The sequence below is a fragment of the Falco biarmicus genome, chromosome 3 (genome assembly GCF_023638135.1).
Source record: "Falco biarmicus isolate bFalBia1 chromosome 3, bFalBia1.pri, whole genome shotgun sequence".
NCBI lineage: Eukaryota > Metazoa > Chordata > Aves > Falconiformes > Falconidae > Falco > Falco biarmicus.
The window spans coordinates 70,703,438-70,775,526 of record NC_079290.1 but is presented as its reverse complement, the minus strand read 5'-3'; the positions used below and the strand labels follow the sequence as shown (position 1 = coordinate 70,775,526).

Genomic DNA, 72,089 nt, shown 5'->3' with positions numbered 1-72,089 from the left:
AGACACAGCCTCTTCACCTGAATTCCAAGTAGATAGATATATTCTGATTTAAGAAAATATTTAATAGAAGATCTTATTAACTCAGCTGGATACAGTAATAGCCTTTGTATCTTCATCTAGAACCCGATATAACGTCACTTCAAGTTGCCAACCATGAAATCATTTTCATGTGCGAATAACATTGTAAGAGCTTTGTGCTTGCTGAAGAGTGGTTCAGAAGAGAGGAAGGAACACACTAAACCCAAGCTGTGTTACGCTGTGAGCAGCCACACCTCAAGTCTAGAGTCACACTGTGGTAAGTAGTGGTTATATTGGCATCAATACCTTGTGTCTGTTCTCTCTCGGTCTCTCCTCTCCCCCCTCCCCCCTGCAATATACTTACTGTTTGCTTTTATCAGGTTTCATTTCTTCCATCTCTTTATCTCTATTATGATAAAAAAGGCACCTTCTTATTACAAAATACTCAGGAAGCTGTTCTCCTCATCTTAAACAGTTTCATTCTAGAATGGCCTGCATGGTCACCCTGTGCAAAAAGAAAGGAGCAGAAGTTGCTGCCTATTGTGATTAATGCTTTGTGTAATTGTCTGTAGCACTGAGATGCTATTCTCTTACAAGCATGTGAAAGCCATATAGAAGAGTGAAAGAAAGATTAAATCTACAACACACTGGGATCTGTGAGACTTCTTCAAATTACCATGGTATGAATGTCAAAAAAAAGACCCCTGGTGCTCAGGTTCTAGTACACAGTGACTGCAGTACTGCAGCTGCTTCGATAGAAACTCATTTTGATAATAAGTAGATGATAAACACGCAGGAAGATCATCTCCTTTTACAACATGATTCAAATCTCCTCTCTCTCATCTGCAGGATTCGTCTAGTTTTTACCTTCCTTGTTTAGAATCCTTTTATATCAGATTCCTTCACCAGTCAAAAAGCAAGGTCATTTACAATGGCAATAGAAATTTGATTAAAGCACGTAACAAAGGCTGTAGTTTCAGTGAGTTAAAAAAACTCTGAGATCATTAAACAACTGGAACTCAGGCAGAAACTGAGTTTGATAAGACTCCACAGTAGGTTTCAAGACAAGTGCTTCCTTTTCATGGGACTCTACACGTTTCCTCTACCATCAGTGATTCTAGGCTTAAAGTTCACCCTAGAACTGTGTTGTTAAGAATTAGTACACAAAAGGTCAAGCAACCGATTCCTAAGGTGCTTGCAAAATGACAGGCCACGCCATGCTCACTCCAGGCCTTTGCAAGCTGAACAAAGTAACTAAGTTCAGATTTGAAACTCTCATCTCCTCCAAATATTCAAATTGTCCATTATACTATGCTTGCTGTTGGTCTTGGTGGACAGCTTGGTGGACAGGGACAGGAAGCATGAAAATAGTTTTTCCCCTTTGCAATGTTGTTTGCATTCCCCCAGTAACAGGCTCCCTTTGCTAACTGCAAAGAATATTCCAGCCCCTACAGAGGGAAAGAGCAGGAGAAATGGGTGGAGGTGGGCCTACAGCCAGAAAGTTATCCATAGACTTTCAGACAACATTTCATTTAAGCTGATGAAACTCACTTTCACATGAGTTGTGACATAACCATGGCAGGAACTGACAAGCGTCAAAATCTTGCCGAACAAGTAAGAATTCAAGTCCTATCCCTCTGTACTGAAGAAAAGCCAGCAAATATTACACATTTATCTTGCTTTTTCCCATGGCACTAACTCCTCTCAGCAGCTTCATTGGCACTCTATAAGCATGTCCAATTCACGCTTTCACTTAGAATAGTTGCTGATATTTGAAGTGAACTTTTCATGCTTTTCCCTCATTGGAACACCTTTCTAAATAGCACTCTACTGTGGGGAATAAAGAGTTACTCAATGTTCTGCCATCAGGACTGGGGTTTCTGTGCAGGTTTTTGAGCCCAAGAGGCAACCCCTTGTGTTGACCAGGAGGCCAAGGAATTATATTATTCACAGGCCAGAACATCTCTCATTCCATTTTTCCAAGGCTTTCAGCACACACCAGTGTCTTAATGGCACAGACCAGCAAGGGAGGACCTGTGCAGAAAGACAGATACTGGTAAGAAAGACAGATTTAGATATCACTAGATCATGGTTTTCCAGGTGTAAACAGGGATACTTCCAGCAGCTTCTCCCCCCTTGCAGTCACATAATAAGAGTACCCTGAGGGATATTGTGACCTCTTACAACTAACAAGGTCCTACAGCCTATATTTTTCAGGAATGGTGTCTCTACCTGATGCTGCTGCACAGAAACAAACCACACCACAGTGTGGCTTCTCTGTAGTCTCGCTCTGTGCCTGCAAGATGGCCATGGGTAGTGTCTCCTGACAGCTCTCATCCCCTTGACAGGCACTGAGTTTGCAAACTTAGTGTGGCTGAGGGAGCTGGGGAGGCAGTCTCAGAAAGGAGAACCACCATGACCTGGGAGGACTGCAGTTGTTATTTCTCAGGAAGTAACAGTGTCAATGCAAGTGTCCAAGTTGTGGCTTTTCCTCTGTCCATGCCCTGCTCCTCAAGTGAAGGTTAAAGTTGCCTTCTACTCGGCCAACCTTTCTCAAGAAAGGTTTCTCCATGTGTCTAATCATGCGCTGACAGCTACCCCAAACCAGGCATAGCCTTCCTCAGGAGTCTCCAGCCTTACCAAGGAGTGGAGTATCTCAGGACAATAGAATGAGATGGGGTGAGCCTGTCCATTTGCTCTGTCAGAGCAGGCTCAGGAGATGTGCACAAATGCCAAACTGGACAGTAAGTTCAGGAACTCTTTTGCTAATGAACCACCCTTTGCTCCTGCATGGATTTCCTCCTGGAACAATCTCACTTGCTTCCTTCCAGATGTATGACCCCTTGGGACTGTTACATACGGGTGAGCCATACCCACAGCAGCCTCTGCTGCTAGTTCCAGGCTTGGGGGTAGGGGGAATAACCCACACTCACCATGGTAGAGTAACATACTATTGCTCTTCTGAATCTGTACTACATCGACTGCCCAACAGAGTGGACAGTTCACTGCTAGTCTCAAAATTCACAGTGCACCTTTAGAGTGGATGCTAAGATCACGGGGCCGTTAAGTACTAGGTCCCTTACAAAGCAAAACAAAGATGATTGTCCCCTTCTGCTTCCATTGTTTGTGCTGCAGTCCTTTTTCCTGGTAATTCCTCTTCACTCTCCAGCTGCTCCAGCAAGCATTCCCTTTTGGAGTCAAGCCAAGGCCCGCAGTGCAGAAAGGTGTGCATATGCAGTGAGCAGGGACAGTGCAAAGGGAGCCTCCCTGCAACACACAGTATGTATCTTCCCGAGGGGAAAAATCTGCTTGTAGGATTGACAAAGTGTTCTACAGAGCAGGCCTGACTGGGGAAAAAAAAAAAAAAAAAAAAAAGAGTTCTCCAGCCTATGACTTCCTCACACGTGTCTGGGGACTTCTGGAGGGGAGGAGAGATGGTGGAAGAAAGAAGGAATATCATAAGGCTGAAGTAAATGAGTTCTGAATCAATAAGGCATAGTGGCAAAGGAGGGAAAGCATTTGAGAGATCTGATAAAGGAATTCACAGCTTTATAAACCCAGCTTAACACTTTTTCACACACTGGTGGAATCTGTACATGTGCAGCACCCTGAAAAATTATAGTCATGTTATCTTTGTATCTGGTGACTCTCCCCAAGGCTTAGCAGAAACTACAGAGAGCACAACAGATTGCATATGTAAGGATGTGGTAAGGCTTGTTGGCATTTAGCTTGTCCTCGCAGTCAAGAAACTGAAGATAAATCTAGGTTCTGCCAGACAGGAGTTCAGGGCCTCACTGAGACCCCTGAACACCCCTGACTGTGGCTACACATCTCAGGGAGTCAGGCAGCCTCAGTGCCGTGATGCAGAATCGGTAGCCAAATATTGTGTCAGTGTGCCCCACGGGACAGAAGAGCAGTTAGTTCCTGCACGATGACCATGGGCACTGTGAATGGATCACATCACTGTCTCTAGAGTGATCTCATATCCCCTCTCCGTTTGCCCTGCAGGAGCATGGATCAGGATCCCTTTCTACTAGACATCCTGCAAAGAGCACATCCATCTGCAGAGCGTGTTGCTACCACCACAGCTTGCATGTGATGCAGGCGAGTGGGGAAGGCTAGTACGCCGGACGGGTCTATATTGCATAAGTAGAATTGAGGAGAGAGGATTTGCTTTTGAAGCTTTGGTAGTTCACAGCTACTGTACAGTACAGATAGCGCCTGGAACCATAAGGGCCCTGAGATATGGGCAGCAGAGGCTCACACCAGCCTGCTCACTCATCCAAGTAACGAAACATATAGATAATCCATCTAGGACAGAATGATCCATCTAAGACTGCTCAACCTACCTGCAGTAAATAGTTTATCTAGCTGCTTATCTGCAGCCACCAAAGGCAATAGAAATCTCTCCATTATTTATTGTTAGTACCTCATGATTTGACATTTAATTTAAGTCTTCCACTGTGTCTTGCCCAGCAGCTTTTGCATTATAAAAGGGGAAACTCTTTCCCATTTAAGAACTAGGCACAAAGATTCAGATCTGCTTGATGAACCTTTTCATAAGGCTTGCATTATGTTGTCATAAAGGGGTGATGGTCAGAAGCTTACAGGGTCTTCTGTTATAAGGAAAGTTACCTAATTGCTGAAGGTGCTATTGCTTCAAGGCATCTATCCATGTCCAGCCTTCATGGTCAGACACATTTCTCTCAATACTGTAGAGATGAGGAAGTCGTTTCTTTTGTTTACAGCTGCAAACTTCTTCACAAACAGCTTTTTTTGAGAAATTTTATTTCCTTTCTGTTATGAAATTTTATTTTCTTTCTGTTACAAAAGCTTGAACAGCACTTGGGATAGCAGGCATTTTGACACAGATGGCAGTCAGGCTGGCCACAGACAATATGCCCTTGGCACATCTGTGTTGAGTATTGCTGATGGCTTTCTCACGCTTCACGTGCTTAGGTATGGATGCCAAGAGGACATGCTCCATCATCTTTCCAGGGAGGGCTTTCACTGTATGCTTTTCTCACTGTACTTCATCCTTACTCATGCTGCTATAATTGTCTACCCTTTACAATATCTCAGATGCTGTATTACATTTATTTGTAACAACAGTAAGCAGACTCACCAGCTTCAATCTGATGGCACTCAGTCTCCAGCATAACAGTGTAAGTCATATAAACACGTAGCCTGCATTCTCAAAACAGAAAAGTCTAATGCCAAATCCAAACATCCTTCAGATGCAAAAACTTAACAAGAAAGATAAAATAAGAGGTTTTTCCTCATTGAAACAGGCTGTTAGGGCCTAGAAGCGTCTAAAAGAACCAGCCACTCTTAGTGCTCTTCCAAGGAAACCTCTTGGTCCTTTGTAAGCATGGCCTGAAACCTATCCACATATCTTGCAGCTGGAGCTGAGAAGTAAATCAGGCCATCTGGTCTTCAGACCCCTTGTTCATGTAACAGATTGGCCATTTTGTCATTAATTGCGTTACAAAGCACCTGTAAAAACACTTCCAGCACTTACGCTTTCATAAGTACTCACTTGTATTAGCATTTGAAACCTCTTTATCTACATTAGATGTTTACATTATGCTTATTACCATAGTGCCTGAGTGGTATAATGTATGTGGCCTCAGAAATCTGGCAAGAGGAAAATAATACTATCTTCAATCTACAGGCAAGGAGTGGTCCATATGTTTTAAGCTCTCTTTCATCTTCTGGTAAGACTTGCCCTTTCATTTCTGAAAACAGGACTTTGTTTCAGTTCCTTGGACCCTGCAGTGCTGACAACAGACACACACGATTAGAGTGCACCCCTTGCATGCAGAAGCTGCAGTAAGGGTCTCCCTTCTTCTTGCTTTTCGTGAGGAAGACAGCTGACAACCCACATAGCAGAGGCCGCTACTGAATTCATGTCCTCTGTCTCGTGCTATAGATGGTAGGCATCACAGCCTGCTTTTCTGCCAGCTGCTTCTCTGTGGAACCAGATCCAGCAGCCCTGCCACAGGAGCATCTGCTGGATCAGGTTTCCTGGCTGAGGGAGCAGCAGCCCTGAGGAACCTGAGCCATTCTGAACTGCTCAGCACTTACCTTGGAGCACATACTGTGCCATGGGCTTATCCATGGGGCACCCATGAACTAAAAAAGGTTCCTATGCTTATATATACTTACTTAATGTTTGTAGATGGTGTATTTTGAAAAGGCTTTATTAAGCCAGCAATTGTGATTACATTTGAATAGCAGTGGGAGCTCAGTGTTGTTAAAAATAGCACTGTGACCATTAATTCCATTTCTTCATATTTTATTTTTGTTTCCACCTCATTTCTTCCAGGGGAAAAAAAAAAGCATCTTACATTCTCTTAAGGGAGAGGTACAACCAATTAGTGGCTTATATACTTGGTCTGTTGCCTTCATGAATCTGCTTCCTAGGTTCCAGAAAGACTAACAATTTTCCTTTATGTCTATACCTCTTGAAGACTGCATGAACTGATTAATACTCTTTTCCTTACTACAGTCTAGAGTAGTCTATATTCCCATAGTCTGAGGTTTTGTCAATATAACCATACATGGGAACACTGCAACCTTAAGATCAAATGGAACTTTTATTCAGCAGATGAGACAGTTCTACCACTTAACTATGTGTTTCTTTTACAGAATAATATATAAGGGAACAATTAGTCTTTATCTTTACCTCCATGTTCAGGCTCGAAGAATAAAAGACCACACTGCTGACATTTATTTGTCAGCTGAAGTAACTTTCCATGCTTTGGAAAATAAGACTTCTAGCCCTAAGGAAAGGATCCTTCAGTGCAGGAATAATGGCTTTTGTTAAATGTCTTTGGGATAAAACATCACTTCACTAAGAACATTAAGCACCAGCTATTCCATGACATATTTCAAGTATCACTCTCCTTGCAGCAGAAACTAACAACCTTGAGAATGATGCCCAGGCTTCCATTTTGGTGTCTCAAAAGCATGTGATAGAAATGAAAGGATCAGTGGAAAGCCCAATGAAATAACGAAGACTTCTTCGGAGACAGAGGACAAATGGGAACATGACTCCATGGCTGAGTGATGCTTCTACTCCTAGTTCCTATGGCGCTACTCTCAAAGGGCTGAATCCTGATCTGGGTTAATCCTCTGAGCTAGAGCATTTTTTTGAATTGAGCAGAAGACTGTTCCTTCTTTTGCAGTCTGTTTTGAGCAGTGCCTCATCTGATCTGTTTGCATTATGGAGCAAAGTCCTGGCATATACCACAACATCAAGACTGACTACACTCACCAATGTAATAAGGTCAAAAGCAGAGGTGCCAGTGTGGGTTAGAATCCAGCCAAGGGGAGTTATGAGGAGCAGAGGTTGGAATTCAGATGTATGAAGTGGATATATGGTAAGATCGTGACATCTAATTCCATTCAAGGTCTAAACTTAGTCTTCTCAGGATACTTATTTAAAGGTTATGCTTCTAGATTTCTAGCTGGAAAATCCATGGAATTTCAGCTGATAGCAGAAATATACAGTGGGTACAGATGTTGCATATGCCTATAGTTCTCTCTTTAATTGCACACAAAATTAAAACATCCAAGACTGCAATTCTCTTCCCCCCAAAAGCCACCAGTGCAACTTTATGACTTGTTTCATTTCTAATGCAGGGATAATAATGTCTTGCTTTTGACACATGAAAATTATAATAAAAATCCAAATGATGCCCACTTAGCCTAACCCTGAACAAGGCTCACATATGGAAAAATCAGATTTACCTGTAAACCCCTTTCTCACCTTGGTTGTAAAACCTGTGGCTCAATCACTTCCTACTCTTCCTAGCTATAGTAAATGTCAGGAGTAGGAAGACCAGCAAGTTAAAGGAAGTGACTCTGCTCTCTACCACACAACTCATGAGTACTCATCTTTACCTTAGAAAGACAGTTAACAACGCTGTATTCATCCAAATGAGCTCTAGAAGTTCTTGAGAAGCTTTATTATCTATTTCTGAGGGCAAGTGTGTTTTGCTATGTGATTAGCAATACCCTAGGCGTGTAAATAAAGTTAGAAGGTAAATTTTTTTAGGTATCAGGAATGTCCCCATGAACCCCTGATTTCCTAAGCTATCAGTAGCTCTTCAGCTACTTAAGTCCTAAAGATAGGGTTTTAACTGTGCTTTTTAGATCTGAAATAATGAGGGATCTAAAGAAGATGGAGAATCTCCTCAGGGGTGCACAGAGAAAGGACAACAGGCAACAGACATAAGCTGTAGAATTCTGACTAAATACACAGGGGAAAAGAATCACTATAAGGATGGTCAAATACTGGAGGAAGTTGCCCAGAGATGGATATCCACGGAGATGGATAGAACTCAACCAAGTGCGTCTCTAAGCAAGTAACAGGCTAAGTGCCTGGCTGGACTGGATGACCTCCAGAGCTTCCTTCCAATCTAAATTTTTGTATGATTCTATGATTATGACTAGATAAAGACCTCATTCACATTCACATTCCCATGAATGAGGTGATGTCATTGTGTGAGCTCATATCAGTCCCTTGATGTCACAGTATCAGTCTTGTGAGGTTCATTTCTATTCCTGCTTTATACTATGTCAATCCTGACAGAGACTGAAAATCTTTAAATCAGAACATTTGTGTTTGCTGACCTACTCTAAGCATGACCATGGTCACAAGTTAAATGCTTGTTATGTTAATTAGTATTTTTGGAGAGTTTACCTAATACAACTTGATAACAAGACTCCTAATTTTTCACAGCAAATTCTGGTTTATAGTTCTATAACTAATAAAACTTGTTCTACCTGTATTATGGAGAGTTTCAATGTTTTTGACTTGTGTAGATGGCCTCTCATTCAAGTGGAGCCACTTTGGAAGTACCTTGGAATATGTATATCAGTTATATGCTGCTTGTATGTATTTCTTCTTGGGTGAAATGAAAAATTTAATTATATGAAAAAAATGCAAATTGCTGCCAACTGTGTTAACTGTGAGAGAGTTGCATTATCTTCTAACGTAAATTGTCAGTGAATTGAAGAAAAGACATTTTGGAAGCTGATCTGATTACTGTCAGGGAAAGTGCTCAAACTCAATTGTTGGCAAATGTCCAGTACCCATCACTGAACGATCATCACCTCATCATTCAGCCTTCTCAACTGACATGCAAAACAACATCCAAATATTCATTGCACATCTGTGCTGGACAGATTATGCATTAGCAATTCAAATCAATTCAATGTACAGGCAGTTTCTGTAAAGGCGTCTGTTTGGGTGAGATGCCTTGTTGTCTGGGATGGATAATAAGGCAACTCTGTCTAATCTTGGAGAACAATCAACCCATCTTGAGAAGGTGACTGACTACGTATGCTCTTGCCCTGACAGCACTAGAACAATGGCCCCATAATGCACTTGACTCAGCTGGTAATAAAATCTACTTTTGATTAGCAGCCATGGCTTGTGTCAATCACTGCATGATGTACCATTGTCCTCTGGTCCTTAACACAGTTTATTTACAGGGAAACAAAAGCTTTTTGGATATGGCTGCTGCCCAGAGATTGCAAAATAGATTGAGCTGTCAGCCTCACACAGTAGATGAAGATTAATGAGTTGTGCAGACAATAAATATGAAGCAATGACCATAAATATGCTAATAGGTATTATCCATATACACTATAATTGCTACAAAAATTAAAAAGTAGTGTGAAGGAAATAGGTCACAGGGTGACAGATAAATAATCTTGGATGCTGAAGATCTTTGGTTCAGTCAGATTCTCTACAGGTTTATTTCCTTCAATTAGACCCTTCAAAAGAGTAATTGTTTAAAAGCTGTTTGAATAATCTCTTTTGAAACAGAGGTTTATGGGAAATGTTTATGAAAAAGTGACTTCAATGAACATGTTATTGGAATGAAAAAGGTGACTACCAAAAGCAGGCTATGCAGAGTTTAATGCCTGTGATCAGCTGCCCGGCTTCACTATGAGGAAAACACCTCTTAAGTGGCACACTAGTGAGGACTTCAAAGAAAACATACCAAAGAGACACGGCATTTTATATCCACAGATGCAAGTGCGCAAGATCATTTCTGAGCAAAATATAGAAGAGCTGCATGCACATCTGGTTCTGTTGGTTTGTGTGGTGCTTCCAGCTTAGCATGCTTTTTCTCTTTTCTTTTTTCTTTCCTTTTCTTTCCTCTCCTTTTACTTTCCTTTCTTTTCTTTTTTCTTTTCTTTTCTTGTCTTGTCTTTTCCTTTCTTCTTTTAAACTGAAGAAGGGAAGGATGACCACAGCTCAGATTTTCAGAGTACTTCCAATCAAGTCTCTGGTTTTCCAATCCCGTTCAAAGACCACACGGTCTAGACAGTGCATGACTTCTGACACTTAAGGATTTCATTTGAACCTGAAACTCATTAGCTATATGTATAAATGCTTCAGCACCTAAGGCTACGGAAATTGTTGTGACACTGAAAATAAAGGCAGTTGTATTCTTGATATTCATGGCTGGCTGTTCTCTGAGGCTTAGAAGTGCCACTGGGTACTTTTCAGGTCAGCCCATACCAGCCGTCTCCTCTCTTCAGATTTCTAGCTTCTGGAACAGGGGAATTACTCAGATACTCTCCCAGATCCAATTTACTGTTATAATGTCAGGCTTGGTGATACAAATGAGTTATTTTCTTTCTTTCCATACTTTAACTAGAAGTTGCATCAGTTTGGCTCTTAAGTTATCACTGCTTGAATTTTTGGCAAATGTTCCACGAAGACTTACAACTGCCTTACAGCTCCTGTGCCAGGAGTTCCCTGTAAACTCAGCTGGACATCTACTACACTTGCCTAACATCCTGGAAGTTACACTTTTTAACCGGAAATACCAGTAAAACAGAGCAAAAAAAGGTAGGGGACCATTTAGGAGAATGTCTCTCACAAAGCCAGCAGGTGAGAGAAACATGTCTTTCTGGATGAGTAAGTGGAGGGAGAGGAACTCTGGAAGCTGCAGGCTCAGACACTGAGTTCTTGTTCCCAATCCCACTTCAGCAGTGACACTGTTTTTTTTTTAAACTGGAGGCTGTTAACGTCATGTTCCCAGCGTACAGTGAGGCACTGTCGCACCACCCCAAGCAAGGCGAGCACAGCAGACCCAGAGACAGGAGAGTTGAACCAAGAGTCCAAATCATCAGGCAAGTTTGCAGTGATGAGGCAAGTCCAAGGTCAAGCCAGAATCAGGTTCAGGTCTGGTGATGGCAGCCAGGGTCAATCACAGTCCAGTGGTTGCGGGGCCAGTCTGTCCTTGCTAACCAGGCAGGTCCAAGGTCAAGCCATGAAGGCAGGCTGCAGCTCAGCCTGGGTCCGTGAGGTCTGGCTGTGGTGGAGCTGCAGGCAGTGCACCTAGAGCATTGCTCAGGCAGGGACTGGAGACCCACGGGAGGCTGGCCAGGGTGGCTAAGACCTAATAGCAGACTCAGCCCTGACACAGGTACAAGAGATTGACCTTGTTTTCTTTCATTTTCATAAAAGAGATTGTCCCAGATTTTCATAAGAAGCTGAAAAGAAGTAAAAGCAAACCCATTCCAGGTCAGAACTTCCCCATAACTTACATTTGCCACACCACTTACAGTAACAAGAGCGTACCGGTGGGCAGAACTCAGCTGGTTTTAGCAGTGTCATCTGTGCCTGCTCACATGTTCCTCATGCAACTCGCTGCAGCCACTTAGCAGATTTTAGGGCCACCCCCTTGCTGACTTAGGCCCATGGCACACTTGTAAACAGAGGCTTTCCTTGAATGCCTTTGGTGGTTTCCCTCTCCTCATTACTCTGAGTTTTTTCACCTTGTTTTTGTGAGACTATCAACTCCTCCTGTCCCTGCCACTGTCTCTACCAATCATGAATCGCCTTGAGGTACTTTGCTTGCAATAAAACTTTTATTTTATCTAATTTTAAATATTGTTAGTTAAGCAACTTTGTGTGTATTCATTATGAATTATGTTTTAGGATTGAGTAAAAGGTCATCACATATAGTCTCTGCAACTTTGTGAAGCCTTCATTCCCTGTGACTTTGCCAGACTTTATCATCATTTCCTGATGGGCTGTTTGGAATATTAAATAAATGACATTAAAAAGCACCAAAAGTTTTTAGCATAGCAGTTTTAAAAGGAGGTTCTGTAGCAATATGTACAAAGAAAGTGGCATTTGGGGGTTTATCATCACTTTGAAGAGGGCCTGTAGCACTAAATGTCCTATTCTTAGATGAAATTTTACTTGCATTTAAGCTGCAACATTACATATTTTGTAATATTAAGTAGTAATTCAAAATGGTAAATGAGAGACCTGAGAAATTATTGGGATAAAGATGCATCATAATTACAGAAGCCCCGATGCAAGCAGAGTAGAAAAAAAAAACCCAACAGACGTTGGAATTAAAGAAAAGTAACATATTTGAATTAAAGAAAAATTGAACCAAAAAAAAGTTTAAGAAGCAGTGCTGCTCAGGGGTACATGGGCAGACATCACACTGCTCAGATAAATAACACATCTAAGAGAGGAACAGACTTTGTATCCTTTGCTCTATAACCCGCCATGTACAAGCTATAGGTACTATACAACTGTGAAAATACTCTATTTTTATTCTGTATATTTCCACTTTGAAAGCCATCCCTGTGGTAGTGCGACCTGATCAGATTTCCCTCTGTACCTAAGGGAGGAGGTCCACGGATTTTTAAACAGCCTTATTTAAACTACTGGCTAAGAAAAGCCGTGATAAAGGAGTGTGTGCCATTTGCAAAGCCCTGTTCATTGAAGAAGGAGGCCCTGCTTTAACAGGATTTGCATGAGGAAGAAGAAAACATCTGTGTCAATCTGCTTGTATGATCCAAGGTCCCCTAGCAGTTCCTTCCATAAAGAAATTAATTTCAAACATCCATTTTTAATTGAGTTCTGATTTCTAGCTCTCTGTAAACCATTTTTTTTTTTTTTTGAGGGGTAGCTGTACTACAGCTGAATTCTGGGTGCTATAACCAACTCAAGTTGCAGTTTCCACATGAGCATCACTTTATCGCCTTTTTGTCTATTGTCTTTACTCAGAGTTGTATTAATTTGTAAAAGAAGGGGCTATCTCCTGCGAGTAACATTCAATACAATAGAGTGCATTGCAAAAGAATGCAGAAGCAAAGTTCTCAGCCACATCAGTTGCTAATGAATGATTCTTACACTACTAATTTGTTTTAGTATCATAAGAGGAAATTAGCTGGTTTGCCTAAATTTCACCCTGACAACAGCAACAAAAAGGCATGTCCATAAATTCCAGTTTCATTTCCCAGGAGAGGCTAAGTTTTGGGTTCTTTTCTTTCTGTTTGCGATAGCAGTTTCATTTCTTTGTTGCTAGCTGGGCAGTGTATAAAAAGGTTGGCTGAGCCTCACAGTGCTTCACCGGATTCCGCACCATCAGAAAGAGAGATGTCTGACAAAAATGTCCAGAAAGCTGGTTTCACTTCCTCTGGGATCTCACGAGGATCGCTTGCTTCATCGATGATGTCCCGAGAAGCAAGAACATCGGGGGGAGGTGTGCATTCTGGAGGTCCTACTGCTACTCTCCAAGGAATGGGTATGAGCAATTTTGTGTGTATGTGGTTTTGTGGTTTAGTGCATAGAGCCAAACAACTTTTTTTTCCTTGAAAATAAGCTCACCAAGTAATCTCTTCTCTCCTATATTCCTGTATTTCACTGAAGACAAAATATTTATTTAACTGCATGTTATGAGTGGGATACTATTAAGGGTGTTTTCTGTGTATGTACATATGCATGAATGTACACATACATATGTGGTATTCATGAGATTCTGGACAATGTTTATTTGAAGTTTGTGCTCTCTCTCCATTCTGCTAGGAATCATCAATAATATGGAAAGTCATGGTAGCAATAAGCAGTGATACACTTATGCAAGAACATGATCTGCGTACCTACATTTCATATAAATTATCCGATTTCCCTTGCTCTTTACTCACGCACATCCATACAGGGAGAACCCATAAAACCTTATGCAAACATTATAGCAGAGGGAAATTAGCTGCAGTCCAAGACCTGAATTCATGAAGGGAATATTTACACATCCTTGACAGCACGTATCGAAGTACTAAAATTAGGCATAGCTGGCTTTCACATGAACTAACCTTGCAGCTTGCTTTTCTGTTGCATGCACAGACCTGACAGCCGTAAGCAGCTTGGCAGTTGTTGAACCCCAGATTCCATGGGATTCCTGCACAAGGTGTGCTCCCTACCAGTCTTGTCCATGTGACCTGATTCAGCAGGTACCCTCTAAGCAGACATAACTCCACAGAAGACAGTGCCCCATGTAATCCTGTTTTACCCAGCAGCACAGTAAGTTAGCTCGCTGACCTTGGATAAAGGCTTCAAAACCCTTTCTGCCTTGGAGTCTTGCACTCACATCTCCCACGTGTCAGGGGTGTGCTGACCAGCAGACTGGTTATAGGTGAGGATCTCTGCCATACTGGTCAGCTGCTGGTCCACTCCTTTTGTAGTAAGCAGCTAGGAGTCTACTAAAGGATGGAGCTGACCCTGACTCTGCCAGCCATAAAATGGGTGGTTGGCCAAGTGAGCTGGCCAGGGTCCAGATTCGGGGCATCTTTTAATAGTAAAAAATGTGATAATTTTGATTGAGAGGAAGTAAGGGGTTTTTAAAGATACAATGTGCGTTGCTGCCGATACTATTTGTAGCGTGAGGCTCTCTAGACAATGAGGGAATAAGTGACATAAGGGTCATTTAGAGAGATACTGCATGTGACTCCTGTGAGGCACTTTTTAATTTTCACTCTGTGTGATCTGATCAGTGATTTTAGGTTACTGAATATGGTGTTATTGAATATTCAATAGCAAAGAACTTAAGGGATGCTAACAGCAGAGAGGCAGAATATGGGAGAGCGAGGAGAGGAAGAGGAGCAAGAGAGCAGCAAGAGCTGCCCTCAGGCACCATGCTGCATTAGCAGCAGAAATTCTGGTACACAGAAGATGTCAATTACTTAATCTAACCATACATTGGAGCAGAGCCTTGCCTTCTGTTACAGAGAAGGGTGGCACAGCAGTACCCAGCATACCCATAACCACTGGCAAACCCTTCAGTGGTGATGCCCTACAGACAGCAGTAAGTTGCAGTTTCTAAATGAAAAGACTGAAGACTTGTATCCCTCCCAGTGCTGAGAAACTTTAGAAGAGAGAGAAGCAAAGTAAATGTTTAGCAATACCTGGTTTTATTCTTGCAATGCCTGTGCCAACTATGGGCTTTCATGAATACAACTATTTTGGTGCAGAAGTATCTGCACAACTCAAGGAAACCTTAGCCATGCCTACAGGAGATACTCCAAAAGAGTTTTTATCTATGTGAAAAATGCTAGCTCTGTAACATTGCCAAGACAGGTGTGAGCCTTGGCTCCCTGTAGCAAGAGAGCTTGCCACACATTCTTTGCCTGATTGAGAGCTAAAAGGGCCTGATTTCATTTCCGCAGGTGCTCACTGAAATCTCTCGTTCCTCAAACACATCTTCTTAACCTTTTCATTCAGACTGTAACCCTTCCTCCCCCCAGAACAAACACACTTGAAGGAGCATCTGATTCTGCAGCAGGGCATGAGTATTGTTCAGTATCACTTTACAGAAGATGTTATAACAAGCTCATCACCAAAATATTTGAGCATCCTCCAGGAATGCTTTAAGCATTATCACTAACATTTGTCATCACTAGTGCTTTAGTTCTCTCCCAGGAGAAGAGTTTGCAATGGAATACTTTGCTTGGGGTTTATTTATACAGGGATGGAGATATACATATATGTTAGCCACTGGCTACTACAGCTTTCTGTGTTTGAATTTTACAGGTATCTATTATGTGTAGGTTTATGCTATGGCAAAGTGAAGTGAAAGGAACGTATCCGTCACCTGGAACAGTAAGTGGTGAGGTCTGCAACAATGCTTAGTTCCTGTAGGAGTTTGTACCACAGTCCTCAGGCAGCTGATCAGAAAACTGTGATTTCAGCAAAGACTAACTGTACTGAAACTGTTTTGGAGATCCAGATTTATCAAAAATAGTCTGTGCAAGAGTCGTAGATCTTCTTTATGTTCTGGAAACATCCACGAAACACTGCATATGTCCTTTCCCCAAGGTGGCACCTAAAGGGCGCTATACTGATGGAACGAGTAAAGTAATCAGCAGTCTCCTTGCCTTTTGATACATTTGCTAGCCTTGATTTTCTTTAAAACACGGTAGTTTATAGTTATCCCTTAAGGTTCCTTCCAGTCAGTAACATTTCCTTTGTAACTGTTCTAGGTGCCAGAGGCTCAACCCATTCATCAGGTTTTACTAGCAGTGGAATCTCCAGTGGATCCCGGGCCTCCCAGATGATGTCCCAGGAGGCCAGATCTAATGGCGGTGGAACTCCCAGGGGTGGTACCACTTCCACTGTTCAGTCCGTCTGTAAGTGAGAGTCCTCCTGATAAGAGGGATTAACAGATGACTTCTGAGAAGTCAGCAGTATTTCAGCTCAAGATTACATTTACTAGTTGAAGGGATGTAAGTAAGAGAATTGGCTGCATTGTACTTGAAGCAACATTTCTCCTGTTTGTTGCTTTATACTTGGTGGGAAGCTAAAACTAGGTGATTTGTAGAAATAACTATGCCACAAAGTTGCAAAGATATGAGTGGATAGCAGAGAGAAATCTGAAACACACTGACAGACAAAAGGCCAATGGAAGTTTAGGTTATGCTTTCATCAGCACACCAGTGACAGTTCATTAATTTTTTTCTTTAAATTCAAATTCAGGGCCAAACCAACTGCTTTATGTTTGAACACATAAAACACATTAAGTAGGAAGAAACAGTGAAACATGAGAATGGAGTTTTCAGACTGATAGACAGGGATCATGGCTCCACTTCTTGTGGTCTTTTAGAATAGCTTAGCTTTCTTTCCTTTAAAGGAAATTCTTGAGTCAAAAGCAGAGGCATCTACCTGCAAATACCAGCTCAAAGCAGAGAACACCACAAGTTTTCCTCATCACCCTCCCAAGTCAATGCAACCCACACCTAGATAAAACAAACCAAGGTATGAGGGAGCCTAGTCTATACCTGAATGCATCAGCAAGGATCCTACAGGGTTTGGAAGAGAATTGGTGACAGGATTGACGTTCTTAATTTCAAGAAGTGCCTTTCAACGTGTAACACAGAACTTTGATCTCTGACCCGAGGAAGTTTGTAACGAATGCTCAAGTATTCTGTATGTTTCTCTGTAATGCAACTTTGCTTTAAGTTGTTCTCACATGTTTCTTTGTATTTGTCCTTAGCAATGGGTGGCAAAGGAGGAAGGCACTGAACAGAAGAAAAACATCAATCCAGAAGTAAGCTCTGCAAGCAGTTCGTCCTTTACTGACAGAGTCATTTGACAGCTTTTCCCCTTCTTTGCTCTCCCTGTCACTGACATGAAAGGCAAAGTCTTTTTCACATGCACAACTAAAGTTTATGTTAAAATGATGTATTCTTGCATTAAATAAATGGGGGCAGGGACAAGGAGCAGTTTCTTCCTTGATTAAACATTCTCTGTAGCACAGGCACACATGAACACAAGCTGATAAACGGAAGGTACTTTGGACTGCAAAAGTGTCTTATAAAAATGCTGGATTTAGCAACACTAGACTCTCCAATTACAGGTAGCTTGCTTTATTTATTTTACAAGGAGTGATCACAGTGCAAAAGTCACCCTGTTGTGAGAGAGAAGCATAGTAACACTTGGTAAGGGGCATCCAGCAGTTCCCTTTGCATGTGCTTCTAACGGGCTATCAGATTAACTTGTACTTAATCAAAAATACACATAAGCAAATGAGAACAGGTCCAAAGAAATTTCATAAATCATATATGCAACTGATATTTGTATCCCTCTACTATTTCTAAGGTCCCTTTCACATTAATTTAATTTCAAGTCCCTGTTTGTTTATTGAGAGGTGTTAGGATTGTCACAGTTGGACTGAAACTCCTCCTGTAAACTTACGATACCTGAGAACAGACAAGGAAGAGAGCCCATCTTATCTGGTATAGGTCTCACTACTGGGGCTTGCTGTTCTCCACGTGCCTGACTCCTTTCTTTTATATGTACTCATATGAAGAAGTTTCCCCAAATAAACACAATGCTGTCCATTCCCTATACAAATTCCCACATACATACATACTCCCCCACACTTCCATCTTCCTCCTGTTTTTCTGGCCTCTTATCCTCCTGCCCATAGCATCTTCCTCCCTCTGTATTTCTAACAAAACCACACAGTGCAGCTTCTCCTTCTTTTTCCCTATCTCAAGGCAGAGGGAGAGAGTCTCAAACATTCAGGCCAGAAGTTAAGAGGTGCTAGGGTTCATGGTGCTGCAATCAGTGATTTTCTCCAATGGCTTCTGTCACTCAGCTCGAGCAGTTCCGTCTCAGCTGCATCTCTTCACGGCTGGAAGATGTGTTTGTACCCGAGCGCCTTATGCTCTTAGATAGGGCCTTCTCCCTCCTGCCTAAACACCTTCCTGAAAGGACATGAGGACTGAGTGTTTGCCTCCAGTGCAACAAAATTAAATTTAATTACTTGATAGGGGGAGGAGTGCTAGCATGAAGGAGAGGCTGACGAAGAGGGGAAGAAAGGTATCTTCATTTGCTGTGCTATGCGAAGTATTAAAAGACAATTGAAAAGCAAGGTCTCCATTTAATGGGATGGAGCTGCTTTCCTAGCAAGGTGCTAGCTTGGGCACATGTTTAAATGTAACCAGGAGTTGAAGTCATAAACTCATAGAAAGATTTAGTTTCAGAGAGACCTTGGTGTGAGGAGAATGGGGACACTTTTCTAGTCCAATCTTTTGCTTAAAATAGGGTTAACCTTAACGTTAGAATTGTTTGCTCAAGGCTTTGCCCAGCCAGGTTTTGAAATTCTTCAAGGAAGCAGATGTCACAGCTCGTCTAGGCAACCTGTTAAAAAGTTTCACCACTCTCACAGCTGAGATTCTTTTCTGTATGTGGAAATAGAATTTCCTTTGTTGCAAATTCATACTTACTCCAATGGATTATTAAGTACATACTTAATGGTGATGTATTTTAGAGTTTTCCACTTAAGAGAAGCACCAATATATATGCCTTCCTGAACTGGCACCTAGGTCTAGAAGTGGTGAAGATGGGACTAGAAACATCATTTACAGAGCTTAGTGCCTCCCAGTGCCACTGCTGAGAACAGACGCGCTATTTGCAAATCATGCACTGTCACATCAACAGGAATGGATGTTTTGTCTCTCCCTATAATTTCTGTACAATTACAGATGTAGAGATTTCTTTGCATAATATGGTGGCTTGTATGTTAGCTTTCATAGTTAAGGATCCTGAACTGTTTTGTTCACTGCAAGGGAAATGCAGCAACGTAATTACACATGGTTGATTTTTCTTAAGGTCAGAGACCTTTTGACTTGACTTTAGTCATAGTTTACGTGTGCAGGTGCATGTGAAAGCTTCCTTGCTCATTGCCTGCATGCTGGCTATCTGCTGCTAAATTTTTACTGCTGCCATAAATATCTAATTGTAATATTGCTGTTGTATTCTGTAATAAATAAAGAAAAGTAATGAAGAACACTGCGTCCAGATGAAAAGAAAAAATATATATATAAATTAAGCTGTTATGGAGTAAAAAATTGAAGCAATCAGGATTCACAGACAACAGCCAGACTCAAGGGTCTGAAAATCTGGCTGAGAAATGTGGGGCACACTCTCTGAAATGGTATTTTAGATATGATTTTCAGCCTGACTTTATTCTCCTCTAGCATCCCTCCAGATCTCAGCTACCTCTCTGCAACAATGGTTTTCACGCATGCTCCAGTCACCTTTAAGCACAAGGCAAAAGGTTTGACTGGACACAAACAATAAAACCTAGAAACTGGTGTCACTGACCCCAGAAGAGGGAAGGGAGGGGGAAGCTGCTGGTTTTACTCTGATGAATTCCTGTCTGGTTCTTCTGTTGTGGTTGTCCCTGCTTATAACAGGCTTGCCTTTCCCACTGTCCCCACCAAAATAGCCTCCAGTTAAGCACTCCCCTTTCCTTCTCACTTTCAAACCTGCTCCATAGTCATCCTTGATCCCCATTACAGCAGCAAGCTCACAGCTGCTGCAGGACATCAGCAGGGTGCTGTTACCTTCCTCTCCTGCCTTGGCTTGCCCTCTGCGAGAACTGTGTTGGAGCACTTTGCTGGCTTGGGCTCTGCCCCATAACCTCATGTCACCCCTAAAAAAGGCTGCGGCAGCTTTGTCAAAGAGTACTGGGGTAAAGTTAGAGAAAGCTGGCTACTTGCCCAAGACCACAGCAAAATTTTCCTAAAGCGCTTAACATTCCTTACTCCTGGCAGCTTAATCACAGTTCTGCCATCTCTTTACACAGGGGGGAGGGAGCATAAGGTCAGTGTAAGGCAATGTGATTTTGACTGAACAGCATTTTATGTCTATTTACTACAGATTAAAGGATGTGGACAAGTAAAAGGCAAAGGAGAAGCTGCATCCTGTCTTTATTGATTTTTACAGATCACCAGTGATTCTGCTTTTGCAGCTTTGTCGACCCAACGTAATAAAAATAAAAGCATCGAAACTCCAGGCATCTGGCATAGCCTCGGTGCACAGGTGTAAATACAGACTCAGGAGTTTGCTGGTCTTTAAGCCTGGGCTAGTACATGGCTCTAATTAAGCAGTTTTAAACATTCCTCCCAAGGCCTAATGCAGCAGCCTGTGACTACTAAAATATAGCTGTGATCCACCAGCAGATCTTTATTCCCTTCTGTCCCTTAGCACTGACATGAAGTAGAGCAAGGAGGATGGTCTGTACTGGCCTTTCCCCATTCAGTGATTTCCCTGCACATGCAGATGCCACAGTATGCTCTCAGAGAACAGCAAGGACCTAGATTCCCATGGGCAGACATTAAAACACCCGCTTTAGCACTGATGATGCTAAAGTGAGTCATAACAATGAAACGAATGTAAGAATGACAAGTATCAGTAGAAAAAGCGGAGCAAAGGCATAACTCATCAGACACTTTTGTAAACTGAAGCTGTATTATGCAAAAAACAACGTGTGAACATGTCATGACAATTAAAGACCTTGTTTCTTACTTACCTGCAGAGGCAGAAGATTTAAAACTGGGTTTCAGCTTCAGTGTTGTCATTTCTTGACCTCAAATGTTTTTGTCTCGTTAAAAAATGACTGCCATTAGTGGGAGCTGACAGAAGGTATTTATGCCTAAAAGAAGAAAAAACAATCTAAACCAAAGCAAGGATCCTATATCACATATAATTTCACTTTTCTGCGCTTATGTGATTCTAGCATTACTAGTTTTGATTATTTTTCCCATCTTCAGATCTTGTGTTTAGAACTAGCCTAGATAGCTTTACTGAACCAGGGAGCATCTTCAGCTGCATTTGAATTCACTTAACTGAGGCAGCTCCAATAGGTCTACAGGAGAACAAAGGTAAATGCTTCCTTGTGAAAGCCTTACTCGTAGACCACTTAAACCAACTCATATGTACATTACTACAAATGAAGTATTTACATTTTTAACAGAATATAATTGAAAAGGTCAAATAACAACAAATATGGCAATGTAAATCCCTCGCGTCTCTCAATCAATCTTTAGACAACAAATAGACAGAGAGAGAGAGAGAAAGGAAAAGAGGCAGCAGTGTGTGATTACCAGAGCAATAGCAGTGAAGCAATACACTGCAGAAAGCACATAGCTCTTTGCACGAAAATCAATTTCTCCCATGGGATGGGGTCGATAGTTGTCTGACAGGACACTATACAGGCAATTTAATAGCATTTTATCTAAATGAATCTATTCCTCCCCACCCCCCCGCCTCACAGTCCATAAGTCGTCTCTCTTAGTAAAATAGATTTATTTTTTTTTAATCATACAACAGGAAAGTATTTATCATTCTGAAGACACTACTATTGTCTATTAAAAATCATTTAACCCTGATAGTTACCCATTACCCACAACTCATTCCCAACATTGTTATTCTAATTAGTTAACTCATGCATGCAGTCCATAAAAAATACTTTCAGTTACTCTGGAAACATTTTCCTTACCCCAAAATATTTTAAACTATCGATCATCTTTTCAGGACAAATAAGCCCACAAAGTAGGGAAGCTCAGTTGACTTGAAGGAATGCTGGTATCTGAAATGACATTTTTATGCAAGAAAAAAGCTTATTTTTTGAAGAATATGTTCTACAGAGACTGGTTGTCCAGTCTATCTATTTTAATGGTATGTAATAAATAATAAAGCTGAGCTGATCGTATTAGCGGATATCTATGTGAAGCAAATGGTAATGAATGAGAAACCCTAATAAGCATAATACCAAGGATGGATCTTTGGTGCTCTGGGAGTTTGGTATCGTGCCCCAAAGGCTCTTGTAAATCCAGCTGCACTTCTTGCTCATCATTTAGAAGATTAGGGGCTGATAAGCGACAGTCAAGCCTTATTAGAACAGGCTAAGGCAACAGGAAACATTAATTGGGTAATTTAATGCACAAGGAGACAAGAAATGCCTGCATCGTGGCTCAGATGCTGTTTCCTCTATTGATTTGTTTGTATCTTATTTTGCTAAATTCTCACAAATTCTTGGTGGAGAGACTGTAAGACAAAGCCTAAGTATAAACATACCAGAATATTTTTGTTATTTCCTATGGCTTCCCTTTACCCTTTGAGTTAAAGAATGAAGACTATTCCCTTGCCCAAGGACTCCTCCAACAAAGGAAGGGAGAGATCCAAGGTATAACAGCTAACTGCAGTGAAGTGGTGTCTCACCCTCTTACTTGTGTTATGGTTTCATCACAGCATGTGCATACAGCAGGAGCTGTGGGAGGAATTCCAGTCTCTCTTTTCCTCTAGAAAGCTGGGAGTACTTAACAAAGCCCTCTTCTCTTTCAGCATTCTGGAGGAGACGTAGAAATAGTTGCTGAACTGATCTTCCTCTGAAAGTAAGGAAGATGAGAGGAAGCTCCTGACATGGGTGTTTCTTCCCTGGCTAATACCAGAATTAATCCACTTATATGGGTGGATTCACTCAGTCCCCTCAGTGGTGGATACTGGTGTCTGGGAAAACCAAAATCTCTCAGTTACATACTAGCTCCTCATTTGGATCCCATTCTAAGATTTCCCTCCCTGAGATATCTTTCCCACAGCTGAATAGGAGGGAGAAGAACTTCTCTTACAGTGGAAGAAATTCAGTATGAGAAGAGGAGAGTTTTTCCATTACCTAGTTGACCTAGGCACTCTTTCCTTCATTTTGTAGTACTAGAACTTGGAAAATTTGGGTTGATAATTCATGGATGCTTTATTTTAATAATTTACATTTGCAGCAATTTAAATATTAAAATGCAGTTTGAGGTTATGCAAGCATCATTAATTTCAAATGAACATTGTACATTACGTTCTCTTTTAACGGCATTCAGTCTCACTTTTCGTAGCTTTATTCTGCTTTCAAGCATGGCTTTTGAATCATTCCTGCCAAAGATCCCCACTAGATAAAAAGCAGGAAACACGCACATCATCTTGTTGATGCAGGGGTTATTTGTACTTGCACTGCACACTATGCAGGACAGTCAGTGGCAGACCTATTTTGCTGGACACGGTACAACGATAAGTCAAGGCAGATCTCCACATCTCAGAAGATCTGACAGTCTACCTGGAACAAGACCAACACATTCCTTTCAAACCAGCAACTAGGTACCCAGTAGCTGGGTTAAGCTGGTTGGCCCTTTTCCTCTTCTGGAGAGAAAGACACCCCAATACTCTTTCTCTGGGCTTTCATTTTGCTGAAGTTCTGAGTGTTGTAAATGTACTGAAAAATTTAAAATTGTAAGCTGCCTACAACGGTCCATTTCCTTAAGGCCTCACACATTAAAGAGACACAATTAATACTTCAATTTAAGTACAGAATAATACAAAAGATTGTAAGTACATTCCTTTATAAAAATATTCAACATTAATGGTTACAGTAAGTAAAATAGTTTTCCATTTTTCTTTGTATCACTTTGGGGGAAAATGAGCATTGAAATATAATCTGGTTTAATGCTTATCTAATACAAGCAATAATTTATCTAAGTTACCATACTTTTAACCATTTCTTGAAGGTTTGGGGGTTTTGTTTGAAGAATACCTTAATGTGAAAATAAATATATAAATATATTTCCCTTAATGTAATAAAATCTCATCGAAAATATTGTCCCTAAGGAAAAAAAAAAAAGTGTATGCTACAAAATAGTTCTTAAAATTCAGATGTTGCTTTTTGCAGTCTTTTGCAGTTGGAATTTCCACCCAGCCAAGATTTTTACTGGCCAGTTTTAAGCTACCTCTGCAATTTATGTTTATACATAAACAGCTCTGATTTTAATTGCTATCAACTTCTTATACTTGATGGATGGTCTTAAACATTTTTTGCCTCCAGAGACTACTTACTTTGCCAAGTATTGACACACTTTCAAGATTTATACTTCTCTAAGGAATGAAGTTTACAATAAAATATAATGCATTCCGTGGCTGTGAATGGTAATGTTACTAAACCATCCAGAGATATTTCACAACTGATAGTTATTTCTGTCTTACACCCAGCACTGCACTGCTTTAGTCTCACTATAGACTTAGGGTTTTAGGGAATAGTAAAATGCCTGATTTGCCTAATCTGATGTTTCAGAGATCCAACATGACTTAATTTAGGTTTCCTTCCACTAGATCCATTATTGGACTAATGTTTACACTTTCGTTTTTCCTGAGAATTATTTTAAGAGGTTATCTCTTGTGGAAGGGATTCATTTACTTATGAGATCAGAATAACGTCTCACAGAGCTCAACTGCCACACTGCAGTCAGAAATAGGCATTGTGACAGAAGTGTAAAACACAATGTCAAACATACAAGTAGTTACTAATTATTAGACAGACACAACTCAGTGGATGACTGAGTCACATCCAGATCTAAACATTTGGATTGGATCCAGTTTGCTGGTAACGATCATGGGACACATTGCCTAGAGCAACCCCAGAGGACAAGGAAGGGTTCTTAGAAAAACCACGTAATTTTGTACCATCACCGTGCAACTGTGGTTGCAGTAGTGCAGAAGTAGCATCGTCAAGCTCTATCAGTAGTTCTTTTAAAATCAGCTGAAAAGATCTCCAGCACTGAAACAATTCATAAGTGTTACTTTAGTGACAAAGTGCATCTTTCAGCCTTCTAAGAACACATTTTCAAGAGGGAAGATTTCGTTTTCTGATTTTATTTTTCCAGCCATTTCATCTCTTTAATGCAGCATTTTATATTAACTTATTTTGTAAATAGGTAATTTAATGTCACACAGCTCCTTTGCAGAGGAAAAGGAAAGACAGCTCTGGATTGCTCTTTTTATCTTGTTGTTACCACTTCTCAAAGAGGGGCAGGCACCCCAGCAGTAAAATGGAACACGCTCCATGGGTTGCGCCACCCATCTTCCTTGCTGACTGGGGAACAGAAAGGATGCGATCCAAGAGAGTCTGTAATTTCCCTGGGGTAGGTGATGATGCAGCTTGTACAAGAGTAATTTGTTGTGAAGTTTTGAATTTAAACATCCCAGCTCTTGGCGAGACTACAGTTCCAAGTTACTTGTGTTTTGACCTCAAGATGGAGGAGACACACTGCAATTTCCGTAAAAGATATTAAAAATTCTAAGAATAAATTATTTTGACAAAGTAATAATTTCTATAATGACTCATTGGGAGTCTTGCCCTGGCCATCCTTTCTCTCCCAACCATCTTGTAAGGACTTTTTTCTAGAGCAAATAATAGTTTGAACTGCAGACAGAATAAGAACTGAAGCAAGCAGAGGAACGGAATTATAAAGAGACAGAAATGATCAGTTGCTTAAATCTGTTAATAACCAGATATAGAAAGCACAAATGAGAATGGTCAGAAAACTGAAGAGACCAAAAGATGAAATATTCTTGCAGATTTCCTCTTTGTAGGAGAAAGTAATAGAAATGGAGACCTAATTCAGGTTATGATTCAAAAAGCATGTGAATGCTTACTCAAGCACTTACAAGTTTACATAAGCATTTATACACAAATATTAAAAAGTTCTTCATGTTCTGTCAGTGTCAAGTTTGGTTTTACTTGGGCCTGGTAGTTTGCGTTGCAAAGATTTTTTTTGCAATACCACTAGTGAGTTTCCAGCAAAATTTTTGTTAGGAAGTAAATTAACTCTAGAAATCTATTTCAAGATATAAAACAAATAATTCTTCTGCAATGCATTTTATTTATTCCTTTTGATGCAAGGGTATAAATCTGACAGTAATTTTGTATCAGCCCAATTGAGGACTTATAAAGGACAGTGGATGAGATAATTAATTTCTGACTATTCATGTTTATTTTATCTTTAGCATGAATAGCTTATGAAAATCATCTGTTTCGTGGATGGTGCTTAATTTTAAACAGTTAATAGGATTACAAATTAATATAAACTGAGTGTTTCGTAGGGGTCTGCTACAGCAGCCCCTCACTTCTGGAATACACTATAGTCTGTAGTGGCATACAGTGGTGATGCACGGTAACTGCAGCTTTTTCCTGCTGCAGTTTGGGTTTTCTATTCACTGGTAACTAGATTTTATTTGTAATACATGTCATAAACAGGCACAGAGCAAGCTCGCAATGCTCTTGCCCTAAGCTGATGCTGATCATGGAGAGATCAGTTCTCAGAGGGTCCTATACAGATCCAAATGCACAAGGAAATATTTGCTTGCTTTTCTCATATGTAGCAGAATTGCAAAAATTACCTGTTTCCATTTATACCGTACTCCAGGACCGGTGATACTGCACAGTGTCTTTAGAAGAGCCTATTGTAGCCCAGGGTGGCCAGAGGTGATGGCTGTTGTGCTGCCTGCAGGACAGAAGGACAAAGGGAGTGGCAGCTCCTGCTGTACCCTCATCTAAATCTCTAATTTTTTTTTTTCTCCTCATTTTGCTAATTAAATGTATCCACATGAAAGAAATTGGCCTCCTTCCTCCCTTGTTGCTGTTCTGGCTGGGATGACAGGGTAATTAGGTTCTGCTGTCAGGTGCGATTGCCTGACCAAGACACACCTGAAACACCAGTCACGGCTACTCTGAGCAGTGAAGTGAGGGTTGTATAGACTTGTCATCCCCTTGTAGGAGTTTGTAACAGAAGCACTAAGATAGCATGACCGAAGTGCTAGTGGAAAAGGACGCGAGGGCACAGCACAGCAAAGGCTACAGGACCAGCTTTGATTTGTAAAGGACACAGTCAACAGCAGGCAAGCTCCTAAACATTGAAGAAGGCATTGCTTACATCAGGGTCAAAGGGTTGGTGCTTCAGTAAGGCCAAAGTACAGCTTGGTCAGCAGAGGATCTAGACAGAGGGGGGCAATAAAGGCATTTTTTACCTGGCATTGCTCCTCCTGCTCTCCCAACAGGAAGACACAACATTACTAGAAGGATGCCCAAAGCGGGAAATGGAAACAATGCATAGTAAACTATGTTTGATATTTACAGGGTCAGAGAGTTAAATAAGAAATATTCAGAAGCAGAAGCTCATCTCATAGTTCATATCAATCTTTAGAAGCTCAAACAGACCTATCCAACAAACTGCTTCATGATGAGCAGTCTCTGCCTGCAGTGAGGACTGTGCAGCCAGGTCATCCCCCAGGTCACACAGAGGTGCTTCTGCCCACACCTTGTGCACACGTGCATCTTGCTGCGCGTATGCAGGTTTGAGTGAGTGACATCCAGGAAGGCTTTGTACACTCAGTAGCAAAATAAAAGCATTTAGGTTAGAAAAGAAGGCTAGCAAAAAAAAAAATCTTATATATCTTCATAATAACTTTTGAGGGGATATTTTAATAATCTCAGTTTGCAGGATGTCTTCACAAAACACAAAGCTTGAGAATTTGATGTACTTCAAGGGCTGGCTCCTGCAGAACGTTAGTAGGATTTTAATGCTGTTACTTGTGCATTTTAAAATCTGCCTTTCAGCTAATGAACAACTTCTGGATTTTGATTACAAAGTTCCATTTACCTAGAAAATTCAGATCCACAGAGGATCTCACGTAGTGCCTCCACTTAGAAGTAGTGTTATGCTTAGTATCGTTCCCTTCCATACTTTCATTCAGAGGATCTCACGTAGTGCCTCCACTTAGAAGTAGTGTTATGCTTAGTATCGTTCCCTTCCATACTTTCATTCAGAGGATCTCACGTAGTGCCTCCACTTAGAAGTAGTGTTATGCTTAGTATCGTTCCCTTCCATACTTTCATTCAGTTCAACTGTTCAGATTTCCAGCGATTTTTACCAGTAATTTTTAATCATTTGCTTGCTAGGGCATCTTTATAACAGTAGGAAAATATTTAATGATGGAAAAAGCATAATGACTCAGAGTGAAAACCAATAACAAGCCCATCAATCTAATACCTAGAAGACAAAAAAAAAAAAAAAAAAAAAAAAAGGACTGGGTCTAGTCACAATTTCTCTCAATTTTAAGACCTCTTTAGTTCAATGTACCCCATTAGGTTAGCAGATGTGAACCTACTTTACACTCACAGTACCCCTCTGTGAGGCAAAAGATTTTAACTGGGAGCAACTAAGTGCATGAGGAAGCTGAAAATTGCTGTCCATGGCTGTGCAGCAGACGAAGGAACCTGAGAGTTTTTAGATGGCACTGATACAGACCTTTTTTTTCCCTCCTAGAGAGTCACAGAGGCTAAAAATGCACATTTTAAGTCACTCCTATGGCAAGAACCACTGTCTATCCCCACTTCTTGACCCCCGTGCTCCCCTATTGGTGCATTCCAGGGTCCATAGGCAATCCTTGCCAAAATCAGCCCTAGCTCTGCTGCACTCCTACGCGGGCTTCCCTTGTTCAGGATCTCTGGACTTAAAAGAAAAAAATTCCCAAGCAAGGAGCAGCCATAAGCATCTTGAGCTGAGAGGGTAAGGACAGCACCTGAGCACATAGTGCTCTTTGTAACCACTTCTTAACAACACCGGGTCATAGAAATGCTGGCCAGAAGGGACTTCTGGAGGTCATCTCCCACTCAGAGTGGGACTATTGCCCACACTAGATCATGTCAGCTTTGCCCAGTCAAGTCTTGAAAACTTCAAAGTTTAGAGGTATCTTGAAATGTTTTCAAGCATGTCATTGCCACTGATTTGAGCAGAATTTGGAAACTTAAACACATATACAAATCTGTGTTTAAAACAATAAAGCTAAACAGTTCTTCCACCACTGTAAAAAAAGGAGTTGCTTTTTGAGCTCATGATAATTAAATGTACCTAATCTATAACATAGGGTTATCAACATATCTTGTACAGGCTACCTTACTCCTTCCTTATGTGAATCACAGAAGCTTCTGTAGATGGACCCATGCATCTGTCTTATCCCTTGTAAGCAGTAGGAGAATAGTGACAGGACAGCATCCATTGCAGGACTATAACAGTATATCTGCAGCTCATAAAGAAGTGTTTAAATGGATCCCTTCTTGTGATATTTGCAAAAGCAGGCAAGCAGTCATTCATTTCATATGGACAGCAGCTTAGCCCATCCAGGAGTTGTTTTTGACCATTGCTACTGAATGTTACCTGCAGCGAGCTCTCTAGCAAAAGTATTAAACATTAATATATTTCACTTGTGCCTATTGACTGTGAATTTTAAATAGACTCTGCTATTCTGTCCCAGTGGAATTTTTTTTTTCTTTAAGAATATATGGGGCTGTGCTTTCAGTACTTTTTCTTTGTTTAACAAGCAGCTCTTACTGAAAACCCAGTAGACCACAAAACCAGTCAGGGGCTTTTATCCAGGATGTCTGACCCATCGCCTGACAATAATTAGTTCAGGTTAATTACAGCAAATCTGTAGATTTGCAGCCTGAAATCATCTCATCCCCTAAGCTGAACCCTCCAGAGGTTTCTTTTATGAGCTCTGCATCCTAAGGGTGGACTTAAAGTAATGAATTTGTCTCTAATAAGATTCATAGGTTTGTTCCCTAAGCAATGGTGTCAATTATAGAATCTAACACTGATGGCTTATTTTGCTGAAAATAGAGAAATTGAGAGTTTCTAATGAAGCATGCAGGATTTTTAACATTTTTCTTTAACTCTTTGCATTGTCAAAATCTATAAAAATACAATTATGCAAAATATTGTACCACTTTCTATGTTATTTCTGTGTGTGCCAATAGCTAATTTCCTTCTGCTCTATAATGGAAAAGGTTAATGTAATGACTCTGAGATTTCATTTGGAAATGTTCCAGAAGAGCGTCTGAGTATTTGCTGCACTTAATAGCAGGAAGTAATAAGTGAGGTTATATATTGGTGAAAAATATTTCATGTACTGAGAAGATTAATGCTGGAGAGAGGCACAGGGGACACAAGCCTGAGGCTTCCTCCTCAATTCTGACACAATATAATATGTCCATACTTGATACGTGCCCTTCTGTAGTTAGTTCTTAATCATTAACAAAGCAGACAGTAAGTCTCTGGGGGATGAGGTATCAGGAGAAGAGAAGGAACAGGGCTCAGGATTCTCCTTTCTCCTACAAATGAGTGGCAGGCACCTCCAACTGGGAACACTGGACCAGATGGTACTGGTAGCAGCAAGGTGTCTACATAGCAAGATAATGCTATAACACCCTTCAAGGGTTCAACTCTGTCCTGAGTATTTCAATGTCTATGCTAATTTTTGTGCACAGTTATTGTACTTGGAGTTCCTGGAAGACGAACCACCATGTCACAGCTTTATTTCAGCATTTTATTTCACATTAACTTTATTACTTATGAAAAAATGAGCATTATTGCATACAAAAGATTTAGCCCTTTCCTTTACCTCAAACTTTTCAAATTTCCTTGTAATTCAGATCCCATTCCTGTTGTCTGAGACAGTCCAAGTCACAAAACTAAGGTTTTAAGTTCACGAGAAATAGCTCCAGTCATTTATTTTACTCATTTTAATAATTAAATTATTATTTTGCTTTTAACAGCATTGAAAGAAAAGACAAGGTTCTGGGACTCTTGACACCACTGGAAAGATACTGTTGAGGTTGGACCTAGAAGGGGATAAACGTGGCAATAGCTGTCACTAGAAGAGTGAATGTGGCTAAGAGGCACAGTACCCTGTACACCTACAACAGCTCCTAACATTTAAAACACAATTTACCTGAGCAAGATAAATTGCTAAAAAATTTAAACTATCACTCCACTGGTGGTAGACTGCCACAAAAGCTTGTTCTGCTCCCCAGCCAGAGGTCACACAGGCTGGTCAATGCAAGCCATATTTTCAGAAAGACTTGTAGATCAGCTGTGGTCTCTCTGTGCCTTCAGCTGGGTGGGAGGGGATCCTCCGCGCTCATTTGGTTCTGAGCACACAAATCACCAACCCAAAAGGGGAGTTTGGGTCAGTTGTTACAGGAGCTGGGTACAGACTGTTCAGCTGAACTTGGAGACTTGTGTTGGGTACATGAGAAAGGCATCAGGCAGGACAGGCTGCTGCATTCACTGGTGCTCTAGCTCACACTGGGAGCAGGGATTGAGGGCTGTGTATCTCCTCACCTACCCCAAGTTGATGAGTTCACTGAATTCTCACTTTTTTCTGACTGTCATGTGTAATCTTCCACTGATCTGTGCTCTGAAGGCTGCTTATCTAATGAAGTCTATTTCAATGCACATTTGAAGCAATAAAGGCATCCATTAGGAAGAATAATATTTAGAAAAGGAAAAAAATACACCAGAGATGCAAGATTAAAAAGAAAACTCCCTTCTCTAGGTTAAGCACTGATCAGATGCTTGCAGTGATGCATTTTTTAAGCTGGAAAACACTGTAGTAATGTATAATGGATTTACATGGCAACATTTGGGGGGGGGGGGGGGGGGCTGCAGGGTGGCTTCTGTGGGAAGGAATAATGGCTACCCCCATGTGAGAGACAGCCAGTTCCAGCTGGTTCCAAGACGGAACCAATGCTGGGCAAAGTTGAGGCCATCAGCAGCGTGGATAGTGCCTCTGTGATAATGTATTTAAGAAAAGGTAAAAAACTCTGGGCAGCAGCTGTGAGAGGGGAGTGACAATATTTGTGAGAAAGTGCCCTGTGAGCCCTGAGGAGAGGAAGGAAGAGATGCTCCAGGCACAGGAGCAGGGGTTCCCTTGCAGCCCCTGGTGAAGACTATGACAAGGCAGGCTGTCCCCCTGCAGCTCATGGAGGGCCACAGTGGAGCAGCTGGACATGCCCTGAAGAAAGCTGCAGCCCATGGACAGCCTATGCTGGAGCAGGTTCCTGGCATGACCTGTGAACCCAAGGGGAACCCAGGCTGGCACAGTCTCTGCCTGCAGAACTGTGACCTGTGGGAAGGACCCATGGTGCAGCAGTTCATGGAAAACTGCAGCCCGTGGGAAGGGCCCGTGCTGGAGCAGGGGAACAGCACAAGGAGGAAGAAGTGGCAGAGATGAAGTTATGTACTGACCGCAGCCCCCATTCCCCATCCCCCTGCACTGCTTGGGGAGGGAAGGTAGAAGAGTTGGGAGTGAAGTTAAGCCTGGGAAGAAGGGTAGGGGCAGGGAGAGGTGTTTTTAGTTTTGTTTTTACTTCTTTCTACCCTTGTCTGTTATTAATTGGCAATAAATTAATTTCCTTAAGCCTGTTTTGCCAGTGACAGTAATGATGAGTAAACTCCCTGTCCTTACCTTGATCCATGAGCTTTTCATCCTATTTTCTCCCTGTCTTGCTGAGAAGGGGCAGTGAAAGGGTGGCTTGGTGGGCGTCTGGCAGCCAGCAAAGATCAACTCCCCACAAGTACCAAGGTCTAAACCTTTAATAGAAAAATCACTTGATTTCATATTTTCCCAGTGGGCTCCAGGACTGTATTACTGGAGAAGGAAACCCATACCTAAGAAAGCAAATGGATTGGTCACTACTCCATCTCAGATGGCAAGTGCTTTAGTATCAGCTGCTGTTTTCTCCGGGGCAGGGATCTGAACCTACAAACTGGATATTGTACATGGATATCCACTCTGCTTGAGAGAAGAGAGGGTCTACATCAGCCTATCTGTAAGTCAAGCTGCCCTCTTACTCATTCAGACAAACAAAAACTCTTTCAAGACAAGCAATTGAAGACCATATCAACACCCAGAAGTTGCAGCACTTGTCTTAAACACAACTTGACCTGAGATTTGTATTTCTGGGGAGGAGGCAAGAGTAGGAGGATCATATTAGAAAAGGCTCCATTTTCTTCGTTCAAATAAAAATTCTACAATCTCTTAAATCTCTCCTAAAAGTAAAAATTGTTTTTCAGGTAGCCCTAGGGACTGTCAAGTGGTATCAATTACTTATAAAACTATTTTGGCCACCTCTTTGAAAACATTTCCATTACATAGTTATCAAGCAGGGGTTTCGTTAGGGGAGGCACATGCTGCACTCTGTTGTTAACCCTGTTAACTCAGCATTACAACATATTTTGCCACATAACAACCTCTTCTCATAGAAAGACCACAAAAAAGCTCTCAGGTGTACAGAATATCCATCTTTTAATCCTGTATTGCAGTCAGAACTCTCCTTACTTGGAACCTGTAACCTGCTAATTGCCTTACCCTCATTTATATGATAAGTGGTTCATTTCCTTTATTGTGATTGAATCCCCTCCCTATATTACAAGAAATCTGGAGCTGCAGAGAGTGCTTGATTGGATTTCATTGCTGTAGGCTATTTCTTAAACAGGTTACAGGTTGACAAACATAGAAGAGGGATCAATATCCATCCTTTGCCTCATTGACAAGCTAATCTTTTCAGTAAACATTTCATCAGTACCTGCCATTTGTATACATACCTGCCTCATGAGGATGGAGAAAGCTCTGCTTTATAAGGTTTAGGTAACTAATAAATGAAAAGACAAGAATATAAATGGGGTAAATCATCAAGATAGCATTTTTAGGAAAATAGCCTTTCATTGCCTGCAGAATACAACCAAGCACGTTCCCAACCATTCTTAATTTTAATTAGGTTGCATTACACTCAGACCTGGTGTCAGCTTCTGTTTCTGTAGCTCATCTTGTACCACCCTCTCAGAAAGGTCTGCCCCTCAGCCTGAAATCTTCAACTGTGTTACAAATGCTTTTGAAGATCACGCTCACCGGAATTAGAGATATTAAATGAGCTCAGCAAATGTAACAGGGGTACTAAACTGTCCCTTTTCAATGCATGGGGCCTGCCCACTTTTTCACTCCAGAGTAAATGAGAAGGACCATCACGCTCAACAAAGTGACATCCTCCAATCTTATCAGAGGTAACAGGACTACAGAACTATTTTGAGTGGGGTTTTAATGAAGTCGAGGCTCCACTAAACACTTAAAACTCATGAGTCATAGTCCAAAAGAAAGCGAGAGAACTATGTCAGGTGTCTTTGGAGACATCTTTTTTCGTTTGCTTTTGTGTCACACGCTGAAGTCTCCTTCCCCCACAATGATGTGGGCTAGAAACTGGCATTGTCTCTGACATAAATGAGGGCCAAGATTATTGCTGTATTTAGGCTTCTTTTACAGTACTGCCTATTCGAACTGCATGGCTGAATGACAAATGCTGCAAAAATTGGCAATGCTGAATTATGGTCAAACCTGAGGCAGAGCATGAAGATATTCCCTGCAGGGTCCAGGGTGAAGGAAAATGGCCAGCAACCATGAAACTATTGGGTTCACAATAAAATAAAATAATTCCGCTGCTGATACTTTAGTAGTAAGTTTATTACCATCTTCCTATCTTCAATATCAAAGAAGCAGATATTGGTGATGCAAACCAGCTGTAAAGCATGGCAGGAAATCGATTTCTCTTACCAGCCCTTCCTTTGCTTCTAGAATCCAAAGCTGCTACTGGCTGTACTAAAGGACTGCACTATTTACTCTTGCACTCCTGAAATACAGCCAGCAGAAAAAACATGCAGAACATCTGCACATGAAAACAGCTCTTTTCCACATAGACAAGTCTCCCTTCATTGCTCCAGACTCTGCCTTTTCACTAAGGCTAACAGCAGCAGGCGTGATGGTGCAAACTGGCCATGGGTGCATATGCTACTTTCTCTAAGGTGCTTCTGATCAAAGTTACAGCATTCCTCTATCTTCAGGCAACGTTAAGGCTTCTAGACTATCTCCATATAAAACCGCCAGTGGATGTTCTATGCAGTCATATCAACACGCCTAGGATACCGCACCAACTCTGCTTATGGTCTATGTTCATTCCTTTTGACATTTTTAATTTGCCATTTTGCCAAGTCTGACAAACTAGAAAAGCCCCCTCCAATCATTTTGGAGGCAAGCTCTTTCTTCAATTTCTCACTGACTTTCCTGTTTCATTTCTTCTGTGACATAAAGACACTCTATTAAACCACACAGTAACATTTACCAGTCAAATAAACTTTGTAGACAGTATAAAATACTAGAGGTGAAGATTACCCCAGATATAACTTTGCTGACACCACAGGAGTAACATTAGAGATATATTTCAGTCCTGCATCTTGCCAATGAAAATTGAGGTGATAACTGTTCAGTGCTTGAGGAATGAGAATAGAGAAAAAATGGGACAGTGTAAAGGACAGGCGAACACATGTATTTCCTTTTCTTCCCAAGGAAGACCTTTCTTTTAAAATTTTAAAAAGTCTTTTAAAATACAAATTAACTAACTGTAAAACACCGCAGCTGTCTGTTCTATCATGTATATATCATAACATTAGGAAGAGCAAGTGGAAAGGAAGAGCTCAGTTAATGTTCAGAAGTCTGGGAAAGGATTTAACGTAACATATTTCCAGCATATTGGATGCCCTCTTTTCTCATATCAAGACAGTCCATGTAGGTCTGAGAACTTCTGTTTTCTAGCATTTTCACTTAGCAGAAGCAGTGTTAGGATACATCTTTTATTTGATGTGCAGACTAGAATAGAAACGTAAGAGGGAAAAAATATTCCCATAACCATAGGTTAATTGCTAGTAAATGTTGCTCAAGCAGTCTTGGGTATGTTGATTAATGGCCTCAGTGAGCAGCTGTAAAATAGCTATGCTGCTGGAAAGATCATTAGCAATTTTAACTCTTCAGCTATTGTGATGGGCATAGAGAAGCAATTACTAACATTTATAATACATTTCACTGAGTACAGTGGCATTCTGAAACGCAAGTTACAGTGAGGTGGAAACAATCACTGAGTTTTTCTTCCGTTCAGTTTTATAGATGTTTACAAGACTGAGAGAGGCAAGATATTTTTTCCCTTCTTTTTCTAAAGCTTTTAGACACACCCTTGATAAATGCACAGGAAATTTTATACATAAACAAAAATACTCAGTTCTGCTTATTAATCCTATTATTTGAAAGAGGAGAGGGACAAAGATGCTGCATGAAAGGTAGCATGCCAGTGAGCAGACCTTGTTTTAGCTTGTTGAGGCACAGCAATATTAAGCTATGCCTTGCAAGAGCACAAACCTTGCAGTCCAGAGCCCAAAGAAAAGAATTATGGGCTTTCAAGCTGCCTCTGATCTTTCAAACTCTGAATATCACAGCCTTCCTCAGAGCATCCAGGAGACCCTGGTGTTTTTGGGAATTCATGACACCGTGCCTATCGCAGTTTCAGTGAGGGGTTCTCTCAGCAGTCAGAAGAGGGGATTTCAAAGCTCTTATAGACCACTCCAGGCCATTTACGCTGCATACAACCAGGGCAAGGATATCATCATCAGCCTTCAGATAGCCACCCAGCTTCACAAACACAGTCATAAATTGCCTTTTTCTAACCTAGTCCTCCGAAAAGAACAAAAGTATCACCTTCAGCCTGATTCTTCCTAGTGAGGCTTCTGCAGGCTAGAGTGTGGCCCCGCAACACCTGAAACACTGCATCCAGCAGGGTGGGAAAATAAGCAGCTAGGCTAAGAAAAAAAGGTCATAGACACACACCTGCATACACAGCGGTGAACATCGCTTTGTTCAGCTATAAAGCAGCCTCTGGAAATGATGATCAGATTCCATGAAACAATGTACCTTTCAGCTGTCTGTGTGGTAGGCAGGGCATACTGGGACACAGGTCTGCCAAAATCAGCTCTGTGTTGCTGAATGCTTGGTACAGCTGCAGAATCTCCTCAGTCTGCCCCACTGCATGAGCCAGATGTGCACAGAATTATTCTTTGCAGTCTTTATTATGTTTTTTTCAACCCTCCCATATTCTTTGGGTCACCTTCCATTTTCAACCCTAGGAATTTCTTGATGTCTTCTGTCCACCAGATCATGTCTTTACTGAGGAGTAGCATATGGGATACATGCTGACGAACATTTTATCACTTTGTAGGCCCTGGTCTAGAATATAATCACCATATAAAGGCTTTATGAAGCATCTGTGATGCCCAGAGCCCTCTCTCCCTGCCCTCTTTCTGTGCTAGCACAGATGTACTTGTGTCACCTACCTTCAGAGACTCCATGACTCATATTAGCATTCAAATCCCAGGAAGGGAAAATAAAACAATCCTGAACTGCAAGACAAAAAGGATGGCAAGAAGCTGAAGGCTATATCTGGCTGATAATGAGACAAGTTCAATTGTAGCAGGCTCCTGGAAAGCTCATCAGGAACAATCCCTCACATGGTTTCAGAAAACATGCAACAGGAAATTACAGCCTGAAGGCACTGTGTTCGCTAGCAATTCCCAACCAAGAAAGGGAGAGAGAGGACAAACCAAAATAATTGAATAAGACTCTTTGAGCTTTGTATACAAGCTCTGCAATTGCCAAGGGAAGTGGGCAAGCAGCCAAAAGGACATAATATATATCACTAATTATCAAATATAGGACAGAAATAGCCTACTTCTTGGAAAAAACAATTCATAGAAACATGGAATTGTTTAAGTTGTAAAAGACCTTGAAGATCACAGAGTCTAACCATTGACCTAGCACCGCCAAGTCCATCACTAAGACATGTCCCTAAGCACCACATCTACATGTCTTTTAAATCCCTCCAGGGATGGTGACTCAACCACTTCCCTGGGCAACCTCTTCCAATGCCTGACAACCCTTTTGTTGAAGAGATTTTTCCTGATATCCAACCTAATCCTCCCCTGGCGCCATGTGAGCGCATTTCTTCTTGTCCTGACAGTTGTTACATGGGAGATGAGACCAACCGCCACCTGCCTACACCCTCCTTTCAGGCAGCTGTAGAGAGCAATAAGGTCCCCCCTGAGCTGCCCTTTCTCCAGGCTGAACAACCCCAGTTCCCTCAGCCGCTCCTCATGAGACTTGTGCTCCAGACCCTTCACCAGCTTCGCTGCCCTTCTCTGGACGCGCTCCAGCACCTCAATGTCCCTCTTGCAGTGAGGGGCCCAGAACTGAACACGGGATTCGAGATGTGGCCTCACCAGTGCCAAGCACAGGAGGACGATCACTTTTCTTGTCCTGCTGGCCACACCGTTTCGGATACAAGCCAGGATTGTTAGCCTGGCACATGGCTGGTTCATATTCAGCCGGCTGTTGACCAGCACCCCCAGGTTCCTTCCTTGAAGCAGATCACCACTCCCCTCCAACTTGGTCTTGTCTGCAAACTTAGTGAGGGTGCACTCGATCCCCTCGTCCCGATCATTGATAAAGGTATTAAATGGAACTGGCCCCAGTACCAAGCGCTGGGGAACACCACCTGTGACCAGCTGGATGTAACTCCATTCAACACCAGTCTTTTGGGCTCAGCCATCCAGCTATCTTTCTTGGCAGTACCCCACCAACAGCCAACTCGCTATTGCAGGGGATTTTGTCTTTTTTGCAGACAGCCTGAGTAAATGTGGGGGAATGAAGAAAAGTGGAGGCAGGAGGAGAGGGGAAGCCATCTACACTGCTTGTGTAGCCAGGCAGGACATTGCTTCCTCTCAGATGGGGGCAAGTGCTACAGGCTTGGCCAAGGCGCTCCGAGGTAGCCTTGCAGCCCCAATTCCACCTGGAGCTGTGGCCAGAGATCTCCTCCTCTGTCTTCTCCCACTCCCAACACATTCACAGGCACCAGTCAGCACACCGACAGGTATCTTGCACTTTCCCTCTGTGCCCAAGGCCAGATGAGGGTATTTAGCTATTGAGGCAGTACTACAAAACAACATTGAGAACTCTATCAGCCAGGACACTAAGAAATGCCAACTTTTCATGCCATACATTTCCTTGTTGTTAGTTTGTTTTCTGGAGCCTATGTTTGATGTGGACTTTGGATGCAGGTACAGACAGAGCAGCAGGCCTAAGCTGTGGTGCCTGAGGCAGCTCTAGGTGCAGACTCCGGGCTCACTGAAAAACCACAGGACAGAACCCAAATCCACTCGCTGCTCCATCGCTGTACCTCACTCTGTGTTTCTATGGGCTCAGCTAAATCCCTTCTGAATTACATTTTCAGTCAAATTCACAGCAAAACCACCCCAACCCTGGCCCATCTTTATTCCACTGGCTTCTGTGATTATTTTAATATATTCCATAACGGAGCCGTGAGATCAAGATCATTAAAAGTTACGCCTAGAGCCAAACCTAAGGTGGCATAGATGGCAAGGCGCCGCGGGAGCCGGGGGCGGGGGGGGCCGGCGGGACTGGCGGAGGCGGGGAGGGGGGGCCGGCCCCGGCCCCGCTGCCCGCGGCGGGCGGGAACCACGGAGCGACGCTGCCACCTGCCGCCCGCCGCCCGCCGCCGCCGGGCCGGGCCGTGGCGGTCCCGGGGCCGCCCGGAGACAGGCCGCCCGGAGACAGGCCACCAGGAGACAGGCCGCCCGGAGACAGGCCGCCCGGAGACACCCGGAGACAGGTCGCCCGGAGACAGGTCGCCGGGAGACAGGCCGCCCGGAGACAGGCAGCCCGGAGACAGCCCGGAGACAGGCCGCCGGGAGACAGGCCGCCCGGAGACAGGCAGCCGGGAGACAGCCCGGAGACAGGCCGCCGGGAGACAGGCCGCCCGGAGACAGGCCACTTGCCGCTGTGGTGGCCGGGCAGCCTCGGATAGGGCCCAGCCACGCCGCCCTGCCCGGGGTTGGTTTTCATACCAAACAGGGGGGTGAAAAACATAAGGGTCCATCCCTTCAAAAGGTTTCAGCAGGCAGGCAGCAAAAAAGGACAAATTAAGTCTCTGACAAAATGGCCAGGGTGAAGAAGAAACATAGGACAGACCCTGACAGAAATCCGTTGGACACCCCACATGTGTGACTGCAGAGCAATCGCTGCCGTTTGTTCTTCTCCAGCACATTAACTGTATTTTACAGCTGTGCCCGCCTTAAGGAAGGGAGAGGCTATGTAACACCTCGGCATGTAGCGCTGGGAGCCTGGGCTCTGCAGGCCTTGCCGGGCTTTGCAGCAGGTGCATAGGGCTGGGCCCAGGGCGGGTGCCAGGCCCCCGGCCCCCCCGCAGCTCCCTGCAAACGGCGCCAGAGGGTGAGCTGGGGAGGGCCTTACCGGCACGGCTGAGGGCAAAGCGGCCTTCGTGATTGTCTCCAAAGAGCGGACAGCCAGCTAGACCTCCCTCCTGACACGCCAGTGAGCACGTCAGAGCTGATGGGTAGGGGAGAAGTTGTTCTGAACATTCCCAGCCTTTCATGATATAACCCCCCATTCTGGATTTTGATGATCAGCTTTGCCCAGGCAGGCTGCCCCCACCAGGCATCACAGAGTAGCAGGCTCTGCATCTTGGCTGTGCTTAAATGTACTCTTGCTCTCTGCAGCTCTCTTTCTTCACAGCTTCTCCTAGGTTGCTCAGATCCTGGTCTGCGTATCGTCCATGCTGTCCATGCCTGCTTTTTCTGTGTTATTTCTTTCCAGCTCACCTGATGTAACCAAAAGCCAACTGCATGTCATTGCATCGATGACAAGATTCTTGCAGTCCTGTCTTGCTCAGCATTCTCCTAGACCTGCTAGGACAGACAGCTCAGAACAGACAGAGGAATTGGTGTCTGAGCAAAACCAAACAATATAACTTCTTATTAGAGGGTATAGTAGGTAGGACCCTGATAACACTGCTCAAGAAAGTAAACCAGCTCAAAAGAGGAGCCTTGCAAGGCAGATTTACAGTGATTGCTGTGTTGTGCAAGGGTAAACGCAGCCAGACAGCCCTACTCTCCATGGAGGTACAGAGGAACTTTGAAGTGTATGGGGAGGAGCATAGAGGAGAGGGGGTCGCTTGGCCCCCAGACTGCTGTTTGGGGTATGTGGGAGCACAGCGATGGCACTCATCCCAGGAGGGCAGCAGGGGCGCCCACCATCAGAGGGTGTCTCCAGAGACCGGGAAGGGGAGGCTGAGCCAAAGCACTGCTGGAAGACTCTCAGGCCCTCCTTGGCTTTCAGCACTTAATGCTTTTCACAGAGGGTGGTTTTAACAGCTTGAAGAAGCAGGTTATTTCTTAGATTGTGACTTCCTTTGGGCTGATCATATAGGAAATCCAAGGCCTAGTCCAACTCCTGTTTTGTGTTCCTGCCACAAGAAGTGAAATCCCACAGTCTGGTGTGCAGAGTTTTGGGGAGCAGAAATTAGCTTGTGATGTCCCCCAGAAAGGCAAAGGAAGAGCTGAAAGGCACCAGAACTCAGTCTCACTATCTCCTTATGGTATGGTTTGGGAAAGGCAGTACAAGGATGGAACAGCTCACTGTGGATCTGGATGTGCAGACAGGTTTTTTGGTCTTTGGGTTGTGTAAAGTAGACAGAAATAGTGACGTACTTTTCAAATTTCACTTTCCTACTGTTTAATAACTAAAGCAGCCTACTCCTGACTTTTTCGTGTGTTCTCCCTAAAAATACAGGTTTGGGAGGAAGAATTGCCTGGGTTTTGTCCTTTGGGGAAGATAAAGGAGGGAAGCTGGCGAATTAAAATGCATAATGCAGGCTTCCCTTTTTAGCACTTTTTAAAGACTTTTCCCAGTTCTTCCCTAAGTGCTTTGGTATTATTTAAATGAGAAAATTGGAAATGAAGCCTCAGACCAGCTAGAATGCCTCCTCTTCTTTCTCCTTCTGCTGCAAAAAGACCTTAGAAACCATCTGCAGACCTCTAAAGATTTCTGTGGTATCAAAGCTGTCAGATCTGCCTTTTCTTTATTTCCATGGCTTCTATGTGTACAACCTGGCTGAGAAAGCTCTTAAGCACCTTGTTCTTCTCTAAAGTGACAGGAGACAACCTTTTTTTGCCACCTCCCAATCCCTACAGCTCTCCACGATGTGGCGGAGAGTGGAGCAGTACACCTACACAGATTCTGTATGGCTGGTAAGTCAGGTTTCAGTGTACACTTCCCAAAAATCATACGGCTTTTGAGTGAGTCACATCAGGAATGTTACCATTCCCTTTCCATTTGGACTCCTACATACACCATGGTTTACTGTGCAGCCAGAGTTCATTTGCAGAAGGCATCAACATCATGATCTTGGGTCACGAAAAACACACTGTTTAAAACAAATTTTTACAATCATACAATCATACTTGCACGGACTCTACTGAGTAGAGTGCAAGAAATATGCATTAAGTCTATTTGAGTGGCTTTGTGTTTCTTCCATGTCCTAGTACCTCTGATGTCCCCTCAAAATACTCTGCCTAAAAAGCTCTGGAAGTGCAGTTGCCACTGTAATGTTAAACAAATATAACTACAAGCTTTGTTTTGTTTTGTTCTCTCTTTACCTACCTTCCCAGTTCTCTCTGACATTAAAATAAAACCTAGATGCCAGCAGAGAAAAATTCTGACTTGACTCACTCAACTAGCATATATACACTTTTACATCAACCATTCAAGAAATTACAGGGCAAATAGCAGCAATGTCATCAGGAAAACCTAGAATATTTTAATACCATTAGTTTATTTAGCATCAGCTTTTACCTTTATGTCAGTTGCAGCAAGACTGTTCTTTTTAGAAAGTCCTGTTTTCATTCTCAGGGGTGGCAATGCTCTGCACGTGAAACGTTAGCCTATTTGGAGCTGCAACATTTGTCAGCTGAAGGCTGAAGAGAGGAAGGCCCCAAGACTGCAGTTACTGAAACACACACATCTGAGTGGGAGCTGAGTGGGTATTCCTTACTAAGAACACTGAGAGAGGGAGCAGCAGAAATAACATACAAAGCAGGAGTTCAAGACAGAAAGAGGTACGCCTCTTCATCTTCAGCTTCAAGTGCTAGCTCAGTCTTTGCATAAAGGGATGATGCATGACTTGCTGTGCGATTTATCCTTTCTTAGAAGGTCTCTTCTTTCTTTCCTGGATTAGAGTACTTGCTGCTTTTATTTGCTCCATGTTGCAAAAGTAATAATGTCCTGTATTAATGTCCTGGAAATGAAATTTGGAGATTATTCCACAAAGACTCAAGTAACAGCAAAGACTTGAGTAATTCATATTCAAAAATATTTAATTTTCAGATGTTGATTATATGTGTTAAATTCTTGGTTACAGCAAGAAGATTGTAACATACAGCATCACAGTGACATATAATCAAGCCATAACAGTGCAGTTTATTACAACTGTGTAAACAAAAAGAAGTATTTCTGTAATGGCACTCTTCATGAACCAAATTCTGGCATATTGAAACTCAGCAGAAGTCAAAAGAAACATTTACAAAGAAAAGAAAACCCCAAATGGAAGCACAGCATATGAACCTGGCCAAAATGGCCCAATTCACAAGAGAAGAAAGTGTCTTTTGAATTTTTGCTTGCTTGCTTTTAAGGAAATTCAGTCTGAAGTTTTTCAAGGCATCAATCCAGCATGTGAAGTATTTTTACTATTGAATGTTACGAACAAAGAGTAAACGTCTTTTAATTATGACCATGTGAATACCTCTTACTGTGACATTATTAAAGGAGACAAGAGATGATTTGGGAATGTTATTGTCTGTATAGCATGACACCTGAAGATATTCCTTAGGAAATAAAAATAAGTTGAGAAACAAAATCCAGCATGCTTTATCAAAGTAACTTTTTTGTGTGAAAATATCTAAGAGAAAAAGTAGTATTTTACTTTCTTGTAACAGAAGTAAACCATTTGATTATAAGACGATGTACATACTGTAAACTGTAAGATTGGGTTTGAACTTGACATACACTCATCTCAAATAGATTTTAAGTATTAGCACCTGAAATGTAACGCTAGGATTTAAACAATTTTAGTAGCTTTCAGGTCATGCATGCATTATGGTTTGCTTTATAGATAGAATTTTGCCAGCCATGTTTTAGTGTTCTGTGAGATCCTTTTAATAAAACCATGTAGGTCTGAATTCCACTACATTTTATATGTGTACCTTTCATATGGGAAGTTTTGCATATATTCCATGTGCAGAGAGAAGGCTCCAGAGTAGCAGGAGGTATAGATAGAGCAAAGTAGTTACAGTTATTAGAAAATACTGGAAAACTGGGACTACATGATGTACTTACAAGCTGGTATCTTCAGTTTACAGAAAGCTATAAATGTACTTGTTTAAAAAGAAAGACATCCAACATGTGCTTACTCACATGCTGACACAGAGTTCATGCAAACTATTAAAAAAAAAGTTACAGATTTTAACCTTCGGAAGTGCTGCATAGACTTCATCCTCAAATAAACTGAAGCCCCCTCAGAAACAACAGGGACCTAATGTGCAGATTGACTCAAGCAACATGTAATTGCTTCCTCTGTAATGAGAAGTGAACAGCAGTATCAAACAGGAAATTTCATTGAATCTTGTTTCATTTCAAACACTGTTAAGTCCAAATCCAGGTTCACTTGTCATTAAGCCATAGGACTACCTTTAAAAAAAAAAAAAAAGTTATTTTCTTGGAGGAAGGACATTTTCTTCATAATAGCCTGGATTTACTACATTTCCAGCGGGATCATATCTAGCCACCACAAATGTTGAGCCATCACTAGCAGATGCTTTTCCAACTCCCATCTTTTTTGTATTCTTCCAAACCATTGCTGTGAAGTGACCTGAAGAAAGAGGAAGAAATATTTGCATTCATTTTAGGTACTAAATCTATAATATTCCCTTTAGCACATGAGAGGTGGGGAAAGAAAGAACAATACAATACTGTTCCTTTCTCTTAACAGGAGAACAAGCTAAGGACACGAAAAAGACCCTACATAAAGGATTTTATCTTGAAAAAGCCTTATCTGATCTGGGTCTACACTATTATTCCCATTTCCATGTCATATATGCAAAATGAGAATACCTAGTAGGAGAATCATGAAAGAGATAGTTTGATGAGTATCTGATAAAATTTGACAAAGACATCACATCACGGTCCTTACTCCCTGCAATATGAATAGCAGTTTGGCCAGTGACTGTTAGACATTTGCTTTAGCCATCTCATGCTCCCCCATGTGTCTGCACGTGCAACTGTTCACAATAACATTTTTTGAGGCTTCTGCCTAGCTGTAATAGTCCACTCTGCATTGTTCTGCTCTGCCAGTTGTTCCCTCTATGCATAGAAAAATCCCATCAAAGAAAGACATTATTTTCTTCATCTGAAACAAGCTCAGGCATATCTCTTGCTTGACCATCGTTCAAGGAAAAATGTTCTATGTTCATCCAACACCAGCGTGTCAATATGCAGTCACTGGCCTGTTCCTCATCTCCAAATTATATCTGAAGTCATCTGTGTGATTGGAGTGATATAATTTGGTAAAATTCACATCAATGTAAACACCAGCATAATACATTTAATAAATACTTATATGATTCCAGTTTATATTTTCTACAAATTAATTTGCTTAAAAATAAGTTGCCTTTTAAAAACTTTGGAGTTGGAGGAAAAATGCAGTATTAAAGAACCCCACAACTTTTGCTTACTTCCTCATTTCTCAGTTGCCTTTTACCCTTCTGTCAGTTTCTAACATAAAACTTTGGGGAAAATCTAATTTTTTTCCCCTAAGAAAAATAGGTAGATCTCTTAAAAATATCAAACAAGTTGGCTAGCCAATTTTTTAAAATAAAAGCTGCATTTTTGAAAAGACAGTGCCTGGTCTGAACTTACCTGTCCCAGAAGAAAACCCTGGGTTTTGAAAGCTGTAATTTTTTATTTCACTGTACCATCTGTCAGCCACATCCTTCCCTGAAAAAAAAAAGAAATCTGCTGTGGAATCATGACATAAACACAGAAGTGTAGCTCCCTTACAGCCCAGCCAGCAAGAACCTCTGTTAATAGCTGGCAAGGACTTCTAGAAATACTTAGAAAGTCTCTATAATTTAAAGAGGTTTTGAAATGTAGGTAACATGGTAGTACATGTATCTTACCAACTTTATTGTTTTTCAATAGCTGTTGCTACTCAGTTATTACGGACTCATAGAAGGAAAGGTTGGAAGAGACCTTTAAGATCATTGAGTCCAACCATTAGCCTAGCACTGCCAAGTCCACCACTAAGCCATGTCCCTAAGCACCGCATCTACATGTCTTTTTAAATACCTCCAGGGATGGTGACTCAACCACTTTCCTGGGCAGCCTCTTCCAATGCCTGACAACCCTTTCAGTGAATAAATTTTTCCTAATTTCCAATCTAAACCTCCTCTGCACAACTGGAGGCCATTTCCTCTTGTCCTGTCGCTTGTTACTGGGAGAAGAGACTGAACCCCCACCTGCCTACACCCTCCTTTCAGGTAGTTGTAGAGAGCAATACGGTCTCCCCTGAGTCTCCTCCAAACTAAGCGACCCCAGTTCCCCCAGCCGCTCCTCATGAGACTTGTGCTCCAGACCCTTCACCAGCTTCACTGCCCTTCTCTGGGCACGCTCCAGCACCTCCATGTCCCTCCTGCAGTGAGGGGCCCAGAACTGAACACGGGATTTGAGGTGGGGCCTCACCAGTGCCCAGTACAGGAGGACAATCACTGCCCTTGTCCTGCTGGCCACACTGTTTCAGATACAAGCCAGGATGCTGTTGGCCGCCTTGGCCCCCTGGGCACACTGCTGGCTCGTGTTCAGCCAGCTGTCCACCAGCACCCCTGGGTCCTTTTCCCCCAGGCAGCTTTCCAGCCACTTTTCCTAATTTACTAAGTTACTAATTTGTTCAATACTTTTTGTTAAGCATCTCATGCCATCAGTGCCATCAGTGACTTGAGTTCTGCTTGACACAAGCACTGTCCATCAGTTTATCCACTGGAGTGCCATGACCATGTGGCTGGCACAGCCTGGCTCAAAGCCTGGGCAGGCAACCCACAAAACACCTGTAGAACCATGTCGAATTCATCCTGTTCAAGGAAGATCTCTGCAGTAAGGTGCTCACCTATTAGGTCAGAGCTGGTGAAGACTACTATACTACCACCAACAGATCAGGAAACAGGACCATCCACCAGTTCTCTACTGTTAGATCTTAACAAGGCTGAAGTTAGGAAAATCTTCAGACAAGAGAGATGTGTGGCACAGCATTTGAATTGAGATGGGGCAGATACCCCTTTAGCCCTCAAATAAATGTCCTCAAAGAAACCATCTGGCAATTTAAGACACTGAGTTTACATTTTGTTCTGCCCAGAACCTTCTGTAACTTTCTTTCAGCCTGGAATATAATGAAGGCACATCTCCTTCATCTTGGATGAGTGCTCCTGTCATTAGGCTTCTACAAACAGCTTTCACAAGATCCTCCCTCTTGGAACATGTTTGAAAAGACTGAAGTGAGCCTTGCCAGATTTTCTGAGCAAAAGGGCACAGGGGTCTTTTCTCCAGGGAGGCCTCCCACCTGTGGATGCAGGTGTATGAATATATCCTCTTACAGCTCCAGGCAAACCAAAGAAAAATGACCCTTCTGACATCCTCTAGTTTTCTGTGTTCTTCTCATCAGCATTTAATACTCCAAATTTCTAAGTGCATTCATTTTTAGGGGTTCTTACTAAGCACTACAGTCACTGTGAATGTCCACTTTGAGGCACTCTTAACTCAGGGTACTACAGATACCTCAAATACACATGCCTAGGAGCAGCTGCTGTGTGGAAGTCCTTGCATCCAGCACTGTCTCATCAAAGGCTTTCACTGACCACGGCTGTATAAGGACTGTGACTATGGCCAGTGATGTAGCACTACATGGCTGTCGGTCTTTAAGGTTGATATTTGCCAAAGAAATAATTCTTCCTCATTTTCTGTTGAGCAATTACAGAACCTGATAGAAAGGAGCAGATTCTGCTAATCTGCAGCGGGTCCCATGGAACAGGCACTCAGAGGGCAGGAGCTCAAACCAGAACTTGCAGATCCTGTGCACTCAAAAGTCAAATGTTACTTCTTTTCCATTACTGGTTGTTAGGAAATTCTTGTGTCAAACACAGGCAGGGGGGAAGGAGGCAGGTTTTTCTTTGAGCTACATCAATAATGAAATTTCTGCTTAGCATTCCAGGAGGTATAACGCAAGGCCGGTTGATTTCATAGCAAGCTGCCAACACTCTTAGGCCTACCGTCATGAAGAATGCTGGTCCCTGGTGAACTGTTGGCTGCAGAACAGCAATGACTCATGTTTTGCTATTTTGCAGCAAAAAGTCTTAAACTTGCACTGTTTAATGGTGTTAACATTTTTAAACTTCACCTTCTTATGAGTGCAGTCTGCTAAAAGGATGGCGTTGTTAGCCTGGCTGTCAGAGCCATCTCTTGAGAGGTTTGTGAACTGAAAGTAGTATGAACTTACCTATGCCGTGCTGCTTGTTACGAATAGTGCTCTCTTAGCAGAATCAATTCACATTTTCTACATAAAAAGGCAGCAAAACCTCTCTTGCTTCCCAGAGTAAATGTTTCCAGAATAAAAATAGGTTCCTTCTTTCCCTACTGTCCCTAAGCCAAACAACAAACCATGTATGTAGAGGAATGAAGGCAGTGAGTTGATGAACATTGATGATACACAGCTGTGGCCTTGCTACGTAGGCAGTGGGTTGATTGACATGGACAATGTGCAGCTGTAGCTGGTTCCTGCAAAGTGGTTAAATAGCTCTGAGGAGCATAGGAGGAGGGAGTTTAGATGTGGGAGGGGGTCTGGAGAAGGGAGACCCTAGATGTAGCAGAGACGTGAAATAGGGTGGTCTGGCCTCTGGAGGATGGAGAAACAGCAGGGACAGTAGAATCTGACCCATGGTAAAGCCTTGTTGCAGCCTGCTAGTTTTGCTTGTGCTGTGACACGTGTAGACCTGTTTTATGGCTGAAGTCTGTAACATAAATATCTGTTCATTTGTTACTCACACTAAAGCAAAAATGAAGACTGAGAAAAGTGCAAAGACCAATCTTCACACAATACAAGAGGAAAAGAAAACATACATAGTAAAAAAACCCCAAGCAAAACAAGCAGATCATCCTGTCCCCTCCTAGACTTCAAAACTATAAAGAGTTTAGATGTGTTTTGTGGTAAGCTGAGTGGAACAGAAGTACAGAATGTGACTGCAGACATATCAGGCCTTACGAAGAACATGTATTTTATGTGTATAAGTGCTTAAGTTACTAAACTATGTAAGTAGTGTTTTTACAGATGTAGGACTGCATTCCCACTGCTACCAGCGCTTCATTCCCTCTGTTAACATATCAGTGTGATGTAGTATAAAGAGCAGCTCAAGAGAAAGTCATCCCCACTGCTTACTGTAGCTCTAAGAAGTGTACCTATGCTCCATGTGACAAGAACTTTAAATCTCCATAATGGAAATATTGCAGGACACATGGAAGTTTTGACAAACACAGTATCTCTTCATAATTATTTTTTTAAAATTTAAAGAATACAATCGTGAAAATTTGGTAACTCTTTAATTCAAGGGAGACATCAATAGCATCAGGTAAGAATACCTCAATCGTGTACATGAAAGACAACGAGTATAGTTGGGCAGCACAATCTGTGATGTGTTAATTCCCAGACTTTGTAGATGAAAGCTTGCAACTTACTGCAGCCAGGCAGTGGAAGCCTAGAAGCTGATAGCTATGTTCCATTTTTCTTGCACAGGATCAGGTTATTATTATATGGCATTGCTGTCATCCTTCTTGTATTAAAAGAGTCATTGCATCACAGGATGTGAGAAATTAAAGATTAACTTGTTCCCGGCAAAAGAGAAGGTGACCAAAGGACTAGGCAACATTTGACAGACTCTTACTTGAAATCGTGTTAAAGAAGTGTCCTGTAAGTGAAGGGAATGAATTATATCTGTCATATGCACCTCACAGGAGGTGGGGGGGGGGGGTCCTATGTGGAAGTTATTACCACGTGAGAAGACAGACAGGTACCTAGCGACTAAACACTCTCCTCTGAAATACTTCTCTTCTGATTCTTTGCCCCTTGGGGAGCTTAAAACAATACAGTCGTGGGACACAAGCCAAACCAGTGCCAAAAGTGACAGCTTATATACAGGGGACTAAGGAAAAACTGTTTTGAGCCCAGTGACCCCTGGGCTTCCAGAGAGAGAACAGCAGAGGAGTCAGCAGAGCATGGAGCCTACCTGCTTTAGCAGGAATTTGCATCCTCAGGCTTTCTGGTTCACAGGACTGACCACAGTATTTCCATTTCAGATTATTATGGAATAAGTGATGCAGTTATATTTAGTGTCCTTGTCCCTTGCATTTCGATGTTTCATTGAAAGCAGCTCCCAGTCCCTGCAAAGCTCCCCCAGAACAGGGGCTGGTTGCTGTTCAAAATGCTTTTCAATCAGAAGAAAAGAACATGGAAAAGACATCTCACTCCCACCTCTCATTCCCAATAACAGCAGAAATGTCGGAACTTTACTTCTATCAAAAAGCATGAAGGTCTGTCCCACAGTCAGCGCTGCAGCTTCTCTTCTGTTGTTCCACTTGCAGAACCAATTAGTATAGTGCTGGGGTTTTTTTTTGAAATATCCTTCCCGTTTGAATTGCTGTAAACCACATTCATAGTTGAGACACTTTCTCCACGGAAGCATAGTTTGACTCCACCCTTCTCCTAGCCATAGCTGATTGATGACCTGCTCGGTTAGACTTACTGGATGTTCGTTTCAGAACCGGCTGAATCTTGGTCTAATGAGTTTCATCAGTGCCGTGACTCTCTGGAGACATCTGCAGTGCATAAAAACTTGGTGCAACAGTCCTTGAATTAGTGTCCAAGTGTAGTTCTGCCCAAGACTAGGTCTAGAATCAGCATAGTGGTTTTATTTTATTTACCTAACATATGAGCTAGTTACGTGGCCATATTGACTGTGCCTCAAGCCGCCTCATATGGCCAGAGGATTGACAATGTGAGGTCAGTCCATACAGAGGACTAAAAGTCCTGGTGTAAAGTTCTGCTGATACCACTCTGAAGGACAGAGAGATAATAAGGGGCCACCGCGCATGAACAGGTCTCAGTACTTTTCCTCTGCTTCCAGCATTCCTCATATAGGTCCTTATTTTATTTTACTTTATTTAACAGTACTGTATAAGCCTGGTGTTACGACAGCAAGAGATGCATCAAGGCAGGCTCTCAGTCAGAATATGCTCCTCCGGGGCTGGGGCAGAGGGTGTCTGTGCTGCTCTGGCCACTAGACCCCATTTGTAGGCAGACCCATGTTCATCCCGTAACAGATTTGGGTGATAACATACAGTGATTTTCTCTTACAAACTCTCTAGAGTTCATAAACTGCAGTGTTTTCACAGGCAACACAGCACATTCTTCACGACCACACCATCCATCCCAACCAGAATTTAGTCATCCAGTGCTTGCCTTCAGCCTCTCGACACATGAGAAATCAGATGAGACATCCTGAGAACCTGACATACCACAGCTGCCAAGACAGGCTGCGGTCTCTTCATTAGTGGCAGATGACAGCTCACTTATTTGAACACAAAGAGGAGGCTGCCATGGAGCAGTTCCTACAGGACTGCAAGGAGGAAACAGCTGTCAACTCTTTCTTGGATTACAGGAATAAATGTATTTCCAGCAACAGCTTTAGGCTATGTAACTCCAAAATCCTGAATACAATTCAAGGTATTCTTGTACAAGGAGAGGAGTCAAACTAGAAGGCTTTTATAGGTGAAAGCTTAAATCTTCTCTGAAACAAGAAATCACCTTCTGGCATTATTACAGAACTCAGTAAGAGCCAAAATAAACAACAGCATCACTTTTAGAGAGAATACAGAGTATGCTAGAGGTTTATTGAGTTTTGCTTTATCTGGGAAAGAAACCAGAAGATACTGCCTGCCTTTGTTAAGCCCTTGAATGGATGCCTTAATACAAATTTCAGCCTCATTGAGCAGGGTACAAATTAACTATCCAAAGGGAGCTATATGAGAAGAAGAGGAAGAATGAACCAGCTCCACAGAGATGAAGACTAAACCCAGACCAGAGAATAACTTTCTTTGAAGAACTAGTTTTCTCATTCCGGTACTTTGAATGATCCTGCTACATAGGAAATGTAGAAGTGTTTTACAGAACAGAAGAGGATGTAGCTTAATTTTCTCAGCAAGACATTCAGTCCTGTGGATAAAAAAATAACAAAAGAATTGCTTAAAACTGGAAAGTTATGTATGGAAACCATGCACTGAAGAAAACAAATGGGATCCAGAAAGAGACAGGCATTATATAATTTAGGGAAAAATTCATGTGTTTTGTTTCCAGCTCCCTAAGTGGGAACTCTGTGACTTTACAGGGAAAGGAGCACAGGCCATTAACACAAACAAGAAGGAAGAAGTAAGCTCAGTGAGTCATAGCTGCTATGCAAACTTTGCCATACATCTGGGTTTTCCCATGCTGCTCTGAACCCTTGCCTCAGACTCTTGCAATGGACAGAATGCCAAATATGAGTAGATCAAATTGTATTTTTCCACCCTGGGTTTCTTTTTCAGCATGAAAAAGTACCTACTGAGAAATAGAGTTAGCACTTGCAGAGGAACCGAGCAGCATCCCTGGGTCTAAAACTCACTTACTAAAATTTCCAGGTCCTTCCAACAGGGCCTCCAGCCTGTAGAAATGAGCTTCTGTCTCCCTGAGGCTGTGCTGGAAATTCCAGGGGTAGATGGGAATAAAGAAAGCAAGTGGTCACTTTTAATACATCCCACCTGCTGTCTCAGCAGGCTAAGGCATGAGCCCTGCCCACTGCAGAAGGCAGGAGGGAAGAACCTGCTGAACATGGCTCCAGTTGAGGACTCCCTGCAGGCTGTCAGCCCGGCCAAAATTCAGCTCCTCCAGCACCCAAACCAAAGGCTGCCAATTACGTGTTACATTTACGATCAGAAAATATATGGAGTATTTTTGTCTTCAAAAATGAAGGCATGAAAAGGGCTCAGAGACTGTTTGCTGACAGTGCGGAAGTGGCTAGATGGCTAACACATTAATTAGCCTCTGCCACATTGGTGTCCACCTCCTGGTTTTGCCCCCACCACTGAACTGCTGTGTAGCATGCAATGGCCATTTTTCCACTTTCCTCACCATAGCTGGCCTGTGGTCAGCCTTCTCTTCAGCTGGACAAACTAAGAATAAAGGTGAAGTTCGGGGGGGTTGACGGCTTCCTTCTCTCCTTCCGTGGATGTACAAGTAACATTCAAGACAGCTCCACAGCAGGGACATATGAAGCAGCCTAGCTGCCAAGTCCCACCTCCAAAGGGACACAGGACACTACCACAGTCCCTTAGCCCCTCTGTGCCTACACGTGCTTCTTGCTCTCAGTACATGTAGGTGACTGCAAACCATCATCCTGTACCCTGGGAGCCTGGGCTGGGCTGTGGCAGATGCATTTTTGGAGGAGTACTCTTGCAACCAGATGCTCTGAGCCCGAAGTACACAAGGCAAGCGATTTATCCAGTGTCTGTGAGACAGCAAGAGAAGAACGCTTACCTGTTTGGTCATAGGATGCCCATGCTAGGTTTTCTCCATATTTTCCATTAGCAGATTCGGAGCTGTGTTTAAGGACCCTCGTGGTAGCCAGTTCTTCTGCATACCTAGCAAAGGAATCCACACATTGAGCCATGGACCACAGCCACCACGAGCAGAGAGAAGGAGGAGCAGGAGGAAGAGGAGGAGATGCAAGCAAGGAATTTTGCTGTGAGATGATGGTTTAAGTCAAGTTACTCAGGTGCAACGCCCTTAAGCCAGGGATGCTTTAAGCTTACAAAGATTTAGGATTTAGGCTAACGGAAGGCCTGGAGGCTATTTTCCCTGTCTTCCATGAGCATCTGTGTTACTGCTGAGAAGGGCTTAGAAGAAATCAAAGGGCATATTTTCCACCACCATGTCCTGCCTAGCACCTGGAAATCCACTGGCCACACTTAGCTGCAGCTGCTGGTGGAAAGGGAAGTACCTGCAGCAATTGCTACAGGTGTCACCTCCTGACATTTCTAGGTCCCTCATGGGAGTAACTTAAATATTCTCAGTGAGATGGAAGAAAGACTGAAGTGGGGGTTGAAAGCAAGTGTAAAAACCCCTACATTTAGAAATGAAAACAAGCCAAATGCAAAACAAGAGCAATGTGCCAAGCAACAGTACAGAAGAGGATAGGACCACACAGAGAATCTGAGGCAACAACTGTGTGCACCAACACAGGGATAAGCAGCCCTGTTTCTATGGAAGCTGACATGTGTGAGAGTGTGGGCTGTATTTTATTATCTTATGACAATAGGGTTAAGAAGAACATCATGTGTAAAACAACTATTCTCTTTATTCAATATTGGAAAGGCTTCAGTACCAAGACAATGAAATTGGAAAGACCATTTGTTATTTCTCATGGCACAAGGAATAGGAGGCAACACATAGAATCATCAGGTCATAGATTTAAAAGTCAAGTAAGACAAAGCACTTTTCCACACTGTGGTGCAGAAGTCATCACTGAAGGATGGTGCAGACACCAAAGCACATGTGAGTTTGAAAAAGAGCTAGACAAATTTACAATGTGTGTGTGTGTGTAACCTTTAGGGCTTATTAAAAAAACCCCAAAACCCAACAACAAAGATGATACAACCTACTACTTAGGAAAACTGTAATTTCCAGGAGAAATCTGTAATTTCCAGAAGATAATGGTGGAAGGACCACCATATTTGTTTTGTCCTGCTACATCTTCCCTAATCGTTAATTACTGGCATCTGCCAGAGTTAGGAAATTGTCCAGCTGAACATTTTGGCCCAAGTTAGTATTTTAGTCATTAGGTTCTCATTTCCTTCTGTCCTAATCCTCCCACCAAAACAAAGTATTTAGCTGCCTCCATTAGTTTAGAATACATGAAAACTTGTTAGTCTGCTAGACCCTGGACTAGAGGTTCTCTAGATGTTCCTTCATGCCATATATCACTACAGTCTTGTAATTTTTCTCTTCAAGCATTCCTACATCCCAAGCAAGAGGTAAGACTAGAACAAAGTACACACCACACATGGACAAAGTTGCCAAGGACTTGGGACAAAGGGTGATTAATTCACTCTAGCTCAGGCAGTTGAAAGCATGGGATTTGCATCTGAGATCATCACCCTATGCTTCATTACAGTCAGAGATAAAGACACCTGCTGAGGGTGACTCATGCTAAAGCAGGGATCCAATAATCAGTTCATCTAACTTGTCACAATTATTGGAACTGAAAATACTAGGAAACAGACCATTTTCAACACAGATAGAGAAGCACAGGGAAGTACCCAGAGGTATGCTAAATATATACCAACGAAGATATCAGATACACCTGAAGGTAGTGTTGTAAGGGTGAAGTTCTCTGAATTTAAGATTATACTAAATTTGTCTTGGCAAATATGAGATTTCTTATATTGCATATATTTTATTCAGATCAAACCATTTCTGGTTCTTGCTATCAACCAGTTTCACCAGTCTCTGAACATTTGTCTTAATTCTTACAAGTTCAGTTACAGACCACAACCAAAGGTTTCCTATTGTTATTCATCATGATGGGGAAAGTCAGCTGAGACCAGAGAGGACTGTGAGGAATTCCAGAGGGATCTAAAAATACCCAGCAGAGGCAACAGCACACTTAAAGATAAATGTGGAGCAATGCATATTTGCAGAATAATCTGAACTATTCATACAAGTTGACTTGTTCAAACCAGCTATAGCACTTTGGAGACACAAGTGTTATTGACAAGTCAATGGCATCTCTTCCTTGTTGTGAGGCATCATGTAAAAGAGAAACAAACCAACCCTTTGAAGAACAGAAGGAAAACCCCAGCAGATTACAAAGGTATGTGGATGAGTCATTGGCATTCCATCTCTTAGAAACACTACATCCAGTTATCATGATGACTCAAGAAAAAAAAATGTGAAAAAATCAAGACAGAATGAGATCTGTTTGCGCCAGAGGGCATGTCCATATATCACATTCATGGCGCGTTGTACAGCACAACACCTGGCAGACATCTGTGGTCTAGGAGTGCAGGAGCTGGTGCATCTCTGTGACAGTGCTGCACCACGCTGGGATGGGACAGTAAGTCGGTTTCTGGAGAGGCTGCAGTCTCTCTGGCTCCCAGCCAGCTAGCATGAAGAGGTTATGGAAGAAAGCCTAATGGGAGATGAGATCTCATGTCTGCAGGGATCAAACGGGCCACTATTTAGCTATTATGGAAAGACATCTATTTTCTGAATAGTTTAATCACCATTTACTCCTTCAGGTATCTCCTTTGTACTGTGAGAATCAGCCTGAAAAAAATGAAGATTTTCAAATCTACTTTGAAAAGATTGCTGTAAAAGGAAAGGAAATAATCTGGTTGTTGTATCTACAGCAAAAAGGACAAGTGGAATTGGACTCAGATTTCTGTAAGGAAGACTTAAGTCAGACAGCAAAAAGATGTATCTACTGTGCATTAGACTGACAAGAAGTTGTGCAGTCTACAGCACTGGAGAAGAGGTAAGATCTGTCCTTCCTGACAGACTAGAGAACAACATATACTGATTTTGCTTTTGGGGGCAGGGAAATAGGCAATTTGATCTGAAATTACTTCCTTCTGATTCCATTGATCTTAGACCAGACATCACTCCCTACCATGAAAGAGTTAGATTCTCACTATTTCAGCAGCAGTGGATATTCTCCTGCAGATGGCAGTTCATGTGACAGAGGTGATGATGAAGCACGTTTTAGGCAACTACCCTCTGCAGTGGAGACATACCAGTGCAGACAGATGCAGCCCATGTCTGGAAAAGGATGCAAGAAAGATTTATATAGTTGTGACCACAGAAGTGTCCATGTGACCAGCCAGTGCTATACGATGGAGAAAGAAGGGACAAAAGAGCTGGGTAGGGAAACTGAAAGAGTCAAGTCCCTCACTTCTCACCCAGTAAGTCTTCACTGAATATCAGCACATCAAAAGACAAATATTTTTTTTTTCAGTATGCACAGTCAAACCTAACAGATAAAAGTGTCACAAATGTCATTAGAGAAAAGAAAGACTGAACTCACTGTTGGGCTCCTCTGTTTAACTTCTTGCAGAGTTTTAAAGGGGGAACTCCATGTTTCTTCCTGTAGTCATTGTGTGCTTTCAAGACTTCTTCGGCAAATTGTTTGGAAGCTGAAATCACATCAAAAAATTGGAAAGGTCTGTCAAATACAGACATTAGTGAAGACAGAAAAAGCATACCCAGTAGCTAAGATGCTGGTGCAGGCTGGACTGAAGAAGAGAGGAATACTACCCTCATTACCTGGCAGTAGGTTGAAATGAACTGCTAATGCTTTCAATCCAGGAATTAACTCTTAAGAGACACTCCCATTGGGATGGTACAGACTTACTAAAGAAGAAAATGTGAACCATATTCCCTACCTCAATAGCAAGGTGATTTAAGGTTAGTTTGACTGACTTTCAAGATTTCAGTGCACTGCATCACCATTATAAAGTCTCAGAGTAAGCAACAAATAGGTCCTTTGATGAGATGCACTAAAAATGCAAATTATTGTCACTGTCTGCAAGAATGTTCTGTATTAGTCAAGACACCACCTAAAGAAAATGAAGATACGAAAATGTTCAGAACTATGCAAGTACTTTGAAATATACACCATTCTTTTTATTCGTTATATAGTACAAATTCATAAAAACTCAAAATGCATCTCTGTTTGGCTCAATACAAATTTAACTGTTCACAAGCAGCAAGTGGTAAGGAAAGAAATGACTGCTGGGGATGATTTTCCCCCTGCCCCCATGCTAATGTGTGTTCAGCAAATATCTGAATTCCAAAGTAACTGCAACATTTTAAAAGAACTCATGTTTGTACTTTGGTAAATGTGGGACTTTGAGCAGCACAAGGCAGAGGACAAGCAACAAGTCATACTGCAATTCACTTTGACAGCAATTTCATGTTACCTCCTTTTATGACATTTTTCCCAAGGGTCAGAGGAAAAAAAAATCCTCTCACATTAGTCACCCTGTGGAATTTGCTGCTTTAAGAAAAATTTGAACCTGAAACAGGGCATTGGGACATTTAAAGAGGTATGGATAGCATCTTCAAAACAGAAAGATAGTTTTCACTTTCTCTGCCTTGCTGAAGCTTCTGAACAGGCCAAGACATCTTTGAGTATTTACTCTGCTTTTACCATGACACAAGTTTGTACATCTATTAATGAGTTATCAGCTTCATTTCTGAATATCCTAATTAGCACCACTCCCATCATTTTCCTTGTAAGACACCTTTGAAGCCCAAATAGACCTCATGACTAAGAAGTTCTTAACCTTAGATTTCTCAGCTTCCTCTCACTACTTGATTCTAACAACTATAATCAGTTATTCTCTCCTTTATTAGCATGTACACTATTCTGCTGTTTGCGATGATGCATTTTCCCCACAGCAGAGCTGTCAGTTTCACATACTGCTCTCATAACTTTTTCCTATGGCAATTACCCAACCTGTGCTCATATATTAAGTTATCCTTGGAGTGCTCGCCAGTTTCCCCAACAGCTTTAGGATAATACAGCAGCCTAAGATAATCTCAATATCAAATGCACATAGAAAGCCATCACTGTTTCATGCATAACCTTAAACCTTTTGAACACAGTCTGAAGACAGGTTAACCTTTTCCAGACCAAAGTGTCATTGTGGACGTATATCTAATATATTCTACATCAACATGCTTTCAGGATCACTTTTTTTGGTATAGAATTGTTGGCATAAGGAACGCTGTTGAGTAAGATGAAATCTGCCCACCACCTTCCTCCTCAGGTTTTCCTTCAGTTTTGTGTGTCACAAGTTGCATATCATCAAACAAAACAGGCACTCCATTCTGCTGTTTAAACACCCACACCCCCTTTTGCTAACAAACCTGTCCCATTGCTCTTATTACCATTGCTCACAGCTCACTAATTCTGTAAGCCGGACTCTGAAATCTCTCATCTGTGGAGTCACAGCCTATTTCTAAAGCATCTATTACAGGTTAGAGAGGAAAGCAAGCCAGCAGCCAGTTCACTTAACTTCACTGATGCAGGAGTCCATGATTCCAGCAGGGACATTTTAAGACAGTCTGCAAATCAGAGAAGTTGAAATACATGGCTTTGGAAGTTGCACCACATACTCCAGGCTGCATTTGTCTGCACAAGACCATCTTAAAGCTTGTGGCTATTATCACCTAGACTTAATATCTCATCCACTCAGCATTAAATAGCAGATAAACAATCTGACCTGCAAGTGTGAAAGTTGCTGTTCAAATTATTTACTCTCAGTGGCAATAAAATTGAAATTCTAAAAATAAATAAATAAATAGAAATAAAAAAGAAGTCAACTTAAATACAGGCTTTGTCAACTGTCAGTCCATCCATTAACAGAAATGTTGCATAATCCAGCTCTGTACTAACATTTTGACTTACAAAGACCAACAAGATGTGGACAAAACTGCATTTCATCTAGGCACAGCAGGCACCACTATGCTGTCCCTAGAGAACCTCCATCCTCCCCTTTCCTCAAAGGCGGCTGCTAAAGAAACACTTATCTACTGTGACTCAAGCTCATGTGCTGACCGCCTCGCTCTGCATGGCTTCCCCCGTGCATGCTGATGAGTGGAGAGGGACACCCAACTGCCAGATGTATTTCAGATGTGTTTTGAAAGGCATGTTAAGTTTTTCCATTTTACCAATGTTCCATACACTGAGAAACCAGACATTAAAAGTGAGAGTTAATGGGAGTTTTCAGGCTCCCACCCAAATGGGAACAGCTTCCCAGACAGCTTTGGAGACATACTTTTTTCCCTTTGTACAGGCTGCTTAAACTGCTAGAAGAAATTATTGCCTACTGCCAGGAAGTTAGGTTTGGCCATGGATCATTACACAGCTTAATATGTAAAACAACTAAAGGTATTAGATATAGTTGTTTGCTCCTCATTATTCAATTATTTACCTCTATTTTGAATTCTTCTGGAACATTGGCTAACTTAACGACAACACGTGACAACTAATTTCCAGTGTATGATGTACAGAGCACACCTTATAGTTGTTATGCTTTTGGACTTTCAGTTTCATTGATCAACTTCGTGTCACCACAGAAAACTGAGCAGAAGCATCTAGGTTGCCTTTTCCAATTGGATTTTTTCCCCCTGAGTGTTCTATTTCTCTGTTTTCTTACTGTCTCTAAACATGGCCAATCTTAGTCTTTCTCAGGTGAAGAACTCTTCATGCCTGAATCCTTTCTGCCTCTTCTCTGAACCCTGTCTTCTCCTGCTTTGTTTTTCCCTTAGTTTGGACATCAAAGGTGGAGACAGTCTTTTTAGCAGGGCCTGTAGTGTAGGACAAGGGGTAATGGTTTTAAACTAAAGAAGGTAGATGCAGAGTAGAAACAAGGAGGAAATTTTTACAATGAGGGTGGTGAGACACTGGCACAGGTTGCCCAGAGAGGTGGTAGATGCCCCATCCCTGGAAACATCCAAGGTCAGGCTGGATGGGGCTCTGAGCAACCTGATCTAGCTGAAGATGTCCCTGCTCGTTGCAGGGGGGTTGGATTGGATGACCTTTAAAGGTCACTTCCAGCACAAATAGTTCTATGATTCTATGAAATGGACTTCATGCAGAATCTTACACAGAAGTGTCCCATTATGTCTGTCTCAATACCTCCTTGAACTGTAACATAGGCCTCAACTCTTCACCCAGTGTGTGCATTACAGGTAAATGGAGATAATGATCCCACCTTTCAATTCTGCCCCAAAATAATTAGAAATGTGCTTGTGTAATGGCTAAAGCAACATATCTGAAGAAAGCCGCAAAATACACTTCAAAGGACCCACCATTTCTGAAAGAGGTAAACGCAAAAACCTGATACCAACAGCCCTGGCAATGTGAGTCATATCACCCAGGATATGAGCCTTCCCTGCCCAGAACCCAGGCAGGAAGAAGCCAAGAGCCAGAATACATACAGAGGACACAAATGCAAAGTGAGCAGAAAACACATGAAGATGAAGAGGTAATTGCATAACTGTTTAAACACTGTGTGTAGTTCTGCTTTAATACTGAAATCCCTTCACTCTCCCTTGATTCTGCAGAATTGCTCTACCCTACTCTAATAGCAGAAATGGGGTGTGAAATAAGAATGCAGCAAATACAACTTTTTATATGTCCAACAGGTTTGTGAAAAAATTCATTGGAGGTCTTAGGGAACTGTAAAGTAATTGTAACAGGAAGTCCTTTGTTAACTGGTAACTGGTGAACTGCCCGAGACAACTGAAGTTACCTCTATTTCTACAAACTTCTCGAAGTATATCAACAGACTGGAAACAAACAAAATTCTTGAGTAAAAGACATACCAGTTTCTAATGACCACATTTTCTTCTAGACCTTTCTAAGAGACCTGACATATTTATTATTCATAATATTTGTCCTCACTTGAAATGTAACTCCCTGGAAACTAGCCCTAGCTGAATCTTTCACACTCTTAAGAACGATGTTCCTTCAATGGAGAAGTGATGGATATTTAACTGATAGGAGAAATGTTAAAGAGGACAGCCATGCCTCTGCTCATTTTGACTCCACATAGGTTTGAAGTCACAAACACTCCAGGATGGTCTTATACTGGCTGGCCTCTGCAGTGCCACAGGGAGTGAATATTCCTTGTTTCTTTCTCCATGTAGTTTGACTGCACTTTCTTCATCTTCAAAGACTGGCCCTTAATGCTATTCCTAAATATGTCATTTGAGAGCATGGATCTGACACTCCAATTCAGGGATCACTTCCAGCCATAAAAACTGACCTTCAGTGCTAAATTCTCTAACAAAGCTGGTTGATTGCTTGGAAACGTAAAGAAGCAATGAAATCCCGTGTACGTCCTGGAGGGGAGGCAAGATAAAATGATACTACATTCAGAAAGCATTATATCCTTCATGGGTATACTTTGTCTTCTTTTACACTTCTGAACCAAGAACTCAGTAAATGGGCAACATCTCCATCCCATACAATAGGCATTTATGGGAGATAGCATATTTGTTAGTACACTATTTCCCGTTCAACTTGAATTATCCTATGACCCTACTGAAAGTTGGAAGAGAAAGTATTCCTTGTGGGAATGAAAGGAATTGGAGGTTATAATTAGACATGGGTTTTAATGGGAGTAGTTTCCCAGAACCTTCTTGTGTTTATCAGGCTGCTCAAAATAGCTTTCCCTTCAGCTCAGGAGATCCCTCTTCAGGTAGGTTCTCTGATGTCTTTCAGCAGTGACTTTTGCCTGAAACTTTCTTACATACCTGCTTATCACGGGGGTGAACTTCAGGACAACAGTAAGATGACTGAGTTAATCAAATCTGATGGATAACGTCCACACTCATTTTATTATCTGGGCTTCCTCTACAGCAAACCGGCAACTTAATAACTTTGCATTACCTGTGCCATATGGTGTAACACACTATTTTCTCCCATACCGAATTTCAGGCATATAGCTTGATAATATGAAGCCACCGGTGTAATAATGTTTCAATGACATTAGTCGTGTCACTATTTGAGTGCAAATCCTATTCTTGCTGTAATAGACAGTGTTGATTATTTCCTCACTTAAGGCCTTTTATAAACTGTTAGGCAATTGACTGCCCTGATTAAAAAGGAACACCTGGTAAACTGGAAACAGCACAGCTCTGAGAGGCATCAGAGCCTTCTGTGATATAAACTTTTTTTTAAAAAAAAAAAGCAACACTAATCAGCAGGTTTGAGCATTGACAGAACCAAGTTCTCACTTTCATTGGAGGCAGGGGTTGGGGAGGGGAGTCCTCTGCTTGCAGCCCCTCTCTCCTCTGAACCATCAGACCAATAAGCCTGTCAACAAGTAGTGACTACCATGGAGTGGTCGTCTTGCATAAGGTTGGAACTGACTGCTCATCATATCCAGAGAAGCCAGTGTTGGCTTTGCATGAAAGACAACCAAAAGAATGATTTTTATTATTACTCTGCCGTGGAAGACAATTAAATATTTTAATCATGCCACACACCCACACAAACAACCCTTGTAGGCAGTTCATGTGTAAGCTGCTAACCCTTTTAAAGAGGCTAAGGAGACCCTCTCATAAGTAAGGCTTTGTATTCTTAAATCTAACTGCCACACAATTCTTGGGCTCATACGCTTCAAAATGCAAAGCCACAAGTGACCTGCATGTATTACAACTGACCATACCAAGCAGAAGTGAAGAAATCTTCCCAATTTCTTCTCTTCCTCTCTCCCCAAAAACATATGTGCTTAGAGTTTCTAATTATAGTAATTTATGAAGAAAATGATGTGCGATTGTATTTACTAATGAGTAACACCAGAAATCAGAACTTCTCCACTATCAGATCTGAGCTTCAGCTATTAGATTGTGATTCCATCTTATAACATTTGCATGACAGCAGCATGATACTATACTCTTCAGCAAGTAACAACTCTTCTAAGTCTTTTGTAAGTCATTTGAATGTCTAACTTAAGTAATTTTTGTGGGTCACAGTATTTTGGATGCTGCATATTCTTGTGCTCTGTGGATGGCCAGCAATAGAGACAACCTTGTTGGTACCCAGTGCCAAGTTCATTTTACATAGAACTGTTAGCTGCCTGGTGCCAACCTAAGCCTTTGTAAAGTGAAGAATTTTGCAAAGAAGAACTGAAGACAGATTGAAGAACTATCCCATGTCTCCTGTGACATGCTCTGCCATTTCATACCTCTATCATTTATGTTCTACTATTGCTTGGGGTAGCCATACCTAACTAGCTTTCATCTCATTAGCTCCAAACCCCCCAGCCTTGCTTTTCTGCCAAGGCCATCCAAGCTAGCTAGGACAATGCTTAAAGTAGGCTTGTTTATGCACCTCCCTGAGGCATGGAAATGTGGTCATGCACATTTCTTCCAATCACTGAAGGGTAAACTCACCTATCCAGTAGCCCAGTCCAGGCAGGAAGACACAGAAAACTTTTTTTACCCATATTTATTGTCAATTACATGATCTCATTCTCGCCCCCCTGCTCAACAGGCTAAACCCCAGTTCTCGTAACTGAGAATCTTGAAAAACGTGGTCTTTATTTCACAGAATGGTTTGGTTGGAAGTGACCTTTAAAGGTCACCCAGTCCAACCCCCCTGCAATGAGCAGGGACATCTTCAACTAGATCAGGTTGCTCAGAGCCCCATCCAATCTGACCTTGGATGTTTCCAGGAATGGGGCATCTACCACCTCTCTGGGCAACCTGTGCCAGTGTTTCACCACCCTCATAAAAACTTTCTTCCTCATACCTAGTCTGATTATTATATATAATAAGGATCAGATAGGCATATTGCCCCCACACCACCCTCTGGAAGGTAAAATTCCACCTAAACCCCAAAATCTTTGATTTCACTGTTCCTTCTGCAGCTCCCCGTTGCTTACACACTGGCCTAGCTCTTAGGAACCAAAGATAAAAAGAGACTGCATTATATGCAAGTAACGTACATGAATGCCTACACCCAGGGACTGCAGTTCCAAAGCGAAGCCTTTTTCATCTCTCCAGAAAGACAGTGCCACACCTACAACAGTGCAATGGAAATCCTGCCAGGAGGCAGTTCAGGGAAATGTACTACTCATGGTCCTAAGTCCTTAAACAGTGGAGATGTAGAAGCTATAGGAGCTGTCATGTCTAAGCATGTGGAGGAAAAGAAGGTTATCAGGAGTAGCCAACATGCATTCACCAAGGCAAGACCATGCCTGAACAACATAACAGCCTTCTACGATGGAATGACTGGCTGGGCAGATGAGGGGAGAGCGGTGGATGTTGTCTACCTTAACCTCAGCAAGGCTGTTGGCACCGTCTCCCATAACATCCCCACAGGTAAGCTCAGGCAGTGTGGGTCAGATGAGCAGTGGGGTGGATGGAGAACTGGCTGATGGCAGAGCTCAGGGGGTTGTGATCAGCAGCACAGAGTCCAGCTGGAGGCCTGTAGCTTGTGGTGTTCCCCAGGGGCCAGTACTGGGTCCAGTCCTGTTCAACCTATTCATCACTGACCTGGACGAAGGGGCAGAGTGTGCCCTCAGCGAGTTTGCTGATGGTACAAACCTGGGAGCAGGGGCTGACACACCAGGCGGCTGCGCTGCCATTCAGGCAGACCCGGGCAGGCTGGAGAGCTGGGCGGAGAGGGACCTCATGAAGTTCAACAAAGGCACGTGCAGGGTCCTGCACCTGGGGAGGGACAACCCCACGCACCAGCACAGGCTGGGGCTGACCTGCTGGGAGGCGGCTCTGCGGAGAGGGACCTGGGAGTGCTGGTGGGCAGCACATTGCCCATGAGCCAGCAGGGTGCCCTGGTGGCCAAGGAGGCCAGTGAGATCCCGGGGGGCATTAGGAGGAGGGTGGCCAGCGGGTGGAGGGAGGTGATCCTGCCCCTCTGCTCTGCCCTGCTCAGGCCACATCTGGAGTGCTGTGTCCAGTGCTGGTCTGCCCAGTTTGAGAGGGACAGGGAACCACTGAGGAGGGTCCAGCGGAGGGCTGCAAAGATGATGAGGGGACTGGAGCACCTCTGTTACGAGGAAAGGCTGAGAGAGCTGGGCCTGTGTAGCCTGGGGAAGAGAAGACAGAGAGGGGATCTTATCAATGCATAAATATCCTGGGCGAGCACCAGGAGGACAGGGACAGGCTCTGCCCAGTGACAGGTCCAGGGGCAATGGGCACAAACCAAAACATGGGAAGTTCCACCTGAACATGAGGAAAAGCCTGTTTGAGGGTGACGGAGCTCTGGAACAGGCTGCCCAGAGAGGCTGCAGAGTCTCCTTCTCTGGAGGCATTCACAACCCACATGGACGTGATCCTGTGCCACCTACTCTGGGTGACTCTGCCCTAGCAAGGTCCTGGACCAGATGATCTACAAAGGTTCCTTCCAACCCCGACCATTCTGATTCTGTGATCAGGAATCACTTTCTCACCACTAGGGTGACCAAGCACTGGCAGAGGTTGCCCAGGGAGGTTGTGAAGTCTCCATCCTTGGAGATATTCAAAAGCCATTTTGGCATGGTGCTGGGCAACCAGCTCTAGGTGGCCCTGCTTCAGCAGGGTGCTGGACCAGCTGACCTCCAGAAGTCCCTTCCCACCTCGACTCTTGTCTGATTCTAAGCTGAGAGATCTGTTTTAGTAATGAGTCTTCATAAGGGAAAATTCAAAACCAGGTTATACCCTACCACAGTTCACCCCAAATCACTTTCTGAGGATCACTTATTAAGTGCCCAACATGTGCCTATGGCCCACAGAATTCACAAGTGTGACGAGCAAACACATAGGGTATAATTAAGCATGTATTCAATAATTTCTTAACATCTGCCTATCACAAACTATCATCAGAGTTGTTTCATGGAAAACAGGACCCCTTGCCCCCCAAATTTATGTTTACAACAAGGACATGGAGACTTCAGGAACACCTGCAACCCCATCTCAGCCTTGTGACGCACACAGGTGTGTATACAGGGACAGCCTGCACAATCTGTGTCAGAAAATGCCCCTAAACCCCATGCCTACAATGGTGGCATGGCAAAGCTTCAGAAGGACAGTTAACTTACCATTTCATACAGCTCTGCAACCATCATGCTTAGAGCTGAAAGCAAACAAAGCCCGTACGATTTCAGTTCAAAGCCAAGATTTGGTCTAGTAATTCAGTTCCGTCAACTTTAAATTATACAAAATAATGTTGGTGGCCTTAAACAGGCCCATATTATCTTCCTCCACAACACCCCAGACTACTGCTTTCTCCTTATACTTGCTTGCACAGGAGACAGTTCTGAACCAGAGTGGCTGGCCACCCACCTGGCCTCACCTCACTCCCCCTCTGCAGGGCCACCCAGCCCAGCTCTGGCAGAGCTGCTGTTCAGACCTTCAAAGACTGGGCAGAACTTGCTTACATCTGCCTATAAAAACATAACACAGATATGCACCAGCCAATCTGTCGAAGAACAGCATGGCCTGTACCAAAATAGTGATCTGAAATAGCCTTCTGGCCTGTTGAGATATGTAATAAACAGCAAAGCAGTTAAAATCAAGAGGCTCATTTTTGCATGCTTTTTGCTCCTGCACATCAAGCAGCAACTGAGGCAAATTCAAATTCAGGCAAGACAGACACTACCAACTGTCTTCTGATTGAAAACTAAGGGTTTGAATGTTTCCAGTAATAAAAGCCTTCTTCGTGCTTAATTTTATTTTTTTTTAAGAAGGATTTTGTGGAGGATTCAGAAAGGAGAAAAGATGTTTTTTGGTTATTGACATGCAACTCTATGACATAGGAAACCTTGGTAGGTTTCTCGGCTACTACAGACTTTCACATTCCATCTTATTCTTTGTGGGCCCTTCATATTTGCTTTGGTATTTATCTGCCTTGAACATGAGGAGCTAAGGCTCCTAATCTAACAGTCAACATGCAACCACTGTTGCATGGGATGGCTGCTCTCTCACTCCCCTCCTCTCCTCCACCAAAACACTGATGGTTCAACAGACAGGTAAAAATTGGGCCCAGAATACTGTTTGACGAGGCCTGATCCTTCCTGACAGACTTTTCTCTATTTGCCATTTATTGAACTTGAACCAAGCAACCAGTGTCTTATACACACAAAAACTAGAGCAGTGTGGAGTTTTTAATTTAATTAACTTGATTTTTGAAAGGCCCTTTTCCCACCACACCTCCAGCTCAGTTCTGGTGTAAAGAGAAACAGCCATTAACTTGTATTGATAATAAGTTCTGCAAATGCCCCCGTTACCGAACATGAACGCACGGTTGCTAGCAGGTTAGTCTAATTAATTTCCTCTGTGCCCACCAGTCCTGTAAAATCATCCAGCAGGAAACACTGTCATTTTGGCAGCTGGCGAATATCACATTTCTCAGAAAGCAAACAGGTCACTTCTCTAATATGCTTGTACTCTTGTTATGACCTGCTACGGCTTTCTCCCACCAAGATGCTAAAGTACAAATTTGCACTTCAGAGCAGTTGAAGATGTAGCTCACTCTGCAGAAAACACCACGGTCCCTTTTATTGTGCTCCAAAGGTACATCTTAAGAGTTAAAAACCAGCACATGCTTTCAAGGAAGATTAAAACCAGCATGGAAAACTGCAGTTTGGTTCCTATCTCTTTTCTTTTTTTCAAAATCCTTTCTCAGCCCTTTTTTTTGTATTTGCTCAACAAGCGGTGCAGTGGGTAACTCCCAGCCCTTTCTCTAGAGTCCCACCCACATTTGCAGAAGGGGAGAAAAAAAAGAAAAAGACAAGAAGGAAAAAGAAAAAACAAACTCTATAAAAAGATAGTCAATATTTAGTAAGCTCGTCCTCGTCTTTGACTGCGTCTGCACCCACTGGCCAGAAGAAACAGGCAATTCCCTGGCCGTCACCTCTGCCCGGTTTTTAGGAGGCAAGTGGGGCAAGCTCCCTTCCCCCACCAGGCAGGGCTGGAGGGGAAGCGGAAGAAATGAGACTTTGAGCAGCCTTTTCCTGCCACCATCCCAGCCTTTTTGGAGACTCCCACTGCATTAGAAATCCCCGCGCTCCCGAGCGTAGGAGTGGAGCTGGCAGCCAGCTGCTTCCCGCAGCATCGCCGGCAGCTGCTCACATGGATATCCCCTCTGGGGCCAGGGCTGGCCGCAGGACCCCGGCCTCCACCGTGCACAGCTGCAGGGGTGTCAGAGCCCTGCCAACACGGCAGTCTTAGCAACAGGGCAACAAAAAGCAGCCAGCTCACCATCACCTTGCTTCCCGCAGAAAATACGTACCCCAGCCGGTTCGGTTGGGGCTCCCCAGGATCTGTGGCGACGGGGGCCTGCACCATCTGCTAACCCAAACGCTGCCCAAAAAGAGGAGACCAAGGGGAGGGCACAGGGGGTCCTCATGTTTGGCTTATTATTTCCAGGAGCTATGGCCAGGGGAGGTGTTTTACTAAATCTGATGAGGGAGTTTCAGTATGAATTTGGTATTAGTAGCCTGCAGCTTCCAGGGAAGAAGGCTGAGTCAGACGTCTTCCGACACGCAGCTCGATTCAGTGAAGCAAAACCAACGCTAAGTTTCTAGCTCTGATACTTGTAATGAACATTGCTTCAAATGTAATCCAATAGCTATTATCAACTGTTGGAGAGCTTTTATCGAAGACCTGAGATTTTCAGCAGCAGGATTTCTTTGCCTGGGGCTACTCAGACCTCAGGATAGGTTTACTGAAGACAACAAGTTAAAGAAACTGCTCTGAAAACATTTATTCTAAAATAGTGGCCCTACTCTACAGGAATTACAGCATCCTGAAGTTTACGCCTTCAGGTAATCTCTGCCTTAATCTTTCTGACACAGGAGAGGAGCGAGGACTCTGTTTCGAGGTCAGACAGATCCCAGCACAGAGAAACTTGCCCGCATCATGTCCTCAAGAGCACTACAGCAGGAACAGGAGGTATTTTGCACAAAACACAGAGGAAGCAGTACTCTGCAAAACAGCTGCTCTTGCCCATTCAAAGGCAAACCACACTGAATGATCTCAGACAGGAATTTGAAGACTTCAATGCACTGGAAAGGCCAGGTGGGATTTACTCAATAAACCGATTGTCAGGACAGGATCTCAGTTTCATGATTCATCTAAAAATACCACACGCAGCTCAAAGACATAACCTGGACCTAGTTTACCATTGATTTGAAAAGCATGACACAAGTGACAAAACATTTTTTAAATGTACTTAGATCTCAAGCTCTATTTGTTTACATAACTACTTAGGGATGCAAACGTTACCCAAGCCTCCACAAAAGGAGTTTCTAGTCTGTCATTGCTCCTAAGTGTGGACAATTAACTAATGTGCAGTAATAAAGGTGCAGGAAATAACAAAGACAGTAATTCCTTTCTGACTGTATTAGCAACTTGCATATATTAAACCAAGAGATTTTCATCATTTTGGGATTGGGAGGTGCACAGTGGAATATCTCTACCGCTTTGGCCCAATGTGCTTTGCTAATGTAATGTACAGCTACTAGACTTACCCAGTATTTGTACTTCTTATGCCATTAGCAAAGAAGTGCTGAACTTGATACTTCTCAGCAACTACAATTATTTAAATTGTTGTAAACTTATTTACTAAATCCCAATCCACTTGAAAACAGCTTCCAGGACATGGGGCCAAAACCACCCACTGGCAGCTATATGGTGCATCGCCTGGACTGGGTGTCACACTAGTAAGCCCTTTACAGTCACATTTGCAGACAGCTCTGATCTCATCTAGGATGCTCACCTTTAAAAAAAGAAAAAGGAAAACAACTCAACAAGCCCACGCTGAGGCTCACTAAAGTGTTAGCTGCACAAAGATTTTCCTCAAGTTTCTCTGGAAAAGGTCTATGGTTTTGAGTGAGTAAGTACTAAGTTTTGCTGAGCATGTTCCATACATGCTGTTTACACACAGGACAGACAGACAATACACCACCAGGCTCTGATTTCTCACATAAATAGCTTCCTAACCACAAGAACCAAAATAAGCCCTCCAGTTTTGCAGCTGTTTCAGAAGATCGGCACACATTTCCACTCATGGCTCTCACAGGACAAAGATGGAGAAAGCCCCGGCCACGAGCTCTCTCTTCTTAAGGTCTCTGGCTCCTTGGCAGCTTCAGAGGAGCTCTCCCCCCGCCGAGACTGTCACAGCAGGGCATGCAGACAGCTGGCGGCGGTGGGGAAAGGACCAACAAGGCAGCCAGCAGCAGGGAGAGACTTCACGAACATCTGCACAGCTGGGGAGAGACTTAGGAGCTGAGCAAGGCTATCCTCAGTTAAACAGTCCCCAAATCTTAAATCTAAATCCTCCTGACAGAGAAGGTGATAAGAAGCTTTCCCCACACCCCCAAAAAGCATCCTGCACCCTATTTGCAAGGCAGGTAAGTTTGGTCAGGCAGCCAGACACAAGATAATTTTATTTCCTTTATATATATAATTATTTCGTAGAGCAAAGAAAAGCTACTACAAGTTACAAAACTTAAGCTGTATATAAAATACAACTACCTTGCGCAGGTTGGGGAGGGGGGGTCGTTCTGCTTGGTTTTTTAATTTAACCCTGTGTCAGAGAGAAGGCTCCTCCCAGGCTGTACCATGCACAAATGAAAGCAGCTTTCTCGGAGGAAAGCCACTAATGCTTTACAACCCTTTCCGAGCACAAAACCCGGCACGCACATTTTAAGAACACACAGCCAACTGCACAAAGACATTTACTCACCTGATTTTCCCATGATCAAGTGGTGGTTGTGTTGGTTTGTTTGGGTTTTTTTAATTTCACCTGCTGCCTCCTCTCTTGACTGAGTTTCGCTGCAAAGTGCCAGGGACGAAGCGTTTGCAATTTCAGCTCAACTTCTCCACTCGCCTGCGACCGCTGCCGGAGAAAACCCAGCAGCATGAACCCGTCACCGCCCCTCCTGCAGCGCCATGCTGAGCCTGCCCATGCCTTATAAGGGTAGGGACACCGCTATTTTTTGTTAAAAAGATCCTGTTTCGGGTCAGGAGCTATTTCTCCACCACAGTAACCAAGCAGTTCCAAAACACCATATGTTTTCACATACCAAGTCAGCTTAGTAATCATGGCTGCCTTCTGATAAGAGCAGGCTGTGATATGAAATTCTGCTGACAAATAATTCTGCTGCCACAGCCGGCATAGCCCATGAGGTTAATTCATACAGCTAAATACTTGTTAAAATTTTACCCAGTTACTCTACATACAGTTGAAAAGGCAAGTGATAAGGCAGTTTGAAGTATAACTAAGTTTTGTGTCTAAACCAAACCGCTTTCTGGACTGTTACAATATAATCCGTAGAAGGTATTAGTAAAATGCAG

General features: G+C 42.6%; 2 protein-coding genes across 2 annotated transcripts; one reads left to right on the top strand and one right to left on the bottom strand.

Annotated features, from left to right (window-relative positions):
- The first annotated feature begins 13,403 nt into the window (after positions 1-13,403).
- Positions 13,404-17,562, top strand: LOC130146708 (interferon alpha-inducible protein 27-like protein 2B). The gene is made up of 3 exons (XM_056333149.1): positions 13,404-13,598; positions 16,327-16,473; positions 17,337-17,562. Exons 1-3 carry the CDS (start codon positions 13,451-13,453, stop codon positions 17,363-17,365), a joined length of 324 nt encoding a protein of 107 aa, XP_056189124.1. The 5' UTR covers positions 13,404-13,450; the 3' UTR covers positions 17,366-17,562.
- Positions 17,563-43,389: 25,827 nt separating this feature from the next.
- On the bottom strand, positions 43,390-71,816 carry GLIPR2 (GLI pathogenesis related 2). Its single transcript, XM_056332528.1, has 5 exons — positions 71,479-71,816; positions 57,298-57,406; positions 53,751-53,854; positions 46,004-46,081; positions 43,390-44,957 (listed from the first exon to the last, which is right to left on the bottom strand). Exons 1-5 carry the CDS (start codon positions 71,489-71,491, stop codon positions 44,797-44,799), a joined length of 465 nt encoding a protein of 154 aa, XP_056188503.1. The 5' UTR covers positions 71,492-71,816; the 3' UTR covers positions 43,390-44,796.
- Between the last annotated feature and the right edge of the window lie 273 nt (positions 71,817-72,089).

Coding starts and splice junctions, on each gene's coding strand:
- LOC130146708 (XM_056333149.1), top strand. CDS start 13,451: ATGTCTGACAAAAATGTCCAGAAAGCTGGTTTCACTTCCTCTGGGATC. Junction 13,599..16,326: donor TGCTACTCTCCAAGGAATGG/GTATGAGCAATT, acceptor TAACTGTTCTAG/GTGCCAGAGGCTCAACCCAT. Junction 16,474..17,336: donor TTCCACTGTTCAGTCCGTCT/GTAAGTGAGAGT, acceptor ATTTGTCCTTAG/CAATGGGTGGCAAAGGAGGA.
- GLIPR2 (XM_056332528.1), bottom strand. Junction 46,082..53,750: donor GGCATCCTATGACCAAACAG/GTAAGCGTTCTT, acceptor TTTTTTTTTCAG/GGAAGGATGTGGCTGACAGA. Junction 44,958..46,003: donor AGGGTTTTCTTCTGGGACAG/GTAAGTTCAGAC, acceptor CTCTTTCTTCAG/GTCACTTCACAGCAATGGTT.